This window comes from Hirsutella rhossiliensis, assembly GCF_020360975.1.
Source record: "Hirsutella rhossiliensis strain HR02 chromosome Unknown scaffold00018, whole genome shotgun sequence".
NCBI classification, from domain to species: domain Eukaryota; kingdom Fungi; phylum Ascomycota; class Sordariomycetes; order Hypocreales; family Ophiocordycipitaceae; genus Hirsutella; species Hirsutella rhossiliensis.
Genome location: NW_025408684.1, coordinates 804,755 through 874,007, shown reverse-complemented (window position 1 = coordinate 874,007; position 69,253 = coordinate 804,755). Strand labels below are relative to the sequence as shown.

Below are 69,253 nucleotides of genomic sequence, written 5' to 3'. Positions count from 1 at the left end.
TAGCGCGGTAAGACCTATTTTACCGTAGCTTCGTATTAGGTTAGTCCCTTAGTTTCGGCTATAACCGTAGCCTAGGTTTACTTAGGGCCCCCTAGGCCCGAAGTAATACTTAGGTAGAGTTCTTCCTTAACTGCCTTCTTAATAGTATCCTAGATTATTATCTTAAAGCTCTCGTCCGCGCGGAGCACCGCTAATAATATACTACTAGCGCGGCTCTTTACCTTAGAAAGCTATTTAACTACTGCCTATACCCTACTAAACTATATACTTAGGATAAAGCTCTATAATAGTAAGCATATATATATATATATATAAGTATAAAGTATAATATTCTAGATCTAAAATACTATACGCTTCCCTATATATATATATTATAATAGCTAAAAAGCATCGCCCTGTTAAAAAGCTTTCTGCTTATATACTATACCCTTGCATGCCTTGCTAAGGCTGTCCTTGGCTGGCGAGCCAAAAGCGGTGGTGTCAGGAGCATCCAGCGCCAATTCACGCAGTCGCAGTGGAGTGGAGCGCCCATTCCCCAATAAATATTTCTTTCACCTAGGCCTCGCCCGACCCCCTCTTCCCTCTTCGTCCGACGTCGCCATTGCCGTCGTCGTCGCCTTGAGTCACTTGCCCAACTCACAAAACGCTGTTCATCATGTCTTCTCCGCATCGTCGCGCGGGTGTCAAGCGGCCTAGTAAGACATGCCCAACCAGAAGGCCCTGCAGGCCGTTGAAGGAGAACCGTGGCTAATCTTGACCCTACCCTCGTTGCATCTACGCAGGGACGCAATCGCTCCCTCCCCCGTCGCTGCCGCAGCTCGTGTCTGAACAGCATTCCGCCATTCCGCCTACCGATAAAGACTCGCAGCGACTCATTGTCGTCTTGTCCAATGCCAGTCTCGAGACTTACAAGGCGTCGCACGGCGGGGCCAACCGTGCCGGCGCCCTCCGCGAAGACAAGTACTCGCTCCTCAACAGTGACGAGCACATTGGCGTCATGCGCAAAATGAACAGGGATATCAGCGACGCTCGCCCCGACATCACTCATCAGGTGCGGCCTCGAGACGCCCGCGCCCTTGCCAAGTCCACGTCCTGCTCACAGTCGCACAGTGTCTCCTGACCCTCTTGGACTCGCCCATCAACAAGGCTGGCAAGCTCCAGATATACATCCATACCGCAAAAGGCGTGCTAATCGAGGTGTCGCCGTCGGTTCGCATACCTCGTACATTCAAGCGTTTCGCCGGCCTCATGGTGCAGCTCCTGCACCGTCTATCCATTCGCTCCACAAACTCAAACGAAAAACTGTTGCGCGTGATTCAGAACCCTATTACTGACCACCTCCCTCCCAATTGCCGCAAGGTAACCCTTAGCTTTGATGCTCCCCTGGTTCGAGTACGCGAGTTTGTTGAAACCATGGGGCCCAAGGAGAGCATATGCGTCTTCGTCGGCGCAATGGCCAAGGGTGCCGATAACTTCGCCGACTCGTTGGTCGACGAGAAGATATCGATAAGCAACTACTCTCTTTCCGCTAGCGTGGCCTGCAGCAAGTTCTGCCATGCGGCCGAGGATGTGTGGGACATTATCTAGCCATCTCATTTCCCGCCACGGGAGCGGGACTAGACCAGAGGATTGGGAAGGGACACTCCTGGTGGAGCCGGGGGCGTAGGTTGGCCCAGGCAAAGGCACAAGCCTGGATCGTCTCGCTCGGCAGTGATACAACATCGCGGCACGACGAGCCTGTCCGGCCCAGATTTGGGGAGCTTGGGTTTCGAGCCTGGTCGTGTTTTTACAACCAAAACATGCGAGGGCGCGCAACATACAGATCCAATGGCTTCCAACATGTGGAAGATGCCTCAACTTGGCTCGCTGTGTCTTCGCCTTGGGATGTCTATCTGTGGCCATTGATAGCGGAAGAAGCATCTTGAACAGGCCAGTCAGTCGACGAATTCGCAGACACTTGGACTGGGGTGACGGACTGCTCAATATCGGAACGTTGCGAGCTGGTATGGCGGTGGCTGTAGGCAGCACTCGCTGCAACACCGGCGGCAAGGCTACATGTTCCCACGGCGAGTTGTTCTCTAGACCAAGGCAAATTGGATGACGTGGGGGTTTAGCAGGACGAGCTTCCGCTCGCATTCGACGTGATAGTTCGCTTCTGTCGGTACGAAGATGTCCGTCTGTGAGAAGCTGAGGAGGAAAGTGGGATCCAAATCATTTTGAACAAGCCACGTCCCAATGTATCCATCGGCTTGCCTACCCCTCAATCACACCGCACAATGGTTTTTAGCGACAGGACTGATTGCATGTGCCAACGCACGCAGTGACTTGTACTGTGCCGCTACATACCACCTTGCGTAGTATCAGCTTGTGGCACAACTGATTCCTGGAGGCAAACTCCAACTTGACCTGAATCTCGCTGCAAGTCGAGCCCAACGGTTCGCAAAAGGACGAACACGTCCTCTTCCCCACAGCACAGAGGCAGGCAGACTCCCTACCTACCTACCTACCTACCTACCTACCTACCTACCAGGTATCTACAGTACCACCTACTGTACCTACTGTACCTACAGTACCTACCTCCTAGGTATCTTACAGGGGCTGATGGAGGGTGACTTCCTACCGAAGTATTTTGCCCAGGGAAAGGACTTTGGGTGGGGGCACCACCCACCCATTTGGTCAGAAGAATGGCCCCAGTAGCTCAGTTTTAGCTCTTACATCCAACGAACTTTGCTTGTGTGACAAGATTGCAACCTGTTTTCTGGGACCTACATACCAGGTACCAGTCCAAGTACCTAGGTACTTGTCTACCTACCAGGTATACGTATAGGGTTATTCTGGGCGACGTGGCGAGCGGGGAGAAGCCGCCAGTAACCAGGCCGGGAGTGGAGCAGATGCACGCCTGGGGGGTTAACGCAGGGGGACCCAGTGGCCAAAGACCCAGTGGCCAAAGAAACTATCCCCTCAGGGAGGGATTTGGGTCTGCATGCTGCAACGCCTGGCCACGTCTGCCTCCATCCTCACCCGCCCTCCTCCAACTTTGATTTGCGGGAACCTGGCCTGTGTACTTGGCATGGCCTCGAGGCATAGGCCAGTTCGGTGCAACAAAGAGTATGCTGCGCGGCCGAATACGATGCCCAGCCCGCTAGGATGCACATCCGCCGGTCCGCCAGGTGCAAGACAAAGGCGGCGACTATAAGATATGAATTAACCGGTTCAACAGGCGCAACAAATTGAGCACCAGCAAACGCGACCGCGGCTGCGAGGTGCCACGGGCTCCCCTCTCGTCAAGTCGCTTACCTTACCTAGGTACTTGGTTCTGAGCCAGGGACTCGAGGCAGGATTCCGTCTCGTCCGCTGGCTCCCTCCTTTTGCTCACCTCGCCTCGCAGCCAGGTTGCTCATTAACTACCAAATAACGGTTGCACGCCATCTAGCGCCTGAAACTGCACACCTAGTCAGCCAACAGGGCCACGTCACGAAGCATCCAGACCCAGGATTCGCAGAGGCGCTTCACATGTCAGCAGGTGCATCTCTTGTCGACGAGTCGTCGCGTTTCACCAACCAGGTCCCCCATCGCCAGCCGCGGATTCAGTCGCCTAAGGCAAGGCCCAGCTCTAGAGCTCGTCCTCGCTCGGTTTGCGTTGGGCTCAATAACTGCCTTATTCGCCCATACAGGTCTGACGCCAAAATGTCAAGTTGGTTGCACATGTGCTTATATCGGATGCAGAGACAGCAAGCATGGTTCAAGTGCCCTTTGTCGAGGTCTCCCACCTTGCATCGTCCGTGTCCTTCTACTCAGCCATCCTCCAGCCGCTGGGCCTGAAATACAACAGCTCTGCTCGCGGTCCCCCGCCCTCAGTCGCCTTTGGGGCCGCCGAAGATCCCGTCTTGCGAGTTTGTCAGGCTTCCGAGGCGCCCAGACTCTCCCAGTTCCTCTTTACCGCTTCTTCGAGGTCCGCCGTACTCCGTTTCCACGACTGTGGGCTCAAAGCCAACCCGGCGCTACGCCTGCATAGTCTGGGTCAGCGACAAGCTCGTGGGCAACGTATCGGGCTCATTGAAGACGGCGGCGACGGCGGTGTCGTACGTGCCGCGGTTCTGGACTTGGACGGAAACCGAGTGGAAGCTGTCTATCCTGATCCTCGACCTGCCCCGGGTACCATGCAGGACAGCGGCTCTGCCGTTCATCCAACGTCTTCAAGCCGAGGAGAGGCTTCCCGCATTCTCGAATGGAGCTACAGCGTCGCCTCCTCGGCCGCTCCTCTGGCTTCCCACCCGTCACACTCTTCAAACACCAGTCAACATATACCCCGTCGGGTCGACGCGGGCGACGACTCCCACCGTCGAAGGCCAGTGTCGCCACCGTCCAAATCAGCAGCGCCCCTTCAGAACTCCGGGGGCATTAGTGCATCCACCGTTGTCGGCGCACTGCTGGGCGTGGCCGCTGGAGCTGCCCTGACATATAGCATGGTGTCGCGAAATAATAACGATGCCGACCAGAGTCGGCAACAAGTCGAGAACCCTCGGGCACTGCCTCGCAACACCCTTGCAGAGCAGCCCAAGTATCACCAAGAAGACCACAGAATGACTGCCACTCGCATGATCGGCTTTGCATATCCTGAGAACAATGGCGCGTCCGCCTCGAGGCAAGGCTACAGTTATGGCCGCAAACCCGACCGGGGGGAGTTGCGATCGCAGCGTTACCTGGTCCAGGGCGTCCAACATTCGACTGCCAGTCAACGGGCTGACAATAAATCCACCGCGAACAGTGTCCCCTTTCGTGCCCGGACAATGCACGATATGCGCAGCTGCCGCTCGCCCAAGGTGTCCAGTGCAAGAAGCCGCAGCGAGGCACCGCTAGAGCGAGCACGGCTGCCTGTGGCCGAGTTCGATGAGCGGAAAAGCGTTTACGCACCATCTGTGTACCGCGGCCCAGTCACTCAGTCGTTCCACGCACCAGCCAGCTCTCGAGCTGCTTGGACTAGTTACGAACCCGAGCCGTCGTCGTATGTATCGGCCCAGGCTCATCAATTCCCGGGAGAGTCTGACCAGGCCCGGTCCCGAGCATCCCAACCAGTCTCAACGCAACATGAGCGGACACGGCGGAGTCGTGCCAGCAGCCTTGTCTCGCCCAACAGGTTCGCAGCCGCACCTACGCAGCCCATGACGCCTAGCAGCTCCAAGGCTCAGAGCTATGTGTCAGCCAGGCGGATTCCACCTCCTGTAAGTGCGGCTCCCAGCCACATTTCGGCAAGGCGAGTTCCGCTGCCTGCCAGCCGTCCCCCCAGCTACGTGTCGGCGCGAGAAATGCCTTTGCCCGCAAGCGATATTGGTAGCAGCAAAGCCAACTGGAACGACGACATAGACAGTGTTGCGCCCAGTGACAGTATCAGCTGTGTAGGCAGCAGAGCTGAAAACAGTCGTCGCAGCCGCAGGCATCGCTAGCGTTCAAGGGCGATGCTACTGCACAGGATGAGGAGGACCAAGAAGCAGCGTCACTACACCGGGGAACTCGAACGAGGGAGCTTTCCTTGTACATTCATTGGCGTCCAGAGTTGGGGCAAGGCGAGGTTGCAGAGCTTAGGACCGCGAGACATGCCTGTCTAGCATGGGCAGGCAACTGGACATTGTTCGAGGTTATTGTCCTGTCTGGCTTGGTAGATGGATGCGCGCTCGACAAGGTGGGCTGTTTGGTTTAGAGAGCATTGATCTCGCAGTTTTGTAGCAGTTGAATTATTTTGAGAATGAACTGGGACCGGGATAATTACCGGTATTTTGTAATACACTGGAAAAGCTTTGGCTGCCATTCTCTCGGTGCGTGGAACAGGCTTCTTCCAGAGCCCAGCCACAGCCTAGCCACCTCGACCCACTCAGCCACTAGACTGGCCCGGTGTCACGACAAAGCGTGTGTCGTCGCACGCTGTCGGCGAGGCTCTTTTTCTCTCGCAGTATTTACTGTCTGCCCTCAATCGCTACCCCGAGCGCCCTGTCCTCGGCCGCGCACAACTCCTTCTTGGCCATGCCTTCCATCTCGCTAGGGGAGTCCATACCTCCAGACACTTCACACGTATGTAAGCTTCCCCGGAATATGCTCCGTTTTCCATAGCTGATCGTCTCACTCCTCCCCTATCGGTGCATTGTAAAAGGCCTTGAGCGTCTCTCTGCCAACATGGCAGTCGAACATTGGCTATGAGGAAGGCCAGGAATGGGTCGTCGGTCGGATGACCACGGGCTACCCTCGGTATGGCAACAATCCGTTCCAGTACCCTCCACGTCATCACTAAACCATTCCCAGCTTCTTCATCCACAAGAACATAGATGGTCTGGCACGAGACATTGCGGCAGCCCATGGTCAGGCCGGCTGCCAGGCTATGCTATTCCCAACACCTGTGGCAGCCAGGCGATGCCTTGATTTTGTTCGGCAACGCACCCCAGCCGACCTCGCGGCGCGCCTTGACACGGTGCATCTCGTCTTGGATGCCTCGAAGGTCCTTTCTCCATTACTGAAACAGCTTTCGCCCACCATATCTGCCGTCTTACTTCCGCAGCAGGCCTTTGTCATCGCCAAGCAGTATTGGCAGCACACAGGCGACGGCGTCTCCAGTCGCAAAGCGGAATTCTGCCACAGTCTTTTCAAGGATCAGAGACTTATTCCGGCACCCAGCTCACAGCTCGCCCATAATGCTCAAAAGTGGCTGCTGCGCGGCCCGAAGCGGTACCAACGGCTCGCGTCCATCGATGCTACCTCTTCGTCGACGATTCCTGGACCTCTCCAGTCGCGCAACACTGACGACTTCCAGGAAAGCTCTCGGTTCCTTGAGGAACGCTTTGGGCGCAATCTCGATCTGACCTTGGTGGAGCGAGCCAGGTCGGCCATCCGTCGACGTATCGCTGGCCTCCTCACACACGAGGTTGATCTGCGTCATGAACTTCCACCGCAACCAGTCATGTCCAGCTCCAGGGGCGTACAGAGCCTCGATGAGGGCGATGTGTATCTGTTTCCCTCGGGCATGAACGCCATATTCAACGCCCACCGCGCCCTGCTGGCGGCTCGAGGGCAGATTGAGAGCGTCAGTTTTGGCTTCCCTTACGTTGACTCGCTCAAGATTCTTCAAAAATTTGGGCCCGGATGCAAGTTCTATGGCAACGGCTCATTGGCGGAACTGGACGATCTGGAAAGGCTTCTACGGTCCGGCCAGCGTTATCTCGCTCTCTTTTGTGAGTTTCCAGGGAATCCCCTCCTCGCCTGTCCCGACCTAGAGCGTATTCGCAAGCTAGCCGACCAGTATGATTTCGCCATCGTGGTCGACGAGACGATTGGAACCTTTGCCAACATCAATGTGCTCCCGCTCGCAGACATCGTCGTCAGCAGTCTCACCAAGATATTCTCGGGAGACTCCAACGTCATGGGAGGGAGCACCGTCCTCAACCCAGAGAGCAGATACTACGGAGCGCTCAAGAAGGCCATGCACGACGAAGTATACGAGGACACGTATTGGGGCGAAGACATCGTTGTCATGGAGAGAAACAGCCGGGACTTCTTGGTCCGGGTAGATCGTATGAACGCCAACGCCGAGGCCATCTGCGAAATCCTGCGTGATCATCACCTTGTCAAAAGCCTGTTCTACCCCAAGCTCAACCCGTCCAGGAACCACTATGATGCCCGTCGCCTGCCCAAGGGCGGTTATGGCGGCCTGCTCTCCATCGTCTTCAAGCATCGAGAGCAGGCACAGGCCTTTTACGACGCCATGGATATTGCCAAAGGGCCTAGCCTGGGCACCAACTTCACACTGTGCTCCCCCTATGTCCTCTTGGCACACTATCAAGAATTATCGTGGGCAGCACAATACGGCGTCGACGCGGATCTTATTCGCGTCAGCGTCGGCCTGGAAGAAACAGAGACACTTCAATCCACGTTCAGTGACGCACTGCGGGTCGCAGAGGTAGCGGTCGGATGGCCACGAGGAATAGATGAATCCCTCGACGGGCCTCATAAGCGGAGCAAATAGAAGGGGCAAGCTTACACTTTCCATCTTCGTACCTCGCGAAACGACATGACACGACGTGTACCGGTGGTCAACGCACACGTGGTGTGCACGAGCACGTTGATTATGTGTTCTTTTCCCGAGACATTCGCCAGTTCTGCAATGTGAGCAAGTCGACACTTATGTAGTCGTGTCACATCCACGTTCGCAGCCGTAGAAATATGGTCACGGGCTGGTGACTCAGCACCCGGCGTATTTCACGAGTCCTTCCCATCCAGCTCGCTCTAGAGATGATTCAGTCAACGTGTGCCTTCACCATAAAGATAATGTCATTCACTAGTGCTTGACGTTGCCTTCACATAACGAGACATTCCTGGTGCGTATAGCCCGGCCCATAGTCCTCTATGCCTCGCTCGATTTCATTTGCCCGATGCTTTTCCTTGACCTCATTGGAGAAATACCTCTTCATATACTTTTCCAGTTTATGATCGAGGTTATCTGCCACGAGGAATACTGTCAACTCGGCTCTCACAGCCATGCGAGAATGTTGGGTTGTAAACAGCGGAGCTTACCCGCTGATGCGCTCATCACCACGTCTGCCCTACACAAGGGGCAATGTTTCTCTTGGCGCCGCTGTATTTTGACTACACAGCGTATGCAAAACACGTGGTGGCAGTTCAGTCGCACTGGCCGATAGGCGACTGAGAAGCACACAGGACAGAGATAATCACTGAGCTGAGGAACAACCGAGACCAGCTCCTGTGACATCTGGGCACAAACGTCCTTGGCGATGTCGCGCGATAGAAGGCCCTCGGACTGAATAGCCACTGGAAAGGTCTGCGAAACACCGAGCGATGTTCGCTTGTCAAATTCTGACTTGGGTCAGCCTTGATCCATCCGTTGCCAGACATGCAGCCAATAGTTTGGACCAACTCTTGAGGATCTTGAAGACGGCGAGCTTATTCAATTCCTGAAACTGAATGTTTTTCAGTAAGTCTAGGTTGAGGTTGAGGAACCTCGCAAAGGCCACCCTGCTCTCGCGGAGCTTGAAGTCCTTGGCGAGGTAGCGCTTGTCCACCTCGCCCTGGAACCACTGCAGCTGCTTCAGTGCTTTCTGGCTCGACCTTGCGCCATGGTCGCGCTCATGCGTGGCGAAGAAGACTTCGGCATCGAGGTAAAGTTCGAATATGCAACGCCAGCGAGCCAGGTCGTTCTTGGAGAAGCGACTGGGCCGGGACACCTGGGACACTTCCTTGCCGAGCTCAACTACCTCGGTCGTCATTTTCTTCTCCTCCTCGGCTTGCAAGGCGTCGAGGTTGTTTACATCGCTCTGTAACAAATTGAAGAACTCGCCATCAAAGACCAATGGAACCTCGATGATCTCGTAGCTCGGCCGAGTCACGGGGTCGGCTGGCACGGTACAAGCGCCGGCCTGTGCAGGTGGATCGCTCGGGTTGTCCTTGTGGGCAAAGTCGGACCGCGTGGCCGCTGGACTAGGCTCCATGGGCATGCGGCCAAGGAGGAGTTCTGCTGCGATGCGCTCGAAAAAGAGGCGAGAGGTGGGCGTCAGGAAAGCGTCGACAGCGATGCCATCTTGTATGTGGACGTAGACGGTCAACTTTGGCCGCACCAGGTTTGAATTGGTGGCTGCTAGATCGGCATGAAGCAGCTGTCAGCTTGTCTCTCCTAGACGCTTCTCAGGCATACCCACGCGCGCACCTTTAAGCTTGTATCGAAGGGCCACGGGCGAGGTAGTGTTGTGATTGAGGAGAGCTCGTAGTGTTTCGGGATCCAAGCCGAGGTCCTGCAACTCACGCTGGACCTTCTTGAGACATTTCTTGAGCTGGCCGTACGGAATTGCCTGTTTCACCCAGTGAGGGGGAAAGTCTATATGATAGGCAGGTTAGATGCGAAATGCGGCGCGCCGTGTAAGAGAGAGAGAGGTGTTGTCGCGATCGCTATCGGATAATGGCGCCAGCAACGCCATCACGAGCAAATCGCACCTTGACTGGCCAGGGTCTCTTTGAAATCGTGGGCAAACTTCATGGTGGGGGAAGATAGTATTTCATTTCGGGCTCGAAAGGTGACACGGTGAGCAGAAGCGAATAGCGGTAAATGTTGCGTCCCATGCCTTCCGATTTAACTAAATCTACTCCGTAATTACGCGACTAGCAGATGAGGCGGGACCGTGATTAGGGAAAAGTTAACCCGAAAAATAAGTATAGGCTGGTCGATTAGTATATAATAGCCCTAGCTAATTATACTAGCTACTATATATTAACTAGATTTTACTAGCTTTAATAGTAAAAATTATATATATAGTATATTATATAACTTATAGTTATATACTTTATTATAAGTATACTAGGTTTTTATAAAAAGGATTTTATAAGTTTAGTTTAATATTATAAGTTATAATAATAATAATAATAATAATAATAATAATAATAATAATAATAATAATAATAATAATAATAATAATAATAATAGTAATAGTAATAATAATAATAATAATAATAATAATAATAATAATAATAATAATAATAATAATAATAATAATAATAATAATAATAATAATAATAATAATAATAATAATAATAATAATAATAATAATAATAATAATAATAATAATAATAATAATAATAATAATAATAATAATAATATAAGCTACTTTTTAAAGCTAACTTATTATTTTCCTTCTTTAAAAAGACTAAGAAAGTAAACTAAGACGATTACTATTATAGCTAAGAAAGGTATATAGCTAAGTACCTTATCTTAAGGTGCTTAAACTATAAGAGAGAAAGAGAGGTCCTTTACTAAGCCTTTAAGAGATAAAAAGGCCTTTAGCCTACCTCTTTTTTATAGCTTTAAGGAAGGAAAGAAAGCCCTTTTAACCTTCTTAGCTAAGATAAAGATAGGGATAGCTAAGTAGCTTAAAAAGAAGTAACCTAAGGGCCTTAAGGCCTTTAAAGAAGATAAATACTATATAAAAAGAATTAAACTAACCTTTCCTTTATCTTTACTTTTATATTTATCCTTTCTTTAATTAGTTATAAGTATAAGGGCTTTTGCCCTATATAGGCCTAGACTAGGGTCTAGGCTAAGTCTATATATAAGCGGCCTCCGCGCCTATATAGGCTAGGCCTATACTTTTCTTCCCTTTTCCCTTTATAGATTATTAACCTTCTTTTAATAGACTATACCTAAGCCTATACCTTTACCTACTTTATAATAGTATAATCTACCTTTTATTTTACCCTGTCTATATCCCTATATATAGAATAGCTATTTTTAGCTACCTTTAAAGCCGACGTTTAATTACTTAGTTTAGTTAAACCGCCCGCGCTAGTATATATATACGCGAAATATCTATACTCCTATAATCGTAAAATTAAGGCGAACGTAATACTTAGTTCGCCTAGGCAATTAAGAGCCTCTTATAATAGTAGGGCTCTATATAACTAAGAGCGGTACTGCTATACCTTAGTAAGTTTAACGGCTCCTCTATAAAGCTCGAGCTATAGCTACTTTATATAGAAGCGAAGCTCCGTACCGATAGCGCCGTAATAGGGGATATCCGCGCTTAATTTAACTATCTTTACGCGAGCCTATCCCTACGCCTATAAAGGTATCTCTTACCGTTTACGCGTATTAATATAAACGGACTAGCCGACCTCCTCGCGAAGCTCCGTATTAATTATAGCGAACCTAATATAGCTAAGTCGGTAGGCTAAGAGCTTTTTTTATTTTATTATTATTATTATTACTCGCATGCAGCCTCTAGGGCCATGGCGAGGCTAATAGGGGCCTAGGCCCCTATTAGCAGTCCTAGCTAGCTATAGAGCCCGGGGGCTTATACCTAATTAGGGAAAGGGTAGCTATAAAGGCAAAGATAAAGGAAAGGTCAATCTAGTTCCTCCTACGCGGTGTTTTTCCCCCCTAAGGGCCTAAGGGCCCCTAGGTTACTCTTTTTCGAGCTACTTAGCCGTTCCTATCTCTGTTTTAGCTAAGAAGGTTAGAAGGGCTTCCCTTCCTTCCTTAGTGCTATAGAGAAGAGGTAGGCTAAGGGCCTTCTTCCGTCCCTTCGAGGCCCGGTAAAGGACCTCTCTTTCCCTCCTATAGTTCGGGCACCTTAGGATAAGGTGCCTAGCCGTGTGCCTTCCTTGGCCGCAGCGGCAGTCGTCTCGGCCTACCTTATTAACCCTCTTTAAGAAGGATAATAGGAAGCCGGCCCCGAGGAGAAGTTAGTAGTAGGCCGAAAGGGTCGGCCTAGGCCTTCTTATAAGGTCCTTTTCTAGGCTAAAGGCTAAGCGGGGGGTCTTTCGAATAGACGTATAGTGCTTGCCTAAGCCTTTAGCCTTAGGGCCTTTAGCTGCCTCGGCAGCCCAGAGGCCCTTCTAGTAGTCCTTAGCCGCTTGTCGGACCTTTCTTCGTAAGTAGCTAATAGAGACTATAGGGGTCCCTTGCGGGGCCCTAGGCCTCTCTTAGCTAGCTGGTCGGCTAGCTCGTTACCGAAGATCCCTAGGTAGCTAGGGCACTAGTATAGCCGTATATTATAGAAGGCCTCTAGGCTAGTTAAGAGCCTTCTAATACGTATAGCGAGGTCGAGTAGCCTTAACCTTTCGTATAGCGGCTTAGCTATCTATAAACATATAAGCCTCTATAGGGGTTAAGGGGCTAGACCTTAGAGGCCGAGGCCTCTTAGCTAGGTCCTCTAGGACCCTTAGTATCATGAATAGCTCTGCGTCGGCTACTTCGATAGAGGGCCCTAGGTTCTCGTAGTGCGCCTTACTAGGCCTATTTTCTAGGCCTATCTCGTAGAAGGAGCAGGCGTTGGTCTCTATAGGGGACCCCTTAGGGCACCCCTTAGAGCCGTCGGTATAGAAGACTAAGGGCCGTAGCCCGAAGTCTTCTAGGCTAGCTAGGTTAGCTAAGAGGCGTTGGTGCTACTTATTAGCTAAAGGCTTAGGGGCCTCTATTATCGTAATAGAGGCCTTAGGCTCTAGAGCCTATAGGGGCTCCTAGCTAGCTTTCCTTCTTTCTAAGCTATAGTTAGGCCCTATAATAGCTACTAGGCCTTTAAGGAGGCGGAAGAGTTACGTATAGGGCCTAATATAGCTTAGGGCTCCTAGGTCGGAGCCTAAGTCGGCGAGGTCATCCTATATAGCTAGGTTATAAGCCTGCCTTATAGGGTAATTCGGTAAGAGGTATAGGGTTTAAAGGGCATAGGAGAGGCATGCCTTTTTAAACCGTACCTCTAGTAGTAGGAGGGCTACTTTAGCTTTTAGGGCCCTAATAGGGGATCCTTTAAAGGCCCCTAGGACTTTTAGAAGGGCCTGGTTCTAAAGCCTTTAGAAAGGCTTTATTAGGCTCCTAGGGGTCTTAGGCCCCCTATACTAAAGCTAGGCCCTATAGTCTACTATCGAGGTTACGTAGGCCTAGTAAAGCTGCCTTAAAGCTTTAAACGATAGGCCTCTTTATATAGAGACTAGGCGGGATAGCCCTTCGAAGGCAGCTTATACGGAGGCTACCTTCTTTTCGATATATTATTTAAATAGGAGCTTAGAGTTAAAGAAGACCCCTAGCTACCGTACTAAGGGCTTCGCTTTAAAAAATAAGCCTCCTACCTTTATACCCTCTAAAATAGGCTACCTTTGCCTACTAAAGTAGATAAGTTCCGTCTTAGAGGGGTCGAAATAGACCCCTTAGTCCTTAGCTTATTCGAATAGGTTAGCAGCTATAGCTTCTAGCTACCGGGCGTTCTTCTTAGCCGAGGTCGACGTTATAGAGATACTAAAATCGTCTATATAGGATAGCTAATACCCCTTAGCCGCTAGTATCCCCCTTACGTATAAAAGGAATAGGATAGGGCTATAAGGAACGTCGACCTCGGCGACGTCTTTTTAGCTAACTTTTCGAAACTAAGCCTAAAATAGGAAAAAAGCATACGCCTAGAACCCTCGCGAATAGCGTATTACGCCCCCCTAAGTATAGCCTCGCGCAGCTACTAGCGGGTGCGTAATATACTGCCGAAGATAGCGAGCTAGGCTAGGTTTTCCCCTATATAGGTAGAAAACCCTTCCCCGCCCTCGCTAACTAATACGTACCCCCCGTAAACGCAACTAAGCCCGGACCTAACCTAGGACCCTGGCCTAGGCCCTAAGCGGGCCCCTTCGACCCCCTTTAATATAGGGGACGAAATAAGCACCCTAGAGGCTAGGGCCCGCTTAGAAGAAGCCTTAGAAGGCTAACGCCCTTTAAGGACCCTAGAAGGGAAGCCTAAAGCCCGAGACTAAGACTAAGGCTAAGAGGATATCGAGATAGAAGATAACGAAATAAGCTTAGTACCTACCTAGGTTACTAGCCCGATCTAGCCTAGCGGGCCTAGCGGGCCTAAGATTAGTATCTTTAGGCCTAGCCTATCCCTGCCTTAGGCTAGCTACTTCTAGCTAAACCAGCCCCTTAAGTAGGTAAAGGGACGAAAGAGGGCTGCTCTTAGTAGCCCTATTAGCCCTACGCCTACCCGGCTTACACTCTAATGCCTATAGTAATAGCAGCCCTAGCCCTAGCCCTAGCACCCCTTCCTAAGGGACCGGGCCTAGGGCTTCCTTTAATAGGCCCTCTAGGCCCTTAAGGAAGCCTAAAAAATCGAACCCTTTTATAAGACCCTTATAAAAGGGCTCGAAAAGGCAGCTATAGGGACCCCGGACCGCTAACAGCCCCCGCAACAGCCCCCGTAATAGCCCCCGCACCAGCCTAAGGCCGCCTAGCAGCCTAAGGCCACGAAAGGAAATCTCGAAGCTAGCTCGTAGGCTAAGGTCGCCGCAAAGAAGGCGCCTAAGGCCCCGGCTAAGACCCCGGCTAAGGCCCCGGCTAGGGCCCCGGCTAAGAGGAACGTAAAAGAGGACTTCTAGCTTATCCTAAAGCTAAAGAAGGGATCGCTAACGCCGACTATTAACCCTATTGCTCTTTATAACGAGCTTAATAAGGCTATAAGGGAACTAGCTATATTAGCTCTATCGACTTTAAATAGAGGTAATATAGTTATAACGATAAAAGCCCCTTATATAGCGAAGAAACTTCTAGAGTAGCGGAATAAGTAGTCCCTATACTTTAAGGGACTGCCTATCGAATCGGCCGACCTTCCTACTAGCTAGACTAAGCTAGTAGCCCGGAGCGTCCCTAACCTCCTAGAGACCCCTATCCTCGATATCTTCGCCGTAGAGGCTAAGACCTTTAGCGGGATCGATATCCTAGGGCAGCCTAGGTAGCTAGGCACCCTAGGCCCAACGTAAAAGACGGGGTCCGTCGTCTTCGCAGTCCCTTCGGAGGCTATAGGGGCCGAATACCGGAAAAAAGGCCTCTATATAGCAGGCCTATAGCTTCGAGTCGAGGCCTATAAGGAATATACTATACGCACGTAGTGCTATAGATGCCTTTCCTTTAGCTATAACCCCCGGACCTACTAGCAGCTTATTAGGTATGCCTTTTGCCCGGAAAAGCACCTAACTAGGGATTATAGCTGCCCTAGCTATAAGGCTAGCTAAGGGTGTTCTTACTTTAAGGCCTAATACTATAACTATAAGGGAGAATACCTTACGACTAATAAGGTATAATGCGGAGTCTATAAGGGAATAACTAATACTTAATAGCCTTAGCCCCCTTACGCCTATAGGGCCCCGCCTAGGGTTATAGCTTATAAGAGGAAGGAAGCCCGGATAAAAGCTAGCCCTAGCTTCGACCTCTTTTACGATCCCGATATATAGGCTATAAGGGTAGAAGGCGCCGAGCCGTTTACCCTTATTAACCTATATAACGAAAAAGAAGCTAAAGGGGCCCTAGCTAGCTAAGGCCGGCAAGGGCCCCTTACGATAGAAAGGCTACTACTAATAGCCCAGCTCCTATAGCAGCCCTTTCTATTAGTAGGGGACTTTAACCTATACTACCCCTGGTAGAACCCGTCTACGGAATCCTCTAAGGCCCGTAAGGCAGAAGCCCTTATTAGCTAGCTCGACCGCTATAAGGCCTCCTTACTAACGGACCTTACGGTAGCTATAGAAGGCACCTACTAGAGGGAAGGCTTAAAAGGGACCTCGGTTATAGACCTTGCTTTCTATAGACCCTTTGCAACTAACCTGGGCTAACTTCCGCTTCTTAGAGGCTAGGGGCTTAGACCATAAGCCTATAGCCTTCGAAGATAGCTTAAGGGGCCCTAATAGGCCCCTATTAGCTAGGCCTGCTACCTATAACTATAGGAAAGCAGACTAGAAGGCCTTCTCGGAACACCTAGCTAGAAGGAACAGGACCTCCTTATAGCTATAGAGGGCTATAAAACGAGACGACTTAGAGGATAGCCTCCTTCTAATAAGAACCCTTATAGAGGCCTCTAACGCAGCGATACCGAAAAAGAGGCCCTATAAGGGATCTAAACCCTAGTAGACCGACGAGCTAACCTCCCTTCGGAAAGCCCTAAGCCTAGCCCAACGGGCTTATAGGCTAGCCTAGGACGAGGAGAACCAGAAGAGCTTTATAGAGGCCCGAAATAGCTTTAAGTACGCTATTAGGGCTGCTAAAAAGCAACACTAGGAGAGCTTCCTAGCAGAAGCAGTAGGAAAGGACGTCTTTATGGCCTTTTCCTATACTAAGGCTAAAGCTAACCCTACCCTTCCGAGTATCTCGTATATAAAAGAAGGGATAGAGGTAAAAGCTAATACCTTTACGGAAAAATACGAGGCCTTCCTAACGACCCTTTTTCCGACCCCGGACCTAGCCCTAGCCCCTAGCCCCCTAGAGCCTAGAAAAGAAGAGCCCCGGGCCTATAGGCAGTAAGGGCACGGCTAAGTGGGACTGGCAAGAGCTAAAGGACCCGAGATTAGAAGGGCTATTATTAGCTCTTCTAATAAAAGCCCCGGCCCGGACTCCCTTAGCTTCCTTCCTATCTAACACGTATAAGGTTATTCCCACGGTCTTTAATAGGGCCTATAAAGCCCTATTTAACTAAGGATACCACCCTAAGGCGTGGAAGGAAGCTATAGGAATTATACTCCCTAAGCAAAATAAACTAGACTATACTATCCCTAAAGCCTATAGGGTTATAAGTCTACTTAACTGCTTAGGGAAGGTCCTCGAAAAGCTATACGCTACCCGGCTAAGCTACTTAGCTAATATAGCCGGGCTTCTAAACCCTACGCAGCTAAGGGGACGAAAACAGCGGTTAGCTATCGACACGGCCTTCCTCCTTCTACACTACGTCTAAAAGAAGCAGGAGTCTAATAAGAAGGCTATTACTAGCACCCTCTTATTAGATATAAAAGGCGCCTTCGACTTCGTATCGAAGGAATAGCTTATAAGGGTCCTAAGGGAATTAAACCTCCCTAAGGCCCTTATAAGCTAGGTAGACCACTTCCTTACCGAAAGGAAGATCTAGCTAGCCTTCGAAGGGCAAACCTAGCCCCTAACGGACCTAGCAATAGGGGTACCCTAAGGGTCCCCTATTAGCCCTATACTATTCCTCTTATACGTAAGGGGGATACTAGCGGCTAAGGGGTACTAGCTATCCTATATAGACGATTTTAGTATCTCTATAACGTCGACCTCGGCTAAGAAGAACGTCCGGTAGCTAGAAGCTATAGCTACTAACCTATTTAAACAAGCTAAGGACCAAGGGGTCTATTTCGACCCCTCTAAGACGGAACTTATCTACTTTAGTAGGCAAAGGCAGCCTATTTTAGAGGGTATAAAGGTAGGAGGCCTATTTTTCGAAGCGAAGCCCTTAGTACGGTGGCTAGGGGTCTTCTTCGACTCTAAGCTCCTATTTAAACAACACATCGAAAAGAAGGTAGCCTCCGCATAAGCTGCCTTCGAAGGGCTATCCCGCCTAGTCTCTATGCAAAGAGGCCTATCGTTTAGAGCTTCGAGGCAGCTCTACTAGGCCTACGTAACCTCGATAGTAGACTATAGGGCCTAGCTTTAGTATAGGGGGCCTAAGACCCCTAGGAGCCTAATAAAGCCTTTCTAAAGGCTTTAGAACCAGGCCCTTCTAAAAGTCCTAGGGGCCTTTAAAGGATCCCCTATTAGGGCCCTAAAAGCTAAAGTAGCCCTCCTACTACTAGAGGTACGGTTTAAAAAGGCATGCCTCTCCTATGCCCTTTAAACCCTATACCTCTTACCGAATTACCCTATAAGGCAGGCTTATAACCTAGCTATATAGGATGACCTCGCCGACTTAGGCTCCGACCTAGGAGCCCTAAGCTATATTAGGCCCTATACGTAACTCTTCCGCCTCCTTAAAGGCCTAGTAGCTATTATAGGGCCTAACTATAGCTTAGAAAGAAGGAAAGCTAGCTGGGAGCCCCCGTGGGCTCTAGAGCCTAAGGCCTCTATTACGATAATAGAGGCCCCTAAGCCTCTAGCTAAGAAGCAGCACCAACGCCTCTTAGCTAACCTAGCTAGCCTAGAAGACTTCGGGCTACGGCCCTTAGTCTTCTATACCGACGGCTCTAAGGGGTGCCCTAAGGGGTCCCTTATAGAGACCAACGCCTGCTCCTTCTGCGAGATAGGCCTAGAAAATAGGCCTAGTAAGGCGCACTACGAGAACCTAGGGCCCTCTATCGAAGTAGCCGACGCAGAGCTATTCGCGATACTAAGGGTCCTAGAGGACCTAGCTAAGAGGCCTCGGCCTCTAAGGTCTAGCCCCCTTAACCCCCCTATAGAGGCTTATATGTTTATAGATAGCTAAGCCGCTATACGAAAGGTTAAGGGCTACTCGGACCTCGCTATACGTATTAGAAGGCTCTTAACCAGCCTAGAGGCCTTCTATAATATACGGCTATACTAGTGCCCTAGCCACCTAGGGATCTTCGGTAACGAGCTAGCCGACCAGCTAGCTAAGAGAGGCCTAGGGGCCCCTACGCAAGGGACCCCTATAGTCTCTATTAGCTACTTACGAAGAAAGGTCCGATAAGCGGCTAAGGACTACTAGAAGGGCCTCTGGGCTGCCGAGGCAGCTAAAGGCCCTAAGGCTAAAGGCTTAGGCAAGCACTATACGTCTATTCGAAAGACCCCGCTTAGCCTTAGCCCGGAAAAGGACCTTATAGGAAGGCCTAGGCCGACCCTTTCGGCCTACTACCAACTTCTCCTCGGGGCCGGCTTCCTATTATCCTTCTTAAAGAGGGTTAATAAGGTAGGCCGAGACGACTACCGCTGCGGCTAAGGAAGGCACACGGCTAGGCACCTTATCCTAAGGTGCCCGAACTATAGGAGGGAAAGAGAGGTCCTTTACCGGGCCTCGAAGGGACGGAAGAAGGCCCTTAGCCTACCTCTTCTCTATAGCACTAAGGAAGGAAGGGAAGCCCTTCTAACCTTCTTAGCTAAAATAGAGATAGGAACGGCTAAGTGGCTCGAAAAAGAGTAACCTAGGGGCCCTTAGGCCCTTAGGGGGGAAAAACACCGCGTAGGAGGAACTAAATTGACCTTTCCTTTATCTTTACCTTTATAGCTACCCTTTCCCTAATTAGGTATAAGCCCCCGGGCTCTATAGCTAGCTAGGACTGCTAATAGGGGCCTAGGCCCCTATTAGCCTCGCCATGGCCCTAGAGGCTGCATGCGAGTAATAAAAAAAAAAAGGGCTAATAGGGGACCCTTAGGGTACCCCTATTACTAGGTCCGTTAGGGGCTAGGTTTGCCCTTCGAAGGCTAGCTAGATCTTCCTTTTAGTAAGGAAGTAGTCTACCTAGCTTATAAGGGCCTTAGGGAGGTTTAATTCCCTTAGGACCCTTATAAGCTATTCCTTTAATACGAAGTTAAAGGCGCCTTTTATATCTAATAAGAGGGTGCTAGTAATAGCCTTCTTATTAGACTCCTACTTCTTTTAGACGTAGTATAGAAGGAGGAAGGCCGTGTCGATAGCTAACCGCTGTTTTCGTCCCCCTAGCTACGTAGGGTTTAGAAGCCCGGCTATATTAGCTAAGTAGCTTAGCCGGGTAGCGTATAGCTTTTCGAGGACCTTCCCTAAGTAGTTAAGTAGACTTATAACCCTATAGGCTTTAGGGATAGTATAGTCTAGCTTATTTTGCTTAGGGAGTATAATTCCTATAGCTTCCTTCTATGCCTTAGGGTAGTATCCTTAGTTAAATAGGGCTTTATAGGCCCTATTAAAGACTATAGGAATAACCTTATAAGCGTATTAGATAGGAAGGAAGCTAAGGGAGTCCGGGCCGGGGGCTTTCTTATTAGAAGAGCTAACGATAGCCCTTTTAATCTTAGGGTCCTTTAGCTCTTACTAGTCCTACTTAGCCGTGCCCTTACTACTTATAGGGCCCGGGGGCTCTTCTTTTTCTAGGCTCTAGGGGGGGCTAAGGGGGCTAGGGCTAGGGTCTAGGGTCGGAAAAAGGGTCGTTAGGAAGGCCTCGTATTTTTCTATAAAGGTATTAGCTTTTACCTCTATCCCTTCTTTTATATACGAGATACTTAGAAGGGTAGGGTTAGCTTTAGCCTTAGTATAGGAAAAGGCCGTAAAGACGTCCTTTCCTACTACTTCTACTAGGAAGCTCTCTTAGTATTGCTTTTTAGCAGCCCTAATAGCGTACTTAAAGCTATTTCGGGCCTCTATAAAGCTCTTCTAGCTCTCCTCGTCCTAGGCTAGCCTATAAGCCCGTTAGGCTAGGCTTAGGGCTTTCCGAAGGGAGGTTAGCTCGTCGGTCTACTAGGGTTTAGATCCCTTATAGGGCCTCTTTTTCGGTATCGCTGCGTTAGAGGCCTCTATAAGGGTTCTTATTAGAAGGGAGGCTATCCCCTCTAAGTCGTCTCGTTTTATAGCCCTCTCTATAGCTATAAGGAGGTCCTGTTCCTTCTTAGCTAGGTATTCCGAGAAGGCCTTCTAGTTTACTTTCCTATAGTTATAGGTAGTAGGCCTAGCTAATAAGGGCCTATTAGGGCCCCTTAAGCTAGCTTCGAAGGCTATAGGCTTATAGTCTAAGCCTATAGCCTCTAAGAAGCGGAAGTTAGCCTAGGTTAGTTGCTTAAAGGGGCTATAGAAAGCGAGGTCTATAACCGAGGTCCCTTTTAAGCCTTCCCTCTAGTAGGTGCCTTCTATAGCTACCGTAAGGTCCGTTAGTAAGGAGGCCTTATAGCGGTCGAGCTAGCTAATAAGGGCTTCTGCCTTACGGGCCTTAGAGGATTCTATAGACGGGTTCTACTAAGGGTAGTATAGGTTAAAGTCCCCTACTAATAGAAAGGGCTGCTATAGGAGCTAGGCAGTTAGTAGCAGCCTTTCTATCGTAAGGGGCCCTTGCCGGCCTTAGCTAGCTAGGGCCCCTTTAGCCTCTTTTTCGTTATATAGGTTAATAAGGGTAAACGGCTCGGCGCCTTCTACCCTTATAGCCTATATATTAGGATCGTAAAAGAGGTCGAAGCTAGGGCTAGCTGCTACCCGGGCTTCCTTCCTCTTATAAGCTATAACCCTAGGCCTCCTATCGAGCTTAGGAAAGTCGGTAGAAGGGATAGGGGTTATAACGTTATAGATTAGTATTATACTATATAATACTAATAGGGTCGTAGTTAGGCCTAGGGGGCCTAGGGGGCTTCGGGGGCCCTATAGGCGTAAGGGGGCTAAGGCTATTAGGCATTAGTTATTCCCTTATAGACTCTATATTGCACCTTATTAGTCGTAAGGTGTTCTCCCTTATAGTTATAGCATTAGACCTTAAAGTAAGAATACCCTTAGAAGGACGATACTTTAGAAACGCCTTAAAGGTACCTAACCGAAGAGAGAGGCATACGAATGCTATTAGAGGCTTAGCCGAGAGCAAGAGAAACACCTCCGAGATTAGGTTCTTGCCTAAGCCGCCCTTAGGCTCCCCCTAACGTATCTCTAGCTAAGGGAATTCGCCGGCCGTATTATTACGGCTATAGGCGATACCCGCCTACTTAGAAAACACTAGGTAGTAGGCTTTTTAGCCCGAAATCTAGAGGTTAGCACGATTAAAGGTAAAGCTCTCGATTCTACTTATATTAACGGCGCTTCTATAGCCCGGATTAAGGAGTAGTTCTAGTTACTTAAGCTCCCGGCTTTATAGGCTATTCCCCTAGAATCACGCTTTAATATAGACGAGATAGGTATCCTCGAAGGCCTCGGCTATAACGGCCTTATGCTAGGGAGCTTAGAGAAGAAGGAGACGCTTAAGAAGCGGCTTAGGTCGCGTTATTAGACTATAATAGTAGAATGCGTCTCTACTACTAGCTAGGCCTTAACTCCTCTTATAATCTTTAAAGGTTAGGACCTTTAATACTAATAGTTCCCTAAAGAACTCGACTTTCTAAAGGATTAGGACTTTATAGCCTCTCTAAAGGGCTAGACGAGCGACTCTATCGCGATTTAATAGCTTAAGTAGGTCTTTATTTTATAAATAAGAAGCTAGCTATACGGCAACGTCCTCTTAATTATAGATAGCTATAGAAGCTATTAGACTAACGATTTTATATACGAATGCTTCCTATATAGTATATATCTCCTTTTCCTACCTCTATACGCCTCGTACGTCCTTTAACCTCTTAATATCTCGATTTTTTCGCCGATTAAAGCTACCTACCGACGTTAACTCTAAAAAATCGCTTCTCTCGACGATATAGCACTAATTAGTAAGGCACTTTTCCTTCGCTACTATTATTAGGCCCGGCAGGCCGGCCTAACCGAGAAAAATATTAAAGGGGGGTAGCGAGGGATAGGACTTTAGCTAGTTAATATAGTAAAGCTATTAATAAGCCGCTTCGTCTTACCCGCGCTATTAACGCCGTTACTACTAAAGAGGAAGAAGAATTTAAGCTTAATAGATAATAGCGATGCCCTTAAAATACCGAGACGATCGTAGGAAGTCCGTAGGCTTATTAGGGGGCTCGAAAATCGCGGTTAAGTTATCCGTACGATCCGTGTGCTTTTTAGCAAAGTTGGCCGTAGCCTTGATCGTTAGAACACGCAGCTTGCAACGGTATAGCTACGTATATAATAGCTTAAGCATTAATTATATCGTCTACGGCCTTAAAAGCAACGAAAAATCGCCTAAGATCTAAATAGCCGGTTTATACGGATTAAATAAGTCATTAAGACGAGGAAACAGCTTTAACGCGCCCTTGAGCCGTCTGCCGTCGCAATAGCTAATTAGAAGGCGGATTTTAAAGCTCTATGTAGAAGCTGGCAGCTAGAATAGTAGGAAAACACCATAATTAAGTATCGCGATATAAAAACGCGGCTTTAATTGCTATTAGAATATGCTGTCTTAGTTGTATGAGACGTGCCCTTAAGTGGGTGTGCCCCCAAGTGGGTGAGCTGACTTAGTCAGAGCCTACTTATATTAGCTTATAAGTATAGCTACTACTTATATAGTACTAAAAGATACGAACTATTATTAGTACACCTATAGATAACCCTACCTATATACTGTGACAAGGTACCTAAGGTGTATAGTGCATTTATATACCTTCCTTTATGGTCACGAGCAGTTCGACTTCTTAAGGTAGGTAATAGCCTGCCTTCGTCACCCCCTCATCGCTCACATGGTCGGCCGGCCGGCTCCTGGTTTTCACGCAAACTTCCACCATGGACGAATGATGCACTGAGTGGAAGAGCATCATCCCACCATCGACCGCCATAGACTGTCACGCCAGTACAACTGGCTTCTGGACCCGTTACCGAGATAGACAGACGAACCACACCGTTGCCTAAGAATCAAATACACTCGGTATTATATTAGCTGTCGTGTCATGAAAAGAGATCGATGGTTCATCCTCAACACCCCCTGCTACTGGCTGATTTATTTCCCGAATCTTTAAAACACAAGTGCTGGCGGACCTGACTGCTGCTAGCCAGCTTCCAGCGCGCCACCCAGCTGACTGGCCACACCCTTCGTGTCGTGTGCAGCCGCGAACTTACCGGCTCCGTCGGTCCACAACCCGTTATCGCCATCACCTGCCTCAACTGTTCGTTCGCCCCCCATGGAGTCGGCCATGGCCAGCGTCGATCTCGGCCGGTATCGTCGACTGGTCCAAATGTTCTGGGACCCGGAGCCCGCCAACGACATCGGCACCGACCAGCCCGTCTGGTGCCTCGGTCGCACATATAAACTATCCGACAAGACGAGGCAAGAGACAACGCCCTCCGCGACCTCGTCGACGAACCAGTCGGAGACCCCGCCAGAGTCATTGTCAGGGAGCTTCTCCTCGTCCCTGGCCTATGAAGAGCCAGCACGAGACGGCAGCGGCTGGCCTCAGGGCTTTGTTGACGACTTTGGGTCGAGGTTCTGGATGACATACAGGTATGGCTTCGAGCCCATACCAAAGTCTCGCGATCCAGGGGCCATATCCGTGCTGTCACTGTCCATGCGCCTCAAAAGCCAGCTGGGCGACCAAATCGGCTTCTCGTCCGATAGCGGATGGGGCTGCATGATCCGGTCTGGTCAAAGCCTTCTTGCAAACGCAATGGCCTTGCTACGGCTGGGGAGAGGTATGCGAACAAACCCCTAGGCTGGACAATCTTGGTTGTGTCCAACGTGCTCTGACGGGTAAAGCATAGACTGGCGTCGAGGCGAACTTCGACAAGACGAGCGCCAACTCGTCAGCCTATTTGCCGATGATCCGCGAGCGCCGTACTCCATCCACAATTTTGTGCACCACGGTGCCAGTGCATGTGGAAAGTACCCGGGCGAATGGTTCGGCCCGTCTGCGACTGCTCGTTGCATAGAGTGAGATACCGCCCGTAATTCGGACCTCGGGGTGGAAGCGACTGACGAGGGCACTCTAGGGCCCTCGTGAACAAACACGAGCCGTCTCTCCGGGTATATTTGACTGGAGATGGACCCGACGTTTACGAGGACAGCTTTATGAGCATTGCGAAACCTGACGGAAGCCAGTTTCACCCAACATTAGTTCTCGTGGGGACACGGCTGGGCATCGACAAGATCACGCCTGTCTACTGGGAAGCACTCATAGCGTCACTACAGATGTCGCAGTCCGTGGGAATTGCTGGGTATGTGCAGTACTTCCCTTTCACACCCGGCTTGGCAGTGCTGACACTCAAGATGCAGCGGTCGTCCCTCCTCATCCCACTACTTTATCGGCGCACAAGGGTCGTTTCTTTTCTACCTCGACCCCCATCACACGAGACCGGCCCTGCCCTACTATTCCGACACGGAACAGTACGCAGACGATGATATTGACTCTTGCCACACGTCCAGGTTGCGCAGAATACACGTCCGGGAAATAGACCCGAGCATGCTGATTGGGTTCCTGATTCGCAGCGAGGATGATTGGCTGGAATGGCGGAGATGCGTCAAGCATGTCCAAGGGAAAGCAGTCATACACGTTGCAGATCATAACGTAACCACCCAAGGCTCGGAGAGTCAAAGGGAAGACGCGATCAACGAAGTGGAGACGTTGAGCGACAATGACAGCGACATAGTCATTGACGCATAGAGAGACTGACAACGCCACGTCTGAATGGTGGCGTTAGTGGGTTGCTTTTGGGGGGTCGGATATGGTGGGCGGCTGCTGGCCAAATTTTCCATGGGCAGGGTCTCACGGGTGGTTTGCGTCAAGTACGCCTGAGTTTACCAGGCTAGAACCCAGTGATTACGTGAATCGACAATGGAGAAACGATTTGTCGACAGATCTTTGTGCTACGATTCAAGTGCAACAATGCTGTCGTTTTATTAGTTCTCTGTCGTTTGCTGAACCGCCTCTGTCTACGCACGAACCCGGGATGGAAAGCGGACCAGTCAGGTCATCGCCTTTTCTTCATGGCCTTCTCGTCTCTTGTCGCTGTTTTTGACGCGGGAGCAGCGTGTCCCTCCTCGCGTATATGTTTGAAGAGCCTGGTCCTGGACTCGAACGACTCTGAACACACAGAGCATGGATGCTGCGCAGCTCGTGAGATTAGTTGGGTCTGTGGAGAGGGGATGACGCAACGCACCCCGATGCCGCCCTCTAGTGACCTCTCGGCCGCTGCCTTTCTTCTCTCTCGCTTGGCCTTGGCTTTGCCCGTCTTGGGGCGAGGCTCCGAGGTTTCGCGAATCGTCGTCTCCTGCAACTGGGGTGACAGCTCACCCTCACTTGATGAGTCGATAGCTTGCCCTCCCCCACCTTGGGCAGAGTCCAGCCTCTGTTCAACCATGCTCCTGGGTGCGTACTCGTCATAACCCAATGCAGACGTGGACCCTTGTGGGCTCGACGATGCCTGCCCATCCATGGCAGTGTCCAGCTCCGCCGCTTCCGTGCTCTCCCGTTCTGCCTCTTGGGGAGCGGCCGCCAGCTCTGGAGGCACCGTGCGAGGAGGCTGGTCGATGTCGGATGCTGGCAAGGGAGCAGTATCCAGGTCGAGCTCCGCGCCTTCTTTTCGCAACTGGCGGCGCAGCTCTTGAACGGCTTTGGTGTGCTTCTTACTCCGGTCGTGGGCTTTGAGCTGATTGGCACTTTTGAACGATTTATTGCAGACGACACATTCGAGCAACTCTATCTCCGACTCTTCATCGGACTCCGAGTAGAAGCACTCCTGTGTTTCGTCGGCGCCAAAACCCGTCCAGTCGGGAACACTACACGACGCCATCTTCTCCCGATTTGCAGCGCGAGATCGAGCAGCTTGGGCCGCCACCACATCGCGCAGTGATTTTTGACGCTCAGCGTTGGTCTGTGCATTTGGGAGGTAGCGAGGATCACGTTTCCTTACGAAGACGACCAAGAAGCCAACCGCGTCATTGAACTCACGGATGGCATCATCACGGCTCTTCTTGTTTTCCTTTTCCATGAGGCGGCGCGTTCGGCGGTCAGGCGCGTCCGATGGACGATACTTGTCCTTCCAGGAGAAATATTTCTTAGTGGAAAAGCCAGCCCACGCGGCGTAGAATGGCTTCACGACGCCGTCGTAATCATCGCCGGCAAAGCCAAAAGTCGGATACTCCGGGCAGTCCAAATTGGCAGCCTCGGCTGCAGCTTCCTCCTCCAGGGCGAGATGCTCAAAGACCTCCCTGGCCATTCCGAAGAAGCCGCTGGGTTGGTCATTAAAGGGAACGGTTGCATTGAACTTGCGCACGAGGCTTAAGATTTCCTCTGTGGTTGTCAAGCGGACGTTGCGGAACGTTGCGGGCTCGGCGCCGTGTCCAGAACCGTCATGGCCGCTCAGAATAGCGTCACGGTGAGAGTCGTACCACGCCCTCTCCTGGGGATCAGAGAGGACGTCGTAAGCGGCCTGTACCTCTGCAAACTTTTTCGTGGCCGTCTCGACATCGTTTATATTGCGGTCAGGGTGGAGCTCCAGCGCTCTTTTGTGGTAGGCCTTCTTGATCCTGGGGCAATATGAGACCCAATCCGCATCATCCCCGGGCTTAGGTTGTCACTCACTCATGTTCGGTGGCATCGTGCTCGACGTCCAGCAGGACGTAGTAGCATGTCCTAGCAACGGTAGCATTGGCGTCTTGCCCAGGAAGAGACTGCTGGGCGCCCATGTCGGTTCGGGTCGGGTCAAGGGTAAATTATACTAGCTTTACAACGAGAAATTACTCCTAATTATAAGGGCGGTCCTCTGCTTACGTACCTAAGAGCTATCCTAGCATCTTAGCTTACTTTATACTTATATTTATAATATATATAAGCTTCTATAATAATACTTTACTATATAATCTTTAAAATAATATTATAAATCTTATTATTACTTATAATAAGGAAAGTACTTAAATAAATACTAACTTAAAAGATTATAAGTATAGTTTTAAAGTATATAAGTAATACTATAATTTATTATAAGATTAATATAATAAAGTAAGAGATATAATAAGTATTAATATTATTATTATAAGTATATTAATAACTTAATTAAACGGTTTAGTAGGAAGGGATATAGAAAGTAAATAAATAATATATAAAAGTAAAAAAGAAAGTAAAAGGTTTAATAAGTAAAGGTATAGTTATTTAATTATTATAATAGTAATAATTAAGGTAAGGGAATAATTATTAAATTACTTTAATAATTTTTTTTTTCTTTATTTAATACTTTTTTTATATTTCTTTAATATCTTAATTAATAAAAAAGATATTACTTAAAGAAGCTTTTAATCTTATTTTAACTAATACCTTTTTACTAGATTTTTCTTGAAATTTTTTTAGCTATTACTAGCCCTTTTATTTTATATCTTTTTTATTTTTATTCTTATATTATATATTTTTTATATTATTACTTAAGTATATTAAAAATTCTTATAAAACTAATATACGCCTATTATAAGTATATTTTTTTTATTATTACTCGTATGCAGCCTCTAGGGCCATAGCGAGGCTAATAGGGGCCTAGGCCCCTATTAGCAGTCCTAGCTAGCTATAGAGCCCGGGGGCTTATACCTAATTAGGGAAAGGGTAGCTATAAAGGCAAAGACAAAGGAAAGGTCAATCTAGTTCCTCCTACGCGGTGTTTTTCCCCCCTAAGGGCCTAAGGGCCCCTAGGTTACTCTTTTTCGAGCTACTTAGCCGTTCCTATCTCTGTTTTAGCTAAGAAGGTTAGAAGGGCTTCCCTTCCTTCCTTAGTGCTATAGAGAAGAGGTAGGCTAAGGGCCTTCTTCCGTCCCTTCGAGGCCCGGTAAAGGACCTCTCTTTCCCTCCTATAGTTTAGGCACCTTAGGATAAGGTGCCTAGCCGTGTGCCTTCCTTGGCCGCAGCGGCAGTCGTCTCGGCCTACCTTATTAACCCTCTTTAAGAAGGATAATAGGAAGCCGGCCCTAAGGAGAAGTTGGTAGTAGGCCGAAAGGGTCGGCCTAGGCCTTCCTATAAGGTCCTTTTCCGGGCTAAAGGCTAAGCGGGGGGTCTTTCGAATAGACGTATAGTGCTTGCCTAAGCCTTTAGCCTTAGGGCCTTTAGCTGCCTCGGCAGCCTAGAGGCCCTTCTAGTAGTCCTTAGCCGCTTGTCGGACCTTTCTTCGTAAGTAGCTAATAGAGACTATAGGGGTCCCTTGCGTAGGGGCCCCTAGGCCTCTCTTAGCTAGCTGGTCGGCTAGCTCGTTACCGAAGATCCCTAGGTAGCTAGGGCACTAGTATAGCCGTATATTATAGAAGGCCTCTAGGCTAGTTAAGAGCCTTCTAATACGTATAGCGAGGTCTAAGTAGCCCTTAACCTTTCGTATAGCGGCTTAGCTATCTATAAAGATATAAGCCTCTATAGGGGTTAAGGGGGCTAGGACTTAGAGGCCGAGGCCTCTTAGCTAGGTCCTCTAGGACCCTTAGTATCGCGAATAGCTCTGCGTCGGCTACTTCGATAGAGGCCCTAGGTTCTCGTAGTACGCCTTACTAGGCCTATTTTCTAGGCCTATCTCGTAGAAGGAGCAGGCGTTGGTCTCATAGGGGACCCCTTAGGGCACCTTAGAGCCGTCGGTATAGAAGACTAAGGGCCGTAGCCCGAAGTCTTCTAGGCTAGCTAGGTTAGCTAAGAGGCGTTGGTGCTGCTTCTTAGCTAGAGGCTTAGGGGCCTCTATTATCGTAATAGAGGCCTTAGGCTCTAGAGCCTACGGGGGCTCCCAGCTAGCTTTCCTTCTTTCTAAGCTATAGTTAGGCCCTATAATAGCTACTAGGCCTTTAAGGAGGCGGAAGAGTTGCGTATAGGGCCTAATATAGCTTAGGGCTCCTAGGTCGGAGCCCGAGTCGGCGAGGTCGTCCCGTACGGCTAGGTTATAAGCCTGCCTTATAGGGTGATTCGGTAGGAGGTATAGGGTTCGAAGGGCATAGGAGAGGCATGCCTTTTTAAACCGTACCTCTGGTAGTAGGAGGGCTGCTTCGGCTTCTAGGGCCCTAATAGGGGATCCTTTAAAGGCCCCTAGGACTTTTAGAAGGGCCTGGTTCTGAAGCCTTTAGAAAGGCTTTATTAGGCTCTTAGGGGTCTTAGGCCCCCTATACTAAAGCTGGGCCCCGTAGTCTGCTATCGAGGTCACGCAGGCCTAGTAGAGCTGCCTCGAAGCTCTAAACGATAGGCCTCTTTGCATAGAGACTAGGCGGGATAGCCCTTCGAAGGCAGCTTATGCGGAGGCTACCTTCTTTTCGATGTGTTGTTTAAATAGGAGCTTAGAGTCGAAGAAGACCCCTAGCCACCGTACTAAGGGCTTCGCTTCGAAAAATAGGCCTCCTACCTTTATACCCTCTAAAATAGGCTGCCTTTGCCTACTAAAGTAGATAAGTTCCGTCTTAGAGGGTCGAAACAGACCCTTGGTCCTTAGCTTATTTAAATAGGTTAGCAGCTATAGCTTCTAGCTGCCGGACGTTCTTCTTAGCCGAGGTCGACGTTATAGAGATGCTAAAATCGTCTATATAGGATAGCTAGTACCCTTAGCCGCTAGTATCCCCTTACGTATAAGAGGAATAGTATAGGGCTAATAGGGGACCCTTAGGGTACCCCTATTACTAGGTCCGTTAGGGGCTAGGTTTGCCCTTCGAAGGCTAGCTAGATCTTCCTTTTAGTAAGGAAGTGGTCTACCTAGCTTATAAGGGCCTTAGGGAGGTTTAATTCCCTTAGGACCCTTATAAGCTATTCCTTTAATACGAAGTCGAAGGCGCCTTTTATATCTAATAAGAGGGTGCTAGTAATAGCCTTCTTATTAGACTCCTACTTCTTTTAGACGTAGTATAGAAGGAGGAAGGCCGTGTCGATAGCTAACCGCTATTTTCGTCCCCCTAGCTACGTAGGGTTTAGAAGCCCGGCTATATTAGCTAAGTAGCTTAGCCGGGTAGCGTATAGCTGAGGACCTTCCTAAGTAGTTAAGTAGACTTATAACCCTATAGGCTTTAGGGATAGTATAGTCTAGCTTATTTTACTTAGGAGTATAATTCCTATAGCTTCCTTCTATACCTTAGGGTAGTATCCTTAGTTAAATAGGGCTTTATAGGCCCTATTAAAGACCGTGGGAATAACCTTATACGCGTATTAGATAGGAAGGAAGCTAAGGGAGTCCGGGCCGGGGGCTTTCTTATTAGAAGAGCTAACGATAGCCCTTTTAATCTTAGGGTCCTTTAGCTCTTACTAGTCCAACTTAGCCGTGCCCTTACTACCTATAGGGCCCGGGGGCTCTTCTTTTCTAGGCTCTAGGGGCTAGGGGCTAGGCTAGGGTCCGGGGTCGGAAAAAGGGTCGTTAAGAAGGCCTCGTATTTTTCCGTAAAGGTATTAGCTTTTACCTCTATCCCTTCTTTTATATATAAGATACTTAGAAGGGTAGGGTTAGCTTTAGCCTTAGTATAGGAAAAGGCCGTAAAGACGTCCTTTCCTACTACTTCTACTAGGAAGCTCTCTTAGTATTGCTTTTTAGCAGCCCTAATAGCGTACTTAAAGCTATTTCGGGCCTCTATAAAGCTCTTCTAGCTCTCCTCGTCCTAGGCTAGCCTATAAGCCTATTAGGCTAGGCTTAGGGCTTTCTAAAGGAAGGTTAGCTCGTTAGTCTACTAGGGTTTAGATCCCTTATAGGGCCTCTTTTTCGGTATCGCTATATTAGAGGCCTCTATAAGGGTTCTTATTAGAAGGGAGGCTATCCCCTCTAAGTCGTCTCGTTTTATAGCCCTCTCTATAGCTATAAGGAGGTCCTGTTCCTTCTTAGCTAGGTGTTCCGAGAAGGCCTTCTAGTCTACTTTCCTATAGTTATAGGTAGCAGGCCTAGCTAATAGGGGCCTATTAGGGCCCCTTAAGCTAGCTTCGAAGGCTATAGGCTTATGGTCTAAGCCCGTAGCCTCTAAGAAGCGGAAGTTAGCCCAGGTTAGTTGCTTAAAGGGGCTATAGAAAGCAAGGTCTATAACCGAGGTCCCTTTTAAGCCTTCCCTCTAGTAGGTGCCTTCTATAGCTACTATAAGGTCCGTTAGTAAGGAGGCCTTATAGCGGTCGAGCTAGCTAATAAGGGCTTCTACCTTACGGGCCTTAGAGGATTCCGTAGATAGGTTCTACTAGGGGTAGTATAGGTTAAAGTCCCCTGCTAATAGAAAGGGCTGCTATAGGAGCTAGGCTATTAGTAGCAGCCTTTCTATTATAAGGGGCCCTTACCGGCCTTAGCTAGCTAGGGCCCCTTTAGCCTCTTTTTCGTTATATAGGTTAATAAGGGTAAACGGCTCGGCGCCTTCTACCCTTATAGCCTATATATCGGGATCGTAAAAGAGGTCGAAGCTAGGGCTAGCTTCTATCCGGGCTTCCTTCCTCTTATAAGCTATAACCCTAGGCCTCCTATCGAGCTTAGGAAAGTCGGTAGAGGGGATAGGGGTTATAACGTTATAGGCCGGATGCTATATAGGGATATAGCTATTATCGATCTTATAGAGGTAAGGCTCTTATAATAAGATAAGGTCCGCTCTTATTTCTAGGGCCTGCTCTAGGATCGATAGGTTCGCTGTTTCCTACCTATTAGTATTATACTATATAATACTAATAGGGTCGTAGTTAGGCCTAGGGGGCCTAGGGGGCTTCGGGGGCCCTATAGGCGTAAGGGGGCTAAGGCTATTAGGCATTAGTTATTCCCTTATAGACTCCGCATTGCACCTTATTAGTCGTAAGGTGTTCTCCCTTATAGTTATAGCATTAGGCCTTAAAGTAAGAGCACCCTTAGCTAGCCTTATAGCTAGGGCAGCTATAATCCCTAGTTAGGTGCTTTTCCGGGCAAAAGGCATACCTAATAAGCTGCCGGCAGGTCCGGGGGTTATAGCTAAAGGAAAGGCATCTATAGCACTACGTGCGTATAGTATATTCCTTATAGGCCTCGACTCGAAGCTATAGGCCTGCTATATAGAGGCCTTTTTTCCGGCATTCGGCCCCTATAGCCTCCGAAGGGACTACGAAGATAACGGACCCTATCTTTTACGTTGGGCCTAGGGTGCCTAGCTACCTAGGCTGCCCTAGGATATCGATCCCGCTAAAGGTCTTAGCCTCTACGGCAAAGATATCGAGGATAGGGGTCTCTAGGAGGTTAGGGACGCTCTAGGCTACTAGCTTAGTCTAGCTAGTAGGAAAGTTAGCCGATTTAATAGGCAGTCCCTTAAAGTATAGGGACTACTTATTCCGCTACTCTAGGAGTTTCTTCGCTATATAAGGGGCTTTTATCGTTATAACTATATTACCTCTATTCGAAGTCGATAGAGCTAATATAGCTAGTTCCCTTATAGCCTTATTAAGCTCGTTATAAAGAGTAATTAGGTTAATAGTTAGCGTTAGCGATCCCTTCTTTAGCTTTAGGATAAGCTAGAAGTCCTCTTTTGCGTTCCTCTTAGCTAGGGCCCTAGCCGGAGCCTTAGCCGGGGCCCTAGCCGGGGCCTTAGCCGGGGTCTTAGCCGGGGCCTTAGGCGCCTTCTTTACGGCGACCTTAGCCTACGAGCTAGCTTTGAGATTTCCTTTCGTGGCCTTAGGCTACTAGGCGGCCTTAGGCTAGTGCGGGGGCTGTTGCGAGGGCTGTTGCGGGGGCTGTTAGCGGTCTAGGGTCCCTATAGCTGCCTTTTCGAGCCCTTTTATAAGGGTCTTATAAAAGGGTTCGATTTTTTAGGCTTCCTTAAGGGCCTAGAGGGCCTATTAAAGGAAGCCCTAAGCCCGGTCCCTTAGGAAGGGGTGCTAGGGCTAGGGCTTAGGCTGCTCTTACTATAGGCGTTAGAGTGTAAGCCGGGTAGGCGTAGGGCTAATAGGGCTACTAAGAGCAGCCCTCTTTCGTCCCTTTACCTACTTAAGGGGCTGGTTTAGCTGGAAGTAGCTAGCCCGAGGCAGGGATAGGCTAGGCCTAAAGATACTAATCTTAGGCCCGCTAGGCCCGCTAGGCTAGATCGGGCTAGTAACCTAGGTAGGTATTAGGCTTATTTCGTTATCTTCTATCTCGATATCCTCTTAGCCTTAGTCTTAGTCTCGGGCTTTAAGCTTCCCTTCTAGGGTCCTTAAAGGGTGTTAGCCTTCTAAGGCTTCTTTTAAGCGGGCCCTAGCCTCTAGGGTACTTATTTCGTCCCCTATATTAAAGGGGTCGAAGGCCCGCCTAGGGCCTAGGCCGGGGTCCTAGGTCGGGTCCGGGCTTAGTTGCGTTTGCGGGGGGTACGTATTAGTTAGCGAGGGCGGGGAAGGGTTTTCTACCTATACGGGGGAAAACCTAGCCTAGCTCGCTATCTTCGGCAGTATATTACGCACCCGCTAGTAGCTGCGCGAGGCTGCACTTAGGGGGGCGTAATATGCTATTCGCGAGGGTTCTAGGCGTATACTTTTTTTATATTTTAGGCTTAGTTTCGAAAAGTTAGCTAAAAAGACGTGATAATTAGCAACTTTCTTATTTTTATAACCGTTATTATAGCTTTATAAGGTCTTATATTACTTTCTACTTTCTCTAGGGTCTAGAATTTAGTATTTTCTATACCTAAGGCTATATCTATATATCTTATACTAAGTCTCTTACTTAGTTAGGGAATAAAGTTAATTAGGTAATTTAAAGGGATTAGGATTCTTTTATATATAATTTCTTTAATAATTTTGTCTATAAGTCTATTAAACTTCTTATATAGATCTACTTTATATCTATAGTATATAAGGATAATCTTTAAGCTAGTTTTTACTATTCTTATTATCTTAATTTCCTATATATCTTCTTTAACTCTTTATCTTTTCCCTTTATAAGTATTAATCCCTATCGTAGTTATATAGATTATTTAATTATATATATCGCTTTACTATATATTATCTATAATTATAATAACTAATATCCTTCTTATTTCTTTTCTTATACCGCTTACTTTTAGATTCCTTAGCTTTTACTTATATAGGCTTTTATATCTCTAGAACTAGTCTAAGAAACTAGATTCTCTTTTACTAATAGCCTAATTTAGGTAAGATAGTATAACTATAGCTTTAACTTATTTTATAAGTAGTAATATAAAGGAGTCTAGCTATATATCTACTTAGTATATAATAAGCCTTTAAATATATATACTTATTTAAGAAAACCTATTAGTAAGCACTAAGGGGATTATACTTTTATTATCTTTTCTTTTAAGGTAAAGAGTCCTATTTACTACTTTATATATTATAAATCCGATCTTATAGTTATAAGAGTATACCTTATACTTATTAAGGTAGTATATTTTTTAACTATAATAGAAGTATCTCCTAGGCCGGTTAAAAGCATTAACCTAAAACTATATATATTAATTAGATAGGTAGTAAAATCTAATAGTATTTACGCTACCTCTTTATTTATAACTTAAAAAGTAGCTTTTACTATTAATATATTTATATTCCTTATTAAGCTAGTTAAATATCTACTCTTACTAGTAAGTAAGGTTAATATTTATATCTTTAAAGGCTTTTATTAAGTCTAAGATCTCCTTTACGGGCTATCTAGGTTTCTTATCTATTTTCTTTAACTCTTTAAGAAGTTTTTCTTTACCTTTATTAGATTTAGCTTCCTTTATTACTTTATTAATTTCCTTAAAGAGCTAGTCTTTCTTTAGGTTCTTAAGCTTTTAATTATAGACTTTAGATACTATATCTCGTCGATTAAAATCCTAGTAAGGTACTAAGTAGTTATTAATTATATAGATAAGGCTTTTATATCGGAGTTTTAATATAACTTTAGATATCTTCTTATTTCTCTTTATAACGTTAATAACAAGCTCCTTTAATATTATATAATAGATAAAGTATAACTAGACTATATATTATTCTTAGCCGTTAGGTTATACCTTATATTATAGGTATAAGTAGAGACTAAGCTATTTTATAACTTCTATAATAGTCTTAAGCTTTTTAGTATTATAATAGTCTAAGCGGTCGTTAGTAGTTTCTAGTTATTTAATATTATATATATAGTAGTATTAAAGGAGTCTCTTCTTTACTTCTTCCTAAGTAAGTCAGTCTATAAGAATTTTAATAGTAAGGGCTTATATAAAGGAGATATAGACTTCGAGCTAGTCTATTTTATCCTTATTATAAATATAGTTAACGCGTATCTCCTATTTAAACTTCTTAAGGAATTTAGTTATATTTTTACTATTAAATTTACTAATAAGTAAGAGTTATAGTTAGCGAGTCTTCTTATAAAGTTATCTTAGCTTCTAGAGTATATCTCTAAGTCTATTAGTAATCTTATTAATATCTACCTTAATTTTCTTTATATCGCTAGTAGTAGGATTAGATAATCCCTCTTAACGGCTAGCGTTTCTAGATATAGTATACCTTTAGATTATAAGGTTACGAAATTTAAAGTTAGAGTTTTCGGAGTTAAAGGATATCTTATTATAACTATCTTATTACTTACTTTCTTATCTATTAGCGGGAGGTAAGCGTTCTCTATAAGCTACCGTATAGAGGAGAGCTAAGGTTAAGGTTATTAAGGTATCCCTTATTAATACCTATATTAGTATTATTAGTATATATATAAGTAAGAGGTCTTAGTAGGGTTTTAGAAAGGTTTAGATTACGCTATTATCGTTATTTATATCTTTTAAAGCATTATATAAGGATTATAGTTTCTTAACTAAGTCGCTAGTATTAAGGGTTATAGGGCCGATAATAAGAGCTTAGGGTTTTTTAGTATTAGCTTATTACTTTTCCTTTACTACTAGCAAAGGTATTATCTAATTATTTATCTCTTAGTAAGTCTATCGCCTTATTAGGTCCCTAACTCTAGCTATTAAGGTAGTTACTACTTTAATTATTAAATCCCTAGATTTTATTTTTTCTAAATAGTACCGTCGTTCTCTAAGTATTCTCGGCTTCGTAAAGCTACTCGTCGCTATATAAATAGAACGGAATAATAAGTTTACGCCCTAGAGACTAGTTTTAACGGGGACGAGGGTATATACCTAAAGCACGCGTAGTATATAGCTAAGGATTAGTAAAGTAATTAACTACGTAATTATCTAATTATCGGTTCTATATATAGCTCTAAGGGCCTTAGGTTAAAAAACATTATCACGTTTTTTCAGCTAACTTTTCAAAACCAAGCCTAAAATACGAAAAAAGCATACGCCTAGAACCCTCGCGAATAGTATATTACGCCCCCCTAAGTGCAGCCTCGCGCAGCTACTAGCGGGTGCGTAATATGCTGCCGAAGATAGCGAGCTAGGCTAGGTTTTCCCCCGTACGGGTGGAAAACCCTTCCCCGCCCTCGCTGACTAATACGTACCCCCCGCAAACGCAACCAAGCCCGGACCCGACCCAGGACCCGGCCTAGGCCTAGGCGGGCCTATTCGACCCCTTTAATATAGGGGACGAAATAAGCACCCTAGAGGCTAGGGCCCGCTTAGAAGAAGCCTTAGAAGGCCAACGCCCTTTAAGGACCCCGGAAGGGAAGCCTAAAGCCCGAGACCAAGACTAAGGCTAAGAGGATATCGAGATAGAAGATAACGAAATAAGCCTAGTACCTACCCAGGTTACTAGCCCGATCTAGCCTAGTAGGCCTAGCGGGCCTAAGATTAGTATCTTTAGGCCTAGCCTATCCCTGCCTCGGGCTAGCTACTTCTAGCTAAACCAGCCCCTTAAGCAGGTAAAGGGACGAAAGAGGGCTGCTCTTAGTAGCCCTATTAGCCCTACGCTTACCCGGCTTATACTCTAACGCCTATAGCAACAGCAGCCCCAGCCCTAGCCCTAGCACCCCTTCCTAAGGGACCGGGCCTAGGGCTTCCTTTAACAGGCCCTCTAGGCCCTTAAGGAAGCCTAAAAAATCGAACCCTTTTATAAGACCCTTATAGAAGGGCTCGAAAAGGCAGCTATAGGGACCCCGGACCGCCAACAGCCCCCGCAACAGCCCCCGCAACAGCCCCCGCACCAGCCTAAGACCGCCCAGCAGCCTAAGGCTACGAAAGGAAATCTCAAAGCTAGCTCGTAGGCTAAGGTCGCCGCAAAGAAGGCGCCTAAGGCCCCGGCTAAGACCCCGGCTAAGGCCCCGGCTAGGGCCCCGGCTAAGGCTCCGGCTAGGGCCCCGGCTAAGAGGAACGCAAAAGAGGACTTCTAGCTTATCCTAAAGCTAAAGAAGGGATCGCTAACGCCGACCATTAACCCTATTACTCTTCGTAACGAGCTTAATAAGGCTATAGGGGAACTAGCTATATTAGCTCTATCGACTTCGAATAGAGGTAATATAGTTATAACGATAAAAGCCCCTTATATAGCGAAGAAACTTCTAGAGCAGCGGAATAAGTAGTCCCTATGCTTTAAGGGACTGCCTATCGAATCGGCCGACCTTCCTACTAGCTAGACTAAGCTAGTAGCCCGGAGCGTCCCTAACCTCCTAGAGACCCCTATCCTCGACATCTTCGCCGCAGAGGCTAAGACCTTTAGCGGGATCGATATCCTAGGGCAGCCTAGGTGGCTAGGCACCCTAGGCCCAACGTAAAAGACGGGGTCCGTCGTCTTCGTAGTCCCTTCGGAGGCTATAGGGGCCGAATGCCGGAAAAAAGGCCTCTATATAGCAGGCCTATAGCTTCGAGTCGAGGCCTATAAGGAATATACTATACGCACGCAGTGCTATAGATGCCTTTCCTTCGGCTATAACCCCCGGACCTGCCGGCAGCTTATTAGGTGTGCCTTTTGCCCGGAAAAGCACCTAACTAGGGATCATAGCTGCCCTAGCTGCAAGGCTAGCTAAGGGTGCTCTCACTTTAAGGCCTAATGCTATAACTATAAGGGAGAACACCTTACGACTAATAAGGTGCAATACGGAGTCTATAAGGGAATAACTAATGCCTAATAGCCTTAGCCCCCTTACGCCTATAGGGCCCCCGAAGCCCCCTAGGCCCCCTAGGCCTAACTATGACCCTATTAGTATTATACAGCATAATACTAATAGGCAGGAAACAGCGAACCTATCGATCCTAGAGCAGGCCCTAGAAATAAGAGCGGACCTTATCTTATTGTAAGAGCCTTACCTCTATAAGATCGATAATAGCTATATCCCTATATAGCATCCGGCCTATAATATTATAACCCCTATCCCCTCTACCGACTTTCCTAAGCTCGATAGGAGACCTAGGGTTATAGCTTATAAGAGGAAGGAAGACCGGATAGAAGCTAGCCCTAGCTTCGACCTCTTTTACGATCCCGATATATAGGCTATAAGGGTAGAAGGCGCCGAGCCGTTTACCCTTATTAACCTATATAACGAAAAAGAGGCTAAAGGGGCCCTAGCCAGCTAAGGCCAGCAAGGGCCCCTTACGATAGAAAGGCTGCTACTAACAGCCCAGCTCCCATAGCAGCCCTTTCTACTAGCAGGGGACTTTAACCTATACCACTACCGGTAGAACCCGTCTACGGAATCCTCTAAGGCCCGTAAGGCAGAAGCCCTTATTAGCTGGCTCGACCGCTATAAGGCCTCCTTGCTAACGGACCTTACGGTAGCTATAGAAGGCACCTATTAGAGGGAAGGCTTAAAAGGGACCTCGGTTATAGACCTTGCTTTCTATAGCCCCTTTAAGCAACTAACCTGGGCTAACTTCCGCTTCTTAGAGGCTACGGGCTTAGACCATAAGCCTATAGCCTTCGAAGCTAGCTTAAGGGGCCCTAATAGGCCCCTATTAGCTAGGCCTGCTACCTATAACTATAGGAAAGTAGACTAGAAGGCCTTCTCGGAACACCTAGCTAAGAAGGAACAGGACCTCCTTATAGCTATAGAGAGGGCTATAAAACGAGACGACTTAGAGGGGATAGCCCCCCTTCTAACAAGAACCCTTATAGAGGCCTCTAACGCAGCGATACCGAAAAAGAGGCCCTATAAGGGATCTAAACCCTGGTAGACCGACGAGCTAACCTCCCTTCGGAAAGCCCTAAGCCTAGCCCAACGGGCTTATAGGCTAGCCTAGGACGAGGAGAACCAGAAGAGCTTTATAGAGGCCCGAAATAGCTTTAAGTACGCTATTAGGGCTGCTAAAAAGCAATACTAGGAGAGCTTCCTAGCAGAAGCAGTAGGAAAGGACGTCTTTACGGCCTTTTCCTATACTAAGGCTAAAGCTAACCCTACCCTTCCGAGTATCTCGTATATAAAAGAAAGGATAGAGGTAAAAGCTAATACCTTTACGGAAAAATGCGAGGCCTTCCTAACGACCCTTTTTCCGACCCCGGACCCTAGCCCTAGCCCCCCTAGCCCCCCCTAGAGCCTAGAAAAAGAAGAGCCCCCGGGCCCTATAGGCAGTAAGGGCACGGCTAAGTAGGACTAGCAAGAGCTAAAGGACCCCGAGATTAGAAGGGCTATTATTAGCTCTTCTAATAAGAAAGCCCCCGGCCTAGACTCCCTTAGCTTCCTTCCTATCTAAAACGCGTATAAGGTTATTCCCACGGTCTTTAATAGGGCCTATAAAGCCCTATTTAACCAAGGATACTACCCTAAGGCGTAGAAGGAAGCTATAGGAATTATACTCCCTAAGCAAAATAAACTAGACTATACTATCCCTAAAGCCTATAGGGTTATAAGTCTACTTAACTGCTTAGGGAAGGTCCTCGAAAAGCTATACGCTACCCGGCTAAGCTACTTAGCTAATATAGCCGGGCTTCTAAACCCTACGCAGCTAGGGGGACGAAAACAGCGGTTAGCTATCGACACGGCCTTCCTCCTTCTACACTACGTCCAAAAGAAGCAGGAGTCTAATAAGAAGGCTATTACTAGCACCCTCTTATTAGATATAAATGGCGCCTTCGACTTCGTATCGAAGGAACAGCTTATAAGGGTCCTAAGGGAATTAAACCTCCCTAAGGCCCTTATAAGCTAGGTAGACCACTTCCTTACCGAAAGGAAGATCCAGCTAGCCTTCGAAGGGCAAACCTAGCCCCTAACGGACCTAGCAATAGGGGTACCCTAAGGGTCCCCTATTAGCCCTATACTATTCCTCTTATACGTAAGGGGGATACTAGCGGCTAAGGGGTACCAGCTATCCTATATAGACGATTTTAGCATCTCTATAACGTCGACCTCGGCTAAGAAGAACGTCCGGCAGCTAGAAGCTATAGCTGCTAACCTATTTAAATAAGCTAAGGACTAAGGGGTCTATTTCGACCCCTCTAAGACGGAACTTATCTACTTTAGTAGGCAAAGGCAGCCTATTTTAGAGGGTATAAAGGTAGGAGGCCTATTTTTCGAAGCGAAGCCCTTAGTACGGTGGCTAGGGGTCTTCTTCGACTCTAAGCTCCTATTTAAACAACACATCGAAAAGAAGGTAGCCTCCGTATAAGCTGCCTTCGAAGGGCTATCCCGCCTAGTCTCTATATAAAGAGGCCTATCGTTTAGAGCTTCGAGGCAGCTCTACTAGGCCTGCGTGACCTCGATAGCAGACTACGGGGCCTAGCTTTAGTATAGGGGGCCTAAGACCCCTAAGAGCCTAATAAAGCCTTTCCAAAGGCTTTAGAACCAGGCCCTTCTAAAAGTCCTAGGGGCCTTTAAAGGATCCCCTATTAGGGCCCTAGAAGCCGAAGCAGCCCTCCCACTACCAGAGGTACGGTTTAAAAAGGCATGCCTCTCCTATGCCCTTCGAACCCTATACCTCCTACCGAATCACCCTATAAGGCAGGCTTATAACCTAGCCGTACGGGACGACCCGCAGAGCTATTCATGATACTAAGGGTCCTAGAGGACCTAGCTAAGAGGCCTCGGCCTCTAAGGTCTAGCCCCCTTAACCCCCCTATAGAGGCTTATATCTTTATAGATAGCTAAGCCGCTATACGAAAGGTTAAGGGCTACTCGGACCTCGCTATACGTATTAGAAGGCTCTTAACTAGCCTAGAGGCCTTCTATAATATACGGCTATACTAGTGCCCTAGCTACCTAGGGATCTTCGGTAACGAGCTAGCCGACCAGCTAGCTAAGAGAGGCCTAGGGGCCCCTACGCAAGGGACCCCTATAGTCTCTATTAGCTACTTACGAAGAAAGGTCCGATAAGCGGCTAAGGACTACTAGAAGGGCCTCTGGGCTGCCGAGGCAGCTAAAGGCCCTAAGGCTAAAGGCTTAGGCAAGCACTATACGTCTATTCGAAAGACCCCCCGCTTAGCCTTTAGCCCGGAAAAGGACCTTATAAGAAGGCCTAGGCCGACCCTTTCGGCCTACTACCAACTTCTCCTCGGGGCCGGCTTCCTATTATCCTTCTTAAAGAGGGTTAATAAGGTAGGCCGAGACGACTGCCGCTGCGGCCAAGGAAGGCACACGGCTAGGCACCTTATCCTAAGGTGCCCGAACTATAGGAGGGAAAGAGAGGTCCTTTACCGGGCCTCGAAGGGACGGAAGAAGGCCCTTAGCCTACCTCTTCTCTATAGCACTAAGGAAGGAAGGGAAGCCCTTTTAACCTTCTTAGCTAAAACAGAGATAGGAACGGCTAAGTGGCTCGAAAAAGAGTAACCTAGGGGCCCTTAGGCCCTTAGGGGGGAAAAACACCGCGTGGGAGGAACTAGATTGACCTTTCCTTTGTCTTTGCCTTTATAGCTACCCTTTCCCTAATTAGGTATAAGCCCCCGGGCTCTATAGCTAGCTAGGACTGCTAATAGGGGCCTAGGCCCCTATTAGCCTCGCCATGGCCCTAGAGGCTGCATGCGAGTAATAATAAAAAAAAAAAAAAAGTCTTAGAGATTTCTTTACTCTATACCTCTTTATCTCTACTAAAGTCGCGTAACTAGCGGTCTTTACTTTAAAGGGGAAAAATAAAAATTTAAATTAACTATTATTAAGGAAGATACTTAATTAAATAATTAAGGTCTTTATAACGCCTTTAAGTATACTTAGAAGTAAGTTAGAAGGGGAGTACTAGGGGTCTTATCCCTTTAACGGGCTAATATCTATAGGGGTGCGATCTTACCTATTAAACTAGGTTCCTAGGCCCCCCTTATTTTTTTCCTATATTAAGGATCGAAGTAATTACTAAGGTTAAAAGGCACTATAGCGTTATAGCTATAATAGCTTATTATTATATAGCCTAAAGGCTATTCTATTATATAGCTTAAGGGCTATTTTTACCTCGCTATAGGCGGGGACTATTAATACTAGCCGGTTAGAGCTAGCGGTAGAGTAGCTAGATAAGCTAGGAGGGGGAGCGGGATTTAAACCTACGACCTTATAGAAGAAGCGGGTCTTCTAAGCGCTTTTACTATTATACTATCCCCTTATATTATATATATATAAGAGTTACTTTCTAAGGTTACTTTATAATAAGGCTAATATAATTCTAACTAAATAAATAATACCTAAGATAGCTAGTATAAGTTTCTTATATATTATAACTACGACCTTATATAAAAGTAAACTAGCTATAAAAAAAGGGAGGGTTTTCCTTTAAGTACTTTAGTTTTTCCCTTTTATTTATCGCTAAAGTTCTAGATACCTCTAGTTAAGTTACTAGCGTAATCTTAATAATAATAATAATAACCCTTTACCCTTACTTACTTTATAATATTATACTAGCTATAGGGCCTTATCTTTCCTTTCTAGAGCTGCCCTTATTTCTCTTATATTCCGGATTTATACTAAGAGAGTAGCTCTCGCCTCCTCGTTTAAAAGTATATTAGCTCTAGCCTTATAGCTATATTAACATCCGTCTAGGGTCCTCAATATACTCCTTTACTTTAACAAGGAATTGTACCGCCTCCCTACCATCTAGGAGGCGATGGTCATAGGTGAGAGCAAGGTACATCATAGGACGGATCTCGACCTTGCCGTTGGCAGCGATAGGTCGCTCCTTGATTGCATGGAGACCCAAAACCGCACTTTGGGGAAGGTTGATAATTGGTGTCCCCATGAGCGAGCCGAAGACCCCCCCGTTACTGATCGTGAACGTGCCGCCAGCCATATCCTCGATCGTCAACTTGCCATCACGAGCCTTGCGAGTCAACTTAGCATTTGGTCTTCAGTCAGGCGCGCCTGACACAAGTAGCGCCAAAGAGTGGATGGGACGAAAGACAGGTTCAGTAGTAAGGCTGCCGACCGCGAACTCACCTTCTTGCCCATATCGGCAATAGCCCTCTCGATGCCGATCAGATCCATCGACTCGACATTGCGGACAACGGGTGTCACCAAGCCCTTTTCCGTGGCGACTGCAACGCTGACGTCGACGTAGTCACGGTAAACAATGGTGTCACCCCCGTTAGGGCCCTCGATGGAAGCGTTGACGGTTGGGATATCCCGCATAGCAAGAACAGCAGCTCGAGAAAAGGCGCTCATGAAGCCCAACTTGACTCCGGTCTTCTTCAGAACATCATCCTTGTACAGCTTGCGAAATTCCATAATGTTCGACATGTCGACCTCGTTGAACGTTGTCAACGATGCAGCCGTGTTCTGGGACTGCTTGAGGCGTTCGGCAATGCGAAGGCGCATGCGATTCATCTTGATCTGAAATAGCCGTCAGCTCGGCAGGAAGCAAAGGGCCACAGAAACACATACGCGTCGCTCTTCGCGGTTCCCCGAGGCAGACGACGAACTTGACGTAGTGGTAGGTTCAGGCTGTGCAGCCTCCCTAGGCTTCTTGGATGACTGCGGTTGTTCCTTTTGCTCCGATCTCGACTTTGGTTGGCTTTCGGGCTTCGGCGTTCCCTCACGAGTTTGGGTTTGCCTGGCTTCGGGCTCGGGTTCGGGCTCGGACTTGGTGGCATTATCCGTGGCAGCCTCTTTCGGGGCCGCATCTTTCTTGTTGTCCACACTCGAAGAGCCGCCGAGCTTAATCGTAAGCAGATCTTGCCCTACGGTGACGGTATCTTCCTCGCCCACAAAAAGTTCCTTGATGGTACCCGCCTCGGGTGCATTGACGGCGACGTCGATCTGGACAGTGTGGCTGATGAGCATTTTACAGGCAGGAAGCCTCGTAGCACGAACAACAAACACGTACCTTGTCAGTCTCGATAGTGGCTATCTCCTCGTCCTGCTCCACGCGCTCGCCGATGCCTTTGAAGAACTGTTTTAGTGTTCCCTCGGAGATGGACTCGGCCATTTGAGGCACTTTGACGACTCTGTCGGCGTAGCTGCGGACGATTTGGACCATGGCTGTCATCGTGATCAACGGCGACCGAGTGGGTGAGCGAATAGGGCGCATCGACGCCGTGTAGGCGGCGACAGCTACCCGTCTCGACAACATGGCGATACTGTTTACGCGGCTGGCTCGATAAGTGCAGTGCAGGAATGAATTTGGGAAAAGATGATAATCAAGCTTAGCTAGCTTCACGGAAGGCTGTAACCATCTTTGTCAGCAGCTTTAATTCGGGAGCAGAAAAAACAAGGAAAAAAGGTCTGAATATTTGATTAATAGCTATTAAAGTATATTTAAATACCAAATAAGTAAGTTGAAAGGGAGGAAATTCTAATATATATATGTGTTCGAAAGCAGTTCTTAATAATAAAATTAAAATCGATTAAAGGGCTCCTTTAAGGGGAAATTTTTATCTTTCTTATATAAGCGCTTGTATTTGCTGTAAGAAGGTGGAGCGCTTCCCCAGCTACGCTTACTAACGGAAGCTTCGGCCTCGTAAACTCGTACTCGTAGAAGCAGCGCACCATTTGGGAGTGTCGGTCTGCCAGCCATCACCACACTCACCCGCGACACGAGCCTAGAGCCCACCCTGGTGACAGACTACTGCATTCTTCCACGAATCTGGATCCGGCCGCGAGGCCGCGGGTTGCCTGATCGATCCCTCCAGCTTCCATCATTCGTTCAACCTGCAATCAAGCGTGGACAGTGACTCAACATGTCGACGCACCGAGCAGCATTGTCAGTTCCTGCATTGGTGACCCCAAGAGCAACCGCTTGGATTCGAACAGCTTTTGACCCGGTGACTTGCTCAGATCTCTCTACCGCCGCTCCCTCAAGCTGGCGCTGGACTGGGCGGTCCAACGTCAATTGTGGCGAGGCCAGGCGCTTTACATTCGATCTCTCTTCGAAGCCAATCGGAACGTTTCGGACCCAAGACAGCAGAGGGTGAGCGAAATGAGCCTTATCAATAAGCTAGGCGTGAAAAGCGTGTTGCCATGCTGACGCGTGGATATCAAGGCCCTGCTATCGGAGACTGAGAAGTTGCTGGACAGCTGGAAGCACCCGGATCCATACATTCCGCCAACTGCTCCAGGAGGTGAGGAAGAATCGCAGGATCAGCCGGGTGCGGCTTCGATGCTTTTCCCGCTTGCTGATCCATCTTGATAGGCTCCAAATATGAGCGAAACATGCCATCGCCAGTTCTCGACCGTGAGCTCTGTCTCCCTCTTATTCGAATCAGCATTTTATAGCTAACAAGTCTCCGACGCAGCGCCTGAGAACACGACCAACAGGCACTAAAACCGAGATGACTTGAAGCTCATCCGCCGGTGGGCTTGCATGGTCATATAGACGCAAACACTGCTTATAGAGTTTTAAGGCAAATATCATATTGTTTAAGCCCACAGGCGGTGACGGTAGATGATTAATATCCGTCCGCAACGCTTTATAACACGGCGCGCTCTAGAGACTGGAGTCGGACATCCAGCCAGACCGACATTGTAACAGCATGAGGGAAAGAGACTCTCATTCATGACCGTAGCCGTGGGGATTATTGTACAACCCGAATGCGCAAAAAAGCAACCGTGAACCCAGAACCGTGAACCTTTCATTTACCGTTGCAACCCAATTGAACCCTCGCAAAACCAGCAAAAGACCAGAACCACCAGGCGATGCGTTTACAACTCTTGGCTGGCACCTTTGCCGCTCTTGCCAGTCTTCTTCGGCAGCAGATCTGTATTTAGCTCGCGTTAGCATCTGTCTCGCGCCGGTGCGAGATATGCGGTCGCAGCTTATAGGGGCTGGGGGATACTGACTTTGGTGGATGTTGGGCAAGACACCACCTTGGGCAATGGTGACATGGCCCAGCAGCTTGTTCAGCTCCTCATCGTTCCGGATGGCAAGCTGAAGATGCCGGGGAATGATGCGGGTCTTCTTGTTGTCGCGAGCAGCATTGCCGGCCAATTCAAGGATCTCGGCAGCGAGATACTCCAAAACAGCGGCCAGATAGACAGGGGCACCCGCACCGACACGCTGGGCGTAGTTGCCTTTTCGCAGGAGACGGTGGACACGACCGACAGGAAACGCAAGTCCGGCTTTGGAAGAGCGGCTGCTTTTATTGTAAGCAACGGTGTATCAAGAGGGGCTTTGGATGTCGTTAAAAACTCACGATTGGGCGTTCTTAGAGCCAGAGGCCTTGCCGCCAGATTTGCCGCCGCCAGTCATTTTTGATTCGGGTTTTTGTTGTCTGGAGAGTTTGAAAAAGAATCGAGGAGTCAGTCAATGAGACTTGAGTGGCAGGGACTGGGTGGGGTGGTCGGATGAGATGTGGTCGAGATATGGCAGTGATAATTGAGAGATGCAAACACCAAGAGCGCGGCAAGATGCTGGCGGGGGCGCGCGAGGTTAAGTAGTTTTCGGCGCGTGGCAGACGTGATGCTGGATCACCTGCAAAAAGGGAGGAAGCATCATCCCAGCGCTAATCCGTTCTCGGAAAATGGGTGGGTGCGGTCGTGTCCAGGCAAAACAAGCAGGGAAGAAATACATTGCGGCTAGGGAGAGGAGCACCGAATTTCGCCGCGGAAGTGCCCACATACAGTAGTACCTAATTACCTTACCTAACCTTCCTAGGTACTGTAGGTGTTCTGAGGTAAGGTGGGCACGGTCGCGCCATGGTACCTATCTCCGACCCGGCCAGCAGGTGCTTGCAGTGCTATAGGTACCTAGGTAGGTACCTGGCAGGTAGGTCCGTACCTTAGGTGGTAAGCTACCTACTGTACCTAGTACGTACCTCCAAATCAGCAGCCACGTGCTGCCAATGCGCGTCGTGTTATTGCCCTGCCTGTCTCGTGAGAGCATCAATCGACTCCCTCGCCCGCCTCAACCAATGTTATCGTTTGGCACCAAGGCGGAAACCGGCAACATCTCTCCCCTGTGCGAACACCGCTGGGGCATGTGGCCGGAATTGCGAGGCGTCTTGGCCCCATTGCTGAAACGCCGTATCCAGGAGCAGCCAACACCAGGTGTTGTAGGCCTGCCTTGACCACAGCCCTTTCCTGGCGCCACTTTCTCGGTTTTGCTGCTGCACACTGGAGAGAGGCTGGTGCTAGTGTCATTGCTTCATTCCAATGCAATGGAAGGGCATTATGCTCGTCAGTACTTAGAGCAAGTTTGTTCAAACCGGCCAGGCTCCGTCCAAGTGACCCGCCAAGGCGGTGGCAGACGTCGCCGCGAGGACTGCTGGGGGCGGTACGCGAAATAGTAGCATGACATGAGAAAAGGCACTTGAATCAGTTATATTCACACCGCCGGTTCGATGGCAATCTTCATCCTAGCTAACTCTTGGCCGGGGATGTTGCCCTCATCGCGAAGGATTTCATGGCGCCCACCAATCATGCACTGATAAATCAGGTAAAACTCGCCCAGCATCGAGCGCCAGCCCGCCGCATTCGGTAAACGGCTCGGGGATAACTTCAAGCGCCACCCAAGAGAGATGCAGTGCTTCTAACTCCAAAAATTCCATCCAGGCCGAGGTCCCTACCTTAGTCGCTCACCAGCCCAAGCAGGCAAGGATTGCTTGAACCATAGACTGGCTGCTATCAGACTCAAGCCGAGAAGCGTCCCGAGCTCCTAGGCTAGTAGCTAATGATGCGTGGGTAGGCGGGCAATATGAAGCTGGAGCCACACCACAATGCACATCTCTTGGAAGTGTTGGCTCCCGAGAGGGCGCGACATTCCCTCCCTCCGGATTCGACGAACGGAGAAGGAAATGGAAGCTTGTACCGAGTACCCAGTGTTGAGCGTCCTGTAGCGAACCCGGAGGTGGGGGACTACCAGCCAGCGGTTTCCCGTGTCGCCCATGAATTGCAATGACAGGAAGGATAACTCTCCATGCGCAAATCAGCTTGTGCTGCGCTGTTTCTGCACCACGCTGGCGGACGCGAGACAGCACCCACAAACGCGCGAGCGCGCGCGCGCCAACAGCCCAGCGTGCGATGTGGGTCCCTCTCCTACCCCCCGAAAGGCCGAGACGCCACCACGCAAAACCGCTATTCGTGCCTAGCCGTGACTATTATTAGTGGCCAGCAATCAGTAACCCACTGCCGCGACAGCGCGTTCAGCTACAAAAACCCTGCCCCCCCTCCAAACCCTTCACCCTCCGCCATCCATTTTCCAACCACCTCACGCTGCCCGACCACTTGCCTCTCGTGTCCATCGCCTCAGCAGACCAAATCCACAACAAGACCTTTGCCTCTGCACAGCACTTTGATCCGCAAACATGCCTCCCAAAGCCGCCGACAAGAAGCCCGCCGCCAAGGCCCCCGCGACGGCGAGCAAGGCTCCTGAGAAGAAGGATGCAGGCAAGAAGACTGCTGCATCGGGTGACAAGAAGAAGCGCTCCAAGACTCGCAAGGAGACGTACAGCTCCTACATCTACAAGGGTACAGTCATCTCCGTGTTGTCGTGTCAATACGTCGCTAACATTGTTGCACGCAGTCCTCAAGCAGGTGCATCCCGACACGGGTATCTCGAACCGCGCCATGTCCATCCTGAACTCCTTTGTCAATGGTGAGCAGTCTCGCGTCCCCGTCTGAGGCGACCGTTATGTTAACGCGTCAGCAGACATATTCGAGCGTGTCGCCACTGAAGCCTCCAAGCTGGCTGCTTACAACAAGAAGTCGACCATTTCCTCGCGGGAAATCCAGACCTCAGTCCGCCTGATCCTGCCAGGTGAACTGGCCAAGCACGCCGTCTCTGAAGGCACCAAGGCCGTCACCAAGTACTCCTCGTCCACGAAATAAGCTTCCGCGCACCTGAGGGTGGCCTTTTTACGGATGCATCTGAATCTTGTCTCTTTTCTTTTTTGCGTGGCATCGGGGTGTCATGATTCTGGGTCCCGCAGGCGCTCGCACCAGATCCGCCTTGTCTTTTTCTCGGGATTTCCTAATGCGTTACGGATGGTTTTTGCTTTTGGGGGCAACGTCTTCACAGGGTCAAACGGGGTTTGCGGTTGTACAATAAACATCGAGGGTATGGCCTCGGAGCAATGAATTCGTGCACATGTTGATTTTTCTAATCTTCTCATTCGACTACGATGACAAACCTCATGCACCCCGCAGCTACCTATCTTGGCCGGGGCCTTTTCTTCGCTCTGGGGTCACCTCCCGACAGGATGTGTGTTGTGTCCTGCTCGTCTCGGGCCGGGGCCGGTCACTAGCCAAGGCCAGCCTTGCTGCGCTTCATGGTGTGCGTTACTGGTTGCAGGATGCCTTTGTTGTGTGCGGCTCCCAGCGCCGTTCCGCTGCTCCAGCCCATTTTTTCCAGCATGGCTCGGCCGCGATTTTCGATGCCCAGTTCGGCCGCCGTTCCCCCTATGATTTCGCCGTCTCGGTAGCTTGCCGCTGTGTGACTACCGCCCGCCGCCACTCTCTTGATGGGTGCTCGCCTCCTTTTGGCATCCGGTCGTGGCAGTTGGCGGCGTCGGATGCGACTCATGGCGTTTTCAAACGTCGACTCAATGTATGGCATGGTCCTCTTCGTTCTGAACAGGGTCGTTCGACGCTGGTCTGCCTTACCGGCCGATTTCGAATTGACCTTGAACTGATTGGCTAGTTCGTGAATCATTTTCCTCGCATGCAGGTCCATGGGCGGGAACGTCAGGCTACAGTTGAGGTCAGCCTGGGGGTCCGTCTTGCCTGGATCAGTGAACTGGAAAGGGAGACTCACGTCTCACGCATGCACACGAGGAAAGATCTCAGCTCTTGTGTTACTTCCGTTGTGCTCATGCCAGTTGGGTACTTGACTCTGAGGTCATCTGGCTTCGTCCCGTGGCCAAGCATGCCGAGAACCCGACTTTCTTCGCGCTGCTTCTTCCGTTGCTTCTTCCTGAGCCGGTCCTTCTGCCATGCAGCCTGCAGCTGTTGCTCGAGGGTTGAGGCACAACCGTCAAACGGAATTGGCGCGCGCGACCTTCTGCTCTTCTTCCGCTGCAGACTAGGCCGCTCCCAGTTCATGAAATCAAACTCGTCCCACTGGGGCGTTGGGCCTCGGCCATGCCCTCGAACATCGTCCGTCGAGTCACTGTCGCTTTCATGCTGGTCGTTGCGGCCAGTCCCAAGTCTAGGGTCCAGGCTTTGGCCCGCAAACAGCTTGGCCAGTGTCTCGTCGTCTAGCTCGCTCTCCGCTCCAGAATTTCCACTGTGTGCCCCATCCAGGCTCTGTGTGTCAATGTTCTCCGTGGCCTTGTCGCCAACGCTACCATCCGACTTCTCCCGGCCAGCATCTTGGCCTCGGGTCGTGGTGGAACCTTTCACTCCGTTAGACTGGACAGACTGGCAGGTGTTCATGCCATCCTGTGCACGTCGTTGATGCGGCTTTTGGCTGGTTTGTTCTTCAATCTCGCCGTTCTCGAGCATGTTCGCAATGTAATCATCCAAGATCGAGTCGTCACTTGCGTTGCCATGGTCATGGCCACAACCTGGACCACGTCGGCTGCGTCTTCCCCGGCCTCGCGGGCTGTGCCTGGCAGTCTGTGCCATTGCCGGGGGACGTGGACGTACATGGAGGATTTGGGCATCGACTGGTGTCCTTCCATTGGCGTGTATGGTCGGTGTGTGTGTTAGGGTGCGTACGACCTGCGCCGTGCCGCGGTTTTGCGTTCCTCTGTTGCGGCCGCGAAACAATATGACCTCGCCGCTGGAACTGCTCTCCGGCGAAGACACACGACTCGGTATGCCGACGTATGCCTTGTGCGCCCTCTCGCCAGAGTTCTGGCCGAGAAGATCGATGAAGAATGGTGCTGCCTCCCGGGCGCGGGGTGCCTGGTTTTCCTGGGCAATGCTCTGTGCCGCGACATCCGGGTCCTTTGGGCCGAGGACGTTTTCCTCGATGTCGGATTCCCCGAGGTTGGATTCCTCGAGGTCGGATGTGTCTCCTGTTTCCATCATGGTCATGGGGCTGCACCGGTGGCCGGGAGGGTTGTCCGACGGCACGTCATTGCACGCTGCTCTGGGCCGGGGTGGCTCACTTGTGCCGACGCTGAGGAAGGCGACTGGATTGCTGCGTAGTTTGCAGTTGGGGTTCCAGATGGAGTGGTCCTGTTGAGAAGTCTGGCGTGCTTCCTGGGCCAGCGTGAACCCATCTCGTTGATCAGTGACATTGGATGAGCCAGCCCATTTCGCGGGCTGCAGAGATGCTTCGCCAATGTGACGGAAAGGTTGCGCAGACTCCGAGAAAAACAGCGACCGCTCGCCCGGGAGTCTCCCACCGCCACAGTGGCCCCCGCGAGGGCCTTGAGTAGGCCTCGAGCCCCGCAGGGCAGGTGTTTTTTTCCTGGCTCTGGGCATGGTGTTGACTGCAGGGTAGCATGGACGATGAGACGTAACTTTTCGAGGAACGGAGGTTAGTGAGAAAAGATATGTAAGACCCAACGCGGTATAAAGGCACTACCTATAGAGCTAGGTACTAAGCTAGGTGCTAAAGAATATAGAAAAAGGTAAACGGAATACTTATAACTATAAACGTATAGATATATATATAAAAGTATACTCTCTTTCTTATATTATTAATTATTACTATATATTATAATTAAATTTTAGACTTTATACTTATTAAATATATAATACTACTTATAATATTTATAAATTATAATAACGTTATATAATAAGTATAGTTAACTTAGGCTATAATAACTATATATTATACTAATAAGCTAGCTATAATAATAAGATAAGTATATACGGCTTATAATTAGCTATAAAATTCCTTATCTCTTAATACTAATAATATTATCTAGAATATATTAATAAATATAGATACTATAATAAGGTATTATTATAGGTATATACTTAGTTAAAAATTTATCCTTACCTTAGATATCTTTTTTTCTTTTTCTTTTTTAAGTTATTATAAGGGTATATTACTATATTAATAATTATATAATAGTATATACTAAATAATATATATACTAGTATATTACTTAGTATACTTTAAATTATATTATATACTATTTCCTTTACTTATAGGCCCTAACTAACTAGTATATAGCTCTAGCTATTTAGTATATAAAAAAAGGAAGTAGTATAGCTAGTTAAGGTATAGCGCTAATACTATAAATTTAAGTATATATATTCCTTATACCTACCTTACGTATTATAATAAGAGCCGCCTATTATAAGGAAAGTAAGGTTATTATAATATATATAAAATAGTTAATTAAGCGCTTAGCGGTATTATAATAGTTATATCTTTAATATAGGCCCTCGCTATATAAATCTTACTATATAAATCTTAGTATACTTCTCCTTTATCTTAAACGTCCTCCTTAACCTTATCCTACTATATAGCTAGCTCGTATAAGGGTATTATAATATAGATCTCGTTTTATATAGGCTCTTATAAGGGCTCTTATAAGGGCGCCTATAAGGGCGCCTATAAAGGTATCGCGACCTATATTTCTTCCTATATATAGTCTACTAGCTAGTATTATAACGAGCCGACTTAGTAGCTAAGGGAAATATTATTATATCCTTATAAAAACTTCTTATAAAACCGATATACGCCCGCAGCGGGTGCGCATCGCGACTAAAATACTAACTAATACTAGGAATTAATTTAGCAGCATTAATTACCCTTAGTAACGATGCTGCGCCGAGGCCGAGGGGTGGGTAGACGTGGTAGCGGCCCTCGACGTACCGGGCTCGATTAGAGCGCGTGGCGCGAAGAGACGCCACCCGAATTTATATACCCCGATAAAGCGAGTTAATAAACCCGAAGCAGCGATACGATACCGGCCCGGGCGCCGAGCGACCCCATAGAAAAAGTAGCATATAACGAACTCGCGGGCTTTATCCTAAGCGTATAGTTCGGTAGGGTATAGGCAGTAGTCGAACGGCTCTCTAGGGCGAAGAGCCGCGCCGGTAGCGCGTCGTCGGCGGTGCTCCGCGTAGACGAGAGCTTTAAGACGATAATCCGGGATATAATTAAGGAGGCAGTTAAGGAAGAACTCCGCCTAGGTATCGCTTCGGGCCCTAGGGGCCCTAAGTAAACCTAGGCCGCGGTCGTAGCCGAGACTAGGAGACCGACCCGATATAAAGCTATAGTAAAATAGGTCCTACCGCGCTATAAACGCGAGATTATCGTAGTCCCTACTAAGGCACCGCCCGAAATCCTAAGCCGCGAACCGAAGGATATAGTAAAGGCGGTAAATACGGCCCTAAAAGCTATAAGCGCTATAGTAGCGAGGCGCCTCTAAAGCGAAGATATCGCGGTTATATTTAATACCGCGGCGAGAGCCTATTAAAGGGACTAAGGCTAGGTTAAGGCCGTGTTTAGACTAGAGGCTACGATCTCTTACCGCGCGTATACGGTAGTCGTAAAGAACGTCCCCTTAAGGGTAGTAACGGTAGATAGGGAGCGATTACTCTATAAGATTATAGAGGTAAATAAAGTCGAGGTCCTCTAGGCCCGGGCGCTACGCCCCCGATCTAAGATATCGACGGCAGGGTCAACCAACAACATCATCACGTCTTTTTAGCTAACTTTTCGAAACCAAGCCTAAAATACGAAAAAAGCATACGCCTAGAACCCTCGCGAATAGCATATTACGCCCCCCTAAGTGCAGCCTCGCGTAGCTACTAGCGGGTGCGTAATATGCTGCCGAAGATAGCGAGCTAGGCTAGGTTTTCCCCCGTATGGGTGGAAAACCCTTCCCCGCCCTCGCTGACTAATACGTACCCCCCGCAAACGCAACTAAGCCCGGACCCGACCCAGGACCCCGGCCTAGGCCCTAGGCGGGCCCATTCGACCCCTTTAATATAGGGGACGAAATAAGCACCCTAGAGGCTAGGGCCCGCTTAGAAGAAGCCTTAGAAGGCCAACGCCCTTTAAGGACCCCGGAAGGGAAGCCTAAAGCCCGAGACCAAGACTAAGGCTAAGAGGATATCGAGATAGAAGATAACGAAATAAGCCTAGTACCTACCTAGGTTACTAGCCCGATCTAGCCTAGTGGGCCTAGCGGGCCTAAGATTAGTATCTTTAGGCCTAGCCTATCCCTGCCTCGGGCTAGCCACTTCCAGCTAAACCAGCCCCTTAAGCAGGTAAAGGGACGAAAGAGGGCTGCTCTTAGTAGCCCTATTAGCCCTACGCCTACCCGGCTTACACTCCAACGCCTATAGCAATAGCAGCCCTAGCCCTAGCCCTAGCACCCCTTCCTAAGGGACCGGGCCTAGGGCTTCCTTTAACAGGCCCTCTGGGCCCTTAAGGAAGCCTAAAAAATCGAACCCTTTTATAAGACCCTTATAGAAGGGCTCGAAAAGGCAGCTATAGGGACCCCGGACCGCTAACAGCCCCCGCAACAGCCCCCGCAACAGCCCCCGCACCAGCCTAAGACCGCCTAGCAGCCTAAGGCTACGAAAGGAAATCTCGAAGCTAGCTCGTAGGCTAAGGTCGCCGCAAAGAAGGCGCCTAAGGCCCCGGCTAAGACCCCGGCTAAGGCCCCGGCTAGGGCCCCGGCTAAGGCTCTGGCTAGGGCCCCGGCTAAGAGGAACGTAAAAGAGGACTTCTAGCTTATCCTAAAGCTAAAGAAGGGATCGCTAACGCCGACCATTAACCCTATTGCTCTTTATAACGAGCTTAATAAGGCTATAGGGGAACTAGCTATATTAGCTCTATCGACTTCGAATAGAGGTAATATAGTTATAACGATAAAAGCCCCTTATATAGCGAAGAAACTTCTAGAGCAGCGGAATAAGTGGTCCCTATGCTTTAAGGGACTGCCTATCGAATCGGCCGACCTTCCTACTAGCTAGACTAAGCTAGTAGCCCGGAGCGTCCCTAACCTCCTAGAGACCCCTATCCTCGACATCTTCGCCGTAGAGGCTAAGACCTTTAGCGGGATCGATATCCTAGGGCAGCCTAGGTAGCTAGGCACCCTAGGCCCAACGTAAAAGACGGGGTCCGTTGTCTTCGTAGTCCCTTCGGAGGCTATAGGGGCCGAATACCGGAAAAAAGGCCTCTATATAGCAGGCCTATGGCTTCGAGTCGAGGCCTATAAGGAATATACTATACGCACGTAGTGCTATAGATGCCTTTCCTTCGGCTATAACCCCCGGACCTGCCGGCAGCTTATTAGGTGTGCCTTTTGCCCGGAAAAGCACCTAACTAAGGATCATAGCTGCCCTAGCTGCAAGGCTAGCTAAGGGTGCTCTTACTTTAAGGCCTAATGCTATAACTATAAGGGAGAACACCTTACGACTAATAAGGTGCAATGCGGAGTCTATAAGGGAATAACTAATGCCTAATAGCCTTAGCCCCCTTACGCTTATAGGGCCCCCGAAGCCCCCTAGGCCCCCTAGGCCTAACTACGACCCTATTAGTATTATATAGCATAATACTAATAGGCAGGAAACAGCGAACCTATCGATCCTAGAGCAGGCCCTAGAAATAAGAGCGGACCTTATCTTATTATAAGAGCCTTACCTCTATAAGATCGATAATAGCTATATCCCTATACAGCATCCGGCCTATAATATTATAACCCCTATCCCCTCTACTAACTTTCCTAAGCTCGATAGGAGACCTAGGGTTATAGCTTATAAGAGGAAGGAAGCCCGGATAGAAGCTAGCCCTAGCTTCGACCTCTTTTGCGATCCCGATATACAGGCTATAAGGGTAGAAGGCGCCGAGCCGTTTACCCTTATTAACCTATATAACGAAAAAGAGGCTAAAGGGGCCCTAGCCAGCCAAGGCCGGCAAGGGCCCCTTACGATAGAAAGGCTGCTACTAACAGCCCAGCTCCTATAGCAGCCCTTTCTATTAGCAGGGGACTTTAACCTACACTACCCCCGGTGGAACCCGTCTACGGAATCCTCTAAGGCCCGTAAGGCAGAAGCCCTTATTAGCTGGCTCGACCGCTATAAGGCCTCCTTGCTAACGGACCTTACGGTAGCTATAGAAGGCACCTACTAGAGGGAAGGCTTAAAAGGGACCTCGGTTATAGACCTTGCTTTCTATAGCCCCTTTAAGCAACTAACCTAGGCTAACTTCCGCTTCTTAGAGGCTACAGGCTCAGACTATAAGCCTATAGCCTTCGAAGCTAGCTTAAGGGCCCTAATAGGCCCCTATTAGCTAGGCCTGCTACCTATAACTATAGGAAAGCAGACTGGAAGGCCTTCTCGGAACACCTAGCTAAGAAGGAACAGGACCTCCTTATAGCTATAGAGAGGGCTATAAAACGAGACGACTTAGAGGATAGCCTCCTTCTAATAAGAACCCTTATAGAGGCCTCTAACGCAGCGATACCGAAAAGAGGCCCTATAAGGGATCTAAACCCTGGTAGACCGACGAGCTAACCTCCTTCGAAAGCCCTAAGCCTAGCCCAACGGGCTTATAGGCTAGCCCAGGACGAGGAGAACCAGAAGAGCTTTATAGAGGCCCGAAATAGCTTTAAGTACGCTATTAGGGCTGCTAAAAAGCAACACTAGGAGAGCTTCCTAGTAGAAGCAGTAGGAAAGGACGTCTTTATGGCCTTTTCCTATACTAAGGCTAAAGCTAACCCTACCCTTCCGAGTATCTCGTATATAAAAGAAGGGATAGAGGTAAAAGCTAATACCTTTACGGAAAAATGCGAGGCCTTCCTAACGACCCTTTTTCCGACCCCGGACCCTAGCCCTAGCCCCTAGCCCCTAGAGCCTAGAAAAGAAGAGCCCCGGGCCTATAGGCAGTAAGGGCACGGCTAAGTAGGACTGGTAAGGCTAAAGGACCCCGAGATTAGAAGGGCTATTATTAGCTCTTCTAATAAGAAAGCCCCCGGCCCGGACTCCCTTAGCTTCCTTCCTATCTAACACGCGTATAAGGTTATTCCCACGGTCTTTAATAGGGCCTATAAAGCCCTATTTAACCAAGGATACTACCCTAAGGCGTAGAAGGAAGCTATAGGAATTATACTCCCTAAGTAAAATAAACTAGACTATACTATCCCTAAAGCCTATAGGGTTATAAGTCTACTTAACTGCTTAGGGAAGGTCCTCGAAAAGCTATACGCTACCCGGCTAAGCTACTTAGCTAATACAGCCGGGCTTCTAAACCCTACGCAGCTAGGGGGACGAAAACAGCGGTCAGCTATCGATACGGCCTTCCTCCTTCTAGCCTTCGAAGCTAGCTTAAGGGGCCCTAATAGGCCCCTACTAGCTAGGCCTACTACCTATAACTATAGGAAAGCAGACTAAAAGGCCTTCTCGGAACACCTAGCTAAGAAGGAATAAGACCTCCTTATAGCTATAGAGAGCTATAAAACGAGACGACTTAAAGGGATAGCCTCCTTTTAAAAGAACCCTTATAGAGGCCTTTAACGTAGCGATACCGAAAGAGGCCCTATAAGGGATCTAAACCCTGGTAGACCGACGAGCTAACCTCCTTCGGAAAGCCCTAAGCCTAGCCTAACGGGCTTATAGGCTAGCCTAGGACGAGGAGAGCTAGAAGAGCTTTATAGAGGCCGAAATAGCTTTAAGTACGCTATTAGGGCTACTAAAAGCAATACTAGGAGAGCTTCCTAGCAGAAGTAGTAGGAAAGGACGTCTTTACGGCCTTTTCCTATACTACTAAGCCTAAAGCTAACCCTACCCTTCTAAGTATCTCGTATATAAAAGAAGGGATAAAGGTAAAGCTAATACCTTTACGGAAAAATGCGAGGCCTTCCTAACGACCCTTTTCCGACCCCGGACCCTAGCCTAGCCCCTAGCCCCTAGAGCCTAGAAAGAAGAGCCCCCGGGCCCTAGAGGCAGTAAGGGCACGGCTAAGTAGGACTAGTAAGAGCTAAAGGACCCCGAGATTAGAAGGGCTATCGTTAGCTCTTCTAATAAGAAAGCCCCTAGCCCGGACTCCCTTAGTTTCCTTCTTATCTAACACGCGTATAAGGTTATTCCTACGGTCTTTAATAGGGCCTATAAAGCCCTATTTAACTAAGGATACCACCCTAAGGCGTAGAAGGAAGCTATAGGAATTATACTCCATAAGTAAAATAAGCTAGACTATACTATCCCTAAAGCCTATAGGGTTATAAGTTTACTTAACTGCTTAGGGAAGGTCCTCGAAAAGCTATACGCTACCCGGCTAAGCTACTTAGCTAATATGGCCGGGCTTCTAAACCCTACGCAGCTAGGGGGACGAAAACAGCGGTCAGCTATCGACATAGCCTTCCTCCTTCTACACTACGTTTAAAAGAAGCAGGAGTCTAATAAGAAGGCTATTACTAGCACCCTCTTATTAGATATAAAAGGCGCCTTCGACTTTATATCGAAGGAATAGCTTATAAGGGTCCTAAGAGAATTAAACCTCCCTAAGGCCCTTATAAGCTAGGTAGACTACTTCCTTACCGAAAGGAAGATCTAGCTAGCCTTCGAGGGGCAAACCCAGCCCCTAACGGACCTAGTAATAGGGGTACCTTAAGGGTCCCCTATTAGCCCTATCCTATTCCTCTTATACGTAAGGGGGATACTAGCGGCTAAGGGGTACTAGCTATCCTATATAGACGATTTTAGCATCTCTATAACGTCGACCTTAGCTAAGAAGAACGTCCGGCAGCTAGAAGCTATAGCTGCTAACCTATTCGAATAAGCTAAGGACTAAGGGGTCTATTTCGACCCCTCTAAGACGGAACTTATCTACTTTAGTAGGCAAAGGCAGCCTATTTTAGAGGGTATAAGGGTAGGAGGCCTATTTTTCGAAGCGAAGCCCTTAGTACGGTGGCTAGGGGTCTTCTTTGACTCTAGGCTCTTATTTAAATAATATATCGAAAAGAAGGTAGCCTCCGTATAAGCTGCCTTCGAAGGGCTATCCCGCCTAGTCTCTATATAAAGAGGCCTATCGTTTAGAGCTTCGAGGCAGCTCTACCAGGCCTACGTGACCTCGATAGCAGACTACGGGGCCCAGCTTTAGTATAGGGGGCCTAAGACCCCTAAGAGCCTAATAAAGCCTTTCTAAAGGCTTTAGAACCAGGCCCTTCTAAAAGTCCTAGGGGCCTTTAAAGGATCCCTTATTAGGGCCCTAGAAGCTAAAGCAGCCCTCCTACTACTAGAGGTACGGTTTAAAAAGGCATGCCTCTCCTATGCCCTTCGAACCCTATACCTCCTACCGAATCACCCTATAAGGCAGGCTTATAACCTAGCCGTACGGGATGACCTCGCCGACTCGGGCTCCGACCTAGGAGCCTTAAGCTATATTAGGCCCTATACGTAACTCTTCCGCCTCCTTAAAGGCCTAGTAGCTATTATAGGGCCTAACTATAGCTTAGAAAGAAGGAAAGCTAGCTAGGAGCCCCTATAGGCTCTAGAGCCTAAGGCCTCTATTACGATAATAGAGGCCCCTAAGCCTCTAGCTAAGAAGTAGCACCAACGCCTCTTAGCTAACCTAGCTAGCCTAGAAGACTTCGGGCTACGGCCCTTAGTCTTCTATACCGACGGCTCTAAGGGGTGCCCTAAGGGGTCCCCTATAGAGACCAACGCCTGCTCCTTCTACGAGATAGGCCTAGAAAATAGGCCTAGTAAGGCGTACTATAAGAACCTAGGGCCCTCTATCGCAGTAGCCGACGTAGAGCTATTTGCGATACTAAGGGTCCTAGAGGACCTAGCTAAGAGGCCCCGGCCCCTAAGATCTAGCCCCCTTAACCCCCCTATAAAGGCTTATATCTTTATAGATAGCTAAGCCGCTATACGAAAGGTTAAGGGCTACTCGGACCTCGCTATACGTATTAGAAGGCTCTTAACTAGCCTAGAGGCCTACTATAATATACGGCTATACTAGTGCCCTAGCTACCTAGGGATCTTTAGTAACGAGCTAGCCGACTAGCTAGCTAAGAGAGGCCTAGGGGCCCCTACGTAAGGGACCCCTATAGTCTCTATTAGCTACTTATAAAGAAAGGTCCGATAAGCGGCTAAGGACTACTAGAAGGGCCTCTAGGCTGCCGAGGCAGCTAAAGGCCCTAAGGCTAAAGGCTTAGGCAAGCACTATACGTCTATTCGAAAGACCCCCCGCCTAGCCTTTAGCCCGGAAAAGGACCTTATAGGAAGGCCTAGGCCGACCCTTTCGGCCTACTACTAACTTCTCCTCGGGGCCGGCTTCCTATTATCCTTCTTAAAGAGGGTTAATAAGGTAGGCCGAGACGACTACCGCTGCGGCTAAGGAAGGCATACGGCTAGGCACCTTATCCTAAGGTGCCCGAACTATAGGAGGGAAAGAGAGGTCCTTTACCGGGCCTAGAAGGGACGGAAAGAGGCCCTTAGCCTACCTTTTCTCTATAGCACTAAGGAAGGAAGGGAAGCCCTTCTAACCTTCTTAGCTAAAACAGAGATAGGAACGGCTAAGTGGCTCGAAAAAGAGTAACCTAGGGGCCCTAGGGCCCTTAGGGGGAAAAAACACCGCGTAGGAGGAACTAGATTAACCTTTCCTTTATCTTTGCCTTTATAGCTACCCTTTCCCTAATTAGTTATAAGCACCTACGCTCTAGAGCTAGCTAGGACTGCTAATAAGAGCCTAGGCCCCTATTAGCCTCGCTATAGCCCTAGAGGCTATATACGAGTAATAATATAAAAAAAAAAAGAGTACCCTTAGCTAGCCTTATAGCTAGGGCAGCTATGATCCTTAGTTAGGTGCTTTTCCGGGTAAAAGGCATACCTAATAAGCTGCCGGTAGGTCTAGGGGTTATAGCTAAAGGAAAGGCATTTATAGCACTACGTGCGTATAGTATATTTATTATAGGCCTCGACTCGAAGCTATAGGCCTGCTATATAGAGGCCTTTTTTCCGGTATTCGGCCCCTATAGCCTCCGAAGGGACTGCGAAGACAACGGACCCCGTCTTTTACGTTAGGCCTAGGGTGCCTAGCTACCTAGGCTGCCCTAGGATATCGATCCCGCTAAAGGTCTTAGCCTCTACGGCGAAGATATCGAGGATAGGGGTCTCTAGGAGGTTAAGGACGCTCCGGGCTACTAGCTTAGTCTAGGACGGCCAGGCACCTTATCCTAAGGTGCCCGAACTATAGGAGGGAAATAGAGGTCCTTTACCGGGCCTCGAAGGGATAGAAGGAGGCCCTTAGCCTACCTCTTCTCTATAGTACTAAGGAAGGAAGGGAAGCCCTTCTAACCTTCTTAGCTAAAACAGAGATAGGAACGGCTAAGTAGCTCGAAAAAGAGTAACCTAGGGGCCCTAGGGCCCTTAGGGGGGAAAAACACCGCGTAGGAGGAACTAGATTAACCTTTCCTTTGTTTTTGCCTTTATAGCTACCCTTTCCCTAATTAGTTATAAGCCCCCGGGCTCTATAGCTAGCTAGGACTGCTAATAGGGGCCTAGGCCCCTATTAGCCTCGCTATAGCCCTAGAGGCTATATACGAGTAATAATAAAAAATAAAAAAAGGCTTAATCTAGCTTAAGGCTCTTAAGTTAAAGCTTAAGTTAGTGAGGTTATCTTATATAGCTAGGTTATAAGCTTACCTTATAAGGTAGTTTAGTAAGAGGTATAAGGTTTAAAGGGTATAAAAGAGGTATACCTTTTTAAACTATACCTTTAGTAGTAAGAAAGCTACTTTAGCTTTTAAGGCCTTAATAAAGGACCTTTTAAAGCCCTTAAGACCTTTAATAAAGCCTAGTTCTAAAGCCTTTAAAAGGGCTTTATTAAGCTCCTAAGGGTCTTAGGCCCCCTATATTATAGCTAGGCCCTATAGTTTACTATTAAGGTTATATAGGCTTAATAAAGCTACTTAAAAGCTTTAAATAATAAGCTTTTTTATATAAAGACTAAGTAAGATAGCTCTTTAAAGGCAGCTTATATAAAGGCTACCTTCTTTTTAATATATTATTTAAATAGGAGCTTAGAATTAAAGAAGACCCCTAGCTATTATACTAAGGGTTTTACTTTAAAATATAAGCCTCCTATCTTTATACCCTTTAAAATAAGCTGCTTTTACCTACTAAAGTAAATAAGTTTTATCTTAATAGGGTTAAAATAGACCTCTTAGTCCTTAGCTTATTTAAATAGGTTAGTAACTATAGCTTTTAACTACTAAACGTTCTTCTTAGCTAAGGTTAATATTATAAAGATACTAAAGTTATTTATATAAGATAGCTAATACCCCTTAGCCGCTAGTATCTCCCTTATATATAAGAGGAATAAGATAGGGCTAATAAGGGACCCTTAAGGTACCTTTTTTTTTATTACTCGCATACAGCCTCTAAGGCCATGGCGAGGCTAATAGGGGCCTAGGCCCCTATTAGTAGTCCTAGCTAGCTATAGAGCCCGGGGGCTTATAACTAATTAGGGAAAGGGTAGCTATAAAGGCAAAGATAAAGGAAAGGTTAATCTAGTTCCTCCTACGCGGTGTTTTTCCCCCCTAAGGGCCCTAGGGCCCCTAGGTTACTCTTTTTCGAGCTACTTAGCCGTTCCTATCTCTATTTTAGCTAAGAAGGTTAGAAGGGCTTCCCTTCCTTCCTTAGTGCTATAGAGAAGAGGTAGGCTAAGGGCTTCCTTCCGTCCTTTTAAGGCCTAGTAAAGGACCTCTCTTTCCCTCCTATAGTTCGGGCACCTTAGGATAAGGTGCCTAGCCGTGTGCCTTCCTTAGCCGTAGCGGTAGTCGTCTCGGCCTACCTTATTAACCCTCTTTAAGAAGGATAATAGGAAGCCGGCCCTAAGGAGAAGTTAGTAGTAGGCTAAAAGGGCCGGCCTAGGCCTTCCTATAAGGTCCTTTTCCGGGCTAAAGGCTAAGCGGGGGGTCTTTCGAATAGACGTATAGTGCTTACCTAAGCCTTTAGCCTTAGGGCCTTTAGCTGCCTCGGCAGCCTAGAGGCCCTTCTAGTAGTCCTTAGCCGCTTATCGGACCTTTCTTTGTAAGTAGCTAATAGAGACTATAGGGGTCCCTTACGTAGGGGCCCCTAGGCCTCTCTTAGCTAGCTAGTCGGCTAGCTCGTTACCGAAGATCCCTAGGTAGCTAGGGCACTAGTATAGCCGTATATTATAGCAGGCCTCTAGGCTAGTTAAGAGCCTTCTAATACGTATAGCGAGGTCCGAGTAGCCCTTAACCTTTCGTATAGCGGCTTAGCTATCTATAAAGATATAAGCCTTTATAGGGGGGTTAAGGGGGCTAGATCTTAGGGGCCGGGGCCTCTTAGCTAGGTCCTCTAGGACCCTTAGTATCGTAAATAGCTCTACGTCGGCTACTTCGATAGAGGGCCCTAGGTTCTTATAGTACGCCTTACTAGGCCTATTTTCTAGGCCTATCTCGTAGAAGGAGCAGGCGTTGGTCTCTATAGGGGACCCTAGGGCACCCCTTAGAGCCGTCGGTATAGAAGACTAAGGGCCGTAGCCTAAAGTCTTCTAGGCTAGCTAGGTTAGCTAAGAGGCGTTGGTGCTGCTTCTTAGCTAGAGGCTTAAGGCCTTTATTATAGTAATAGAGGCCTTAGGCTCTAGAGCCTATAGGGGCTCCTAGCTAGCTTTCCTTCTTTCTAAGCTATAGTTAGGCCCTATAATAGCTACTAGGCCTTTAAGGAGGCGGAAGAGTTACGTATAGGGCCTAATATAGCTTAGGGCTCCTAGGTCGGAGCCCGAGTCGGCGAGGTCGTCCCGTACGGCTAGGTTATAAGCCTGCCTTATAGGGTGATTCGGTAGGAGGTATAGGGTTCGAAGGGCATAGGAGAGGCATGCCTTTTTAAACCGTACCTTTAGTAGTAGGAGGGCTGCTTCAGCTTCTAGGGCCCTAATAGGGGATCCTTTAAAGGCCCCTAGGACTTTTAGAAGGGCCTAGTTCTAAAGCCTTTAGAAAGGCTTTATTAGGCTCTTAGGGGTCTTAGGCCCCCTATACTAAAGCTAGGCCCCGTAGTCTGCTATCGAGGTTACGTAGGCCTAGTAAAGCTGCCTCGAAGCTCTTAGATTAAGCCTTATATATAACTCTTTTACCTCCTTAAAGGCTTAGTAGCTATTATAGGGCTTAACTATAGCTTAGAAAGAAAGAAAGCTAGCTAAAAGCCTATATAGGCTCTAGAGCTTAAAGCCTTTATTATTATAATAGAGGCCTTTAAGCCCTTAGCTAAAAAGTAGTACTAATACTTCTTAGCTAGCTTAGCTAGCCTAGAAGACTTTAAGCTATAGCTATTAATATTTTATACTAATAGCTTTAAGGGGTACCTTAAAGGGTCTCTTATAAAGATAAACGCTTACTCCTTTTATAAGATAGGCTTAGAAAATAAGCTTATTAAAGTATATTATAAGAACTTAAGGCCCTTTATTAAAGTAGCTAATATAAAGCTATACGCGATACTAAGCTAAAAAGCCTTAGCTTTTAAGGTCTAGCCCCCTTAACCCTATTATAAAAGCTTATATCTTTATAAATAGCTAAGCTATTATATAAAAGGTTAAGGGCTACTTAAACCTAGCTATATATATTAAAAGGCTCTTAACTAGCTTTAAGGCCTTTTATAATATATAGCTATATTAGTACCCTAGCTACCTAAGGATCTTTAGTAATAAGCTAGCTAACTAGCTAGCTAAAAGAGTCTTAAAGGCCTTTATATAAAGGACCCTTATAGTTTTTATTAGCTACTTATAAAGAAAGGTTTAATAAGCTACTAAGAACTATTAAAGAGGCTTCTAGGCTACTAAGGTAGCTAATAGCCTTAAGGCTAAAGGCTTAAGTAAGTACTATATATCTATTTAAAAGACCCCTTACTTAGCTTTTAGCTTAAAAAAGGACCTTATAAGAAAGCTTAGGCTACCTTTTTTAGCTTTTTATTAACTTCTCCTTAAGGCTAGCTTCTTACTATCCTTTTTAAAGAAGGTTAATAAAGTAAACTAAGATAACTACTACTATAGCTAAGGAAGGTATATAGTAAGGCACCTTATCTTAAGGTACTTAAACTATAAGAGGAAAAGAGAGGTCCTTTACTAAGCCTTAAAGGGATAGAAGGAGGCCCTTAGCCTACCTTATCTTTATAACTTTAAGAAAGAAAAGGAAGCCTTTTTAACCTTCTTAGCTAAAATAAAGATAAGAATAGTAAAGTAGCTTAAAAAGGAGTAACCTAGGGGCCCTAGGGCCCTTAAGGGGGGAAAATACTATATAAGAGGAACTAAATTAACTTTTTTTATTATTTTTACCTTTATAGCTACTCTTTCCTTAATTAGTTATAAGCCCTTAAGCTTTATAGCTAGCTAAGACTATTAATAAGGGCCTAGGCACTTATTAGCCTTACTATAGCCTTAAAAGTTATATATAAGTAATAATATTAAAAAAAGGTAATAGTAGCTTAGAAGTAAACTATTTATAAGGTAAGGAGGGCTTATTAGTATTAGTTTTTAAAGGAATTTAGCTAGCTAACGTTATAATAGTATTAAGTAAGATAGTAAGCTAGAAAGTAATAAGCTTAGGTAGTATTCCTTTAAGGTTTATTAAGAAGGATAAACTAGCTTTAATTTAATAACTAGCTATAATCTTTAATACTTATACCTAACTCTTATATTTCTTAAGGTAGTTCTATAGTATAAATATAATATTACTTTAAAAGTTAGGTAAGAGGCTAAAAGCCTATTATATAGTAAAGAGATAAAAACTAATTTAATTTCCTTTTTACTTATAATAAGGAAAGTATTTAAGTAAATACTAGCTTAAAGGATTATAAGAGTAGTAAAAGTAAATAGTATCTTACTAAATAAATAAATAAAGAATAAAAAGGAGCGCTTTATAAAAGTAGTAATCTTATTAGTAATAAAACTAATATATATAACTTAAGCTTAAAAGGGTATTATATTATTCTTATAGCTAGATATTAAGGGCGTATTTAATATAGTTAACTTTAATAAGCTTATAAGAAAATTAAAACTATAATAATAGCTTAAATAGCTTATAAGCTTAATATAAAGCTTTATAAGTAATAAAAGATTAACCTTTTACTTTAATAAAATATCCTTAAAGCTAATATAAGTATTAATAATAGTCTTTTAAAGTTCTTTTTTATTCTTAATCTTATTTTTATATTATATAACCCTTTTATATAAAAGACTTAGTATAATATATAGTATTTCTACTATTAGCTTTATTAATAATATAAATATAGTTAATATTAAACGTAATATTAAACTTAATAAGGCTATTATAGTAATATACTTAAAAGAGGCCTAAAAGGTATATATAAAGTAAGTAACTAAGTTTATAATTACTTTTAAACTATTAAAGAGCGAGTTAATATACTTTATATAAAAAAGATAAGTAATAATAATATTAGTTTACCTTAAAGCTAATAAGGTAATACTAGTTTAAGGGGATAGCGTAATAGTAAAAGCGCTTAAAAGACTTACTTCTTTTATAAGGTTATAAGTTTAAATCCCGCTTACCCCCTTAGCTTATTTAGCTACTTTACCGCTAGCCTTAACTAGCTAGTATTAATAGTCCTTACTTATAATAAGGTAAAAATAGCCCTTAAGCTATATAACGGAATAGCCTTTAAGCTATATAATAATAAGCTACTATAGCTATAATACTATAACGCTTCTTAACCTTAATAATTACTTTAATCTTTAATATAAGAAAAAAATAAAGGGGGCCTAGGAACCTAGTAATAAGGGGAAAAGATATAGCGTAAAACTAACTAAACTAACCTTTTCTTTATTATCTTTATATTTATATAAAGAAAAATCCTCCTTAATTAGTTATAAGCTATAAAGTTATATAATTAGCTAGGACTATTAGTAAGAAACCTTCCTTTTACTAGCCTTACAAGTATATTAAAAGTTATAATAAAAGGTATACTTAAAGTAGTTTTAAGTAAAGATAAAGCGCTAAACTATAGCCTTAACTAAGCTTACGGCGTTTATATAAAGCTATACCTTATTATATACTAAGGAAGTCTATAGTAAGGTAATCTAGTCCTTAATCCCTTATATTATAGTTATATTTTATAAGATAACGCTTATAAAGGGAAAACTATATAGGATTATATAAGACTTAATATAAAACTAGTTAGCTTACCTCTTTTTAAGGTATATAAGTAATAGTAGAATTTTAGGAAATTAAGGAATTATATAAGACTATATAATAAAGAGGAAGAAGGAGTATAAGGTAGTATTTTTAACGGAATTTATTAGTAGTATATTAATATATAAAAGAGGTATTAAAGTTAATAATTCTCTCTTTATTTATTAGTAGATATACTACCTTATATAGATAATTATAGCTAAATAAAAGAATATTTAAAGACTAGATTTAAGCTACTATATAGCCTTAAGACTAAGGAATTTAGTAATACCTTAAGTATAGCTAGAAGTATCTTAGTTTTATTAATATTTATATTTAAAAGAGGTTAGTTATACTAGTATTCTTAAGAGGTCTTAGCTAGTACTAATTCCAAGCTAGCTCTATTCCTTTAATTCCTAATTATATAATAACTAGTAATCCGTTTAATATATAATAATAAATAAAATAATAAGCGATTCTTACTTTATAAGATAGGATTTTATCTATAATTAGTATACTACTTATTAGCTTATATAATTAAGAGAGTATACTATAGCTACTTTATTTATAGTAAGAAAATACTATTCTTTATATATCTAGGTAATAATAAGCGCTTACCGCGCGACCTTAGTTTAGGCCCTAACTAACTAGTATATAGCTCTAGCTATTTAATATATAGAAAAAGTAAGTAGTATAGCTAGTTAAGATATAGCGCTAATACTATAAATTTAAGTATATATATTCCTTACGCCTACCTTATATACTACTTAGATAGAATTTATATATTACTAATAATATTAAATTAAAGCTATTTATATTACTATTTCTATAATAAGCTACTATTATAATAAAGTATCTTTTAAGCTAAACCTTTCCCTCCCTTTAAGAGGCTTAAGCTACTTATAATACAATAGTAAAAGTATATAGCTTTACCCTTACTATAGCTATAAAGAGGCTTAATATAGCTAAACTTACTTATATTAACCTTTACTACTTAAAGGGCTAGAAATATATAAACTATAGTAATAAAGCTATCGCTAACGCCGCTAAAAAAGTATATAAATAACTTAATATCTCTTTTATTTAGTTATTAAGTTAAACTAACTCTAAGGTACTTAGTTAGTTATATACCCTTTTACTAAGGCCTATAAGTACCCCTTTATTAAGCTAATAGTATAGGCTAAGTATTAAGGGGAGGTTATATTAAAATACGCCTTTAAGATTATTTAGCTATATAATAATAGCTTATAGCCCGTTTATATTATAGTATAACTTTAATTATACTTTAATAAAGACCTTAACCTTAAATTCTTTTTTTATTATTACTTATATATAGCCTCTAGGGCTATAGTA

The 69,253-nt window shown here is 46.8% G+C and overlaps 10 protein-coding genes across 10 annotated transcripts; 5 read left to right on the top strand and 5 right to left on the bottom strand.

Annotated features, from left to right (window-relative positions):
• Positions 1-655: 655 nt before the first annotated feature.
• On the top strand, positions 656-1,587 carry HRG_11047 (EMG1/NEP1 methyltransferase domain-containing protein; the record flags this gene model as incomplete). Its single annotated transcript, XM_044869517.1, has 3 exons — positions 656-695; positions 783-1,051; positions 1,111-1,587. The coding sequence occupies 3 exons, from the start codon at positions 656-658 to the stop codon at positions 1,585-1,587; spliced, it is 786 nt and encodes a 261-aa protein (XP_044715468.1).
• Positions 1,588-6,018: 4,431 nt separating this feature from the next.
• HRG_11046 (cys/Met metabolism PLP-dependent enzyme domain-containing protein) lies at positions 6,019-8,008 on the top strand (the record flags this gene model as incomplete). The annotated part of the gene is made up of 3 exons (XM_044869516.1): positions 6,019-6,066; positions 6,146-6,240; positions 6,295-8,008. 3 exons carry the CDS (start codon positions 6,019-6,021, stop codon positions 8,006-8,008), a joined length of 1,857 nt encoding a protein of 618 aa, XP_044715467.1.
• A 331-nt stretch (positions 8,009-8,339) lies between these two features.
• Positions 8,340-10,030, bottom strand: HRG_11045 (SPX domain-containing protein; the record flags this gene model as incomplete). Its single annotated transcript, XM_044869515.1, has 6 exons — positions 8,340-8,482; positions 8,557-8,580; positions 8,716-8,856; positions 8,918-9,631; positions 9,704-9,871; positions 9,988-10,030. The coding sequence occupies 6 exons, from the start codon at positions 10,028-10,030 to the stop codon at positions 8,340-8,342; spliced, it is 1,233 nt and encodes a 410-aa protein (XP_044715466.1).
• Positions 10,031-23,971: 13,941 nt separating this feature from the next.
• On the top strand, positions 23,972-25,447 carry HRG_11044 (peptidase family c54 domain-containing protein; the record flags this gene model as incomplete). The annotated part of the gene is made up of 5 exons (XM_044869514.1): positions 23,972-24,479; positions 24,549-24,717; positions 24,777-24,906; positions 24,976-25,001; positions 25,060-25,447. 5 exons carry the CDS (start codon positions 23,972-23,974, stop codon positions 25,445-25,447), a joined length of 1,221 nt encoding a protein of 406 aa, XP_044715465.1.
• Positions 25,448-25,749: 302 nt separating this feature from the next.
• On the bottom strand, positions 25,750-27,471 carry HRG_11043 (dnaJ domain-containing protein; the record flags this gene model as incomplete). Its single annotated transcript, XM_044869513.1, has 4 exons — positions 25,750-25,916; positions 25,980-26,060; positions 26,114-27,312; positions 27,368-27,471. 4 exons carry the CDS (start codon positions 27,469-27,471, stop codon positions 25,750-25,752), a joined length of 1,551 nt encoding a protein of 516 aa, XP_044715464.1.
• A 16,316-nt stretch (positions 27,472-43,787) lies between these two features.
• HRG_11042 (2-oxoacid dehydrogenases acyltransferase (catalytic domain) domain-containing protein) lies at positions 43,788-45,027 on the bottom strand (the record flags this gene model as incomplete). The annotated part of the gene is made up of 4 exons (XM_044869512.1): positions 43,788-43,820; positions 43,896-44,288; positions 44,340-44,714; positions 44,782-45,027. 4 exons carry the CDS (start codon positions 45,025-45,027, stop codon positions 43,788-43,790), a joined length of 1,047 nt encoding a protein of 348 aa, XP_044715463.1.
• Positions 45,028-45,634: 607 nt separating this feature from the next.
• HRG_11041 (complex 1 protein (LYR family) domain-containing protein) lies at positions 45,635-46,218 on the top strand (the record flags this gene model as incomplete). Its single annotated transcript, XM_044869511.1, has 5 exons — positions 45,635-45,657; positions 45,732-45,864; positions 45,937-46,015; positions 46,087-46,128; positions 46,190-46,218. The coding sequence occupies 5 exons, from the start codon at positions 45,635-45,637 to the stop codon at positions 46,216-46,218; spliced, it is 306 nt and encodes a 101-aa protein (XP_044715462.1).
• Positions 46,219-46,595: 377 nt separating this feature from the next.
• Positions 46,596-47,142, bottom strand: HRG_11040 (core histone h2A/H2B/H3/H4 domain-containing protein; the record flags this gene model as incomplete). Its single annotated transcript, XM_044869510.1, has 3 exons — positions 46,596-46,651; positions 46,734-47,029; positions 47,087-47,142. The coding sequence occupies 3 exons, from the start codon at positions 47,140-47,142 to the stop codon at positions 46,596-46,598; spliced, it is 408 nt and encodes a 135-aa protein (XP_044715461.1).
• Positions 47,143-49,195: 2,053 nt separating this feature from the next.
• Positions 49,196-49,718, top strand: HRG_11039 (core histone h2A/H2B/H3/H4 domain-containing protein; the record flags this gene model as incomplete). The annotated part of the gene is made up of 3 exons (XM_044869509.1): positions 49,196-49,358; positions 49,414-49,485; positions 49,540-49,718. 3 exons carry the CDS (start codon positions 49,196-49,198, stop codon positions 49,716-49,718), a joined length of 414 nt encoding a protein of 137 aa, XP_044715460.1.
• A 412-nt stretch (positions 49,719-50,130) lies between these two features.
• On the bottom strand, positions 50,131-52,262 carry HRG_11038 (r3H domain-containing protein; the record flags this gene model as incomplete). The annotated part of the gene is made up of 6 exons (XM_044869508.1): positions 50,131-50,578; positions 50,644-50,802; positions 50,887-51,199; positions 51,278-51,366; positions 51,477-51,496; positions 51,549-52,262. 6 exons carry the CDS (start codon positions 52,260-52,262, stop codon positions 50,131-50,133), a joined length of 1,743 nt encoding a protein of 580 aa, XP_044715459.1.
• Between the last annotated feature and the right edge of the window lie 16,991 nt (positions 52,263-69,253).